Genomic DNA, 50,757 nt, shown 5'->3' with positions numbered 1-50,757 from the left:
TGGACTTATTTTTTTCTGCGGGGAAACATTACATTTACTCTGTGGTTAAAGTTTTTAGAATTTTAATAACTTTCTCAAACTATCCTGGGCACGCTGGGTTTGTACCAAACTTGGACAGAAGATTATTTATGATCATAAGATAGTATCAAGAAGTAAATTTTGTAAAAAGATAAATCCATTTTTTCCGTATTTTACTTTTAAATGGACTTAGATTTTCTTCCAGTTAACATGACATACAGCCTGCAGTAAAAGTTTTTAAAACATTTATTAGATTCATAAACTATCCTGGATTTTTACCAAGCTTGGACAGAAGCTTCTTACAATCAAAAGATAGTATCAAGAAGAATATTTTTACCGATTTTTTTCCTCATTTCTGTCGAGCCTGCGATTTACAGCAAAAGTAGGCAAGACACTGGGTTTCGCAGAACCTTTACAAATTTATTCTTAAGGCATTCAAATGAATAAAACTTGAGGTTTCCAAAATCTGACAAAAATCCCAAAACATGACAACTATAATGTACCTTAACTTAGCTCTGAAGCTAAAATCAAGTTATATCGATGTTATATAAGAAATTTCTGAGAGAAAAAAATGATTCTATTTATAATCAGGCTAGCCGACCAAACGTTATCTTTTCAAAAATCTTCATGTATGATATCTTTAAAAAAATGAACCTACCCCCCTTTTTTACCTTCTAACCCCAATATTACATTATATATTACATTTATTGAAAAATCTGAAGGAAAAAAACCAGACAAGACTGTGAGTGAAGCAAAGTATGCAGTCATGTTCCAATTTGAAAATAAACACCCTCTATTTATGTATTTTTTTACATAAATTTCTATTTATGCAGTTTCAAAGTGGATGTTGCTATGGTTAATATGTGTTTCTGTGGTAACAATTGAAGTCAACAACACTTGATGATAGTAATTTAAAGTTTTTATGTATTTTCTTATCGGTAATGAAAAAATCCAAGACATTTAAGCTCTTAAACTGCAATATTCTGCAATTAAAACTCCGTTTCCAAGGAAAAAATCGGTTGCTATGGTGATAAAACTGAAGAAAATCCCACGCATTTTTCTATTCAATTTGGTAAAGTAGTATCCAAACTTCATAACTACAGTGCTAACTATTCTGTACACATTTGCACTTTTTTTAAAAACACCAGAGAAAATTTGTTAATTTCAAAAAAATCCCAATTTCAGAAATGTTGAAAATATGCATTTTTTCGCAAAAATTTTCAAAAAAATTACAAATTTGGTTGACATGCAATCTTCACTAAAATGAAGCTTAAACCAAGTTCTATCAATGTTAGATTTGAACATTAATGAAAAATGCATGATTCTATTCATACGCAGGCTTTGAATTGTGGTGATTTAGCTGTTTTTTGAAAGATTTTACCAAGCTTAACGACCAAAAAATAGAGTGTCCGTTACCATGACAACCACTCATATTTTCCCACTTAAATTTTTTTTTTGAGCAATATTCATTAACTGCTTCTACTAGGCCAATTATAGAAGAAATCTGAAACCATCATGTATCGCACTCTGCCTGGTTCTTACAAAGAGCTGTACTTAACACTTCTGCAGAGAAAACTTTATGCTGTGTGTAAAACCATATCAATAACAACGATCAAACAAATAACTGTTTAAAACAACACTGCTTTCAGAATTGGCGCAATTTGTTCCCGCCATTTCAATTTTATTTACAATATGACTGAACATCTTTTTTTAGAGTACGGTGACCCTACTTTTTTATTTTTTTATTTTGTTTAATAGATAAAAATGAATATTGTGTTGAATTTTTATGAAAAAAACATTGGTCAATTTTTTTTAAATTACTATATTTAACCTCAACGTTGCACCACAAAAAGGCGGGAAAATAGTTATAGCAAATTATCGATATCTCTTGTTCTTCAGAAAATAAAAATACGACTAATGTAGTTTCTGCAAACAATAAGGGTTAACAAAAGAAGAAAATTTCAAGTGATTCGGACTTTTTATAAAATTTTACATGGCATAGAACTACAAGTCACGATTTTCAAATTCTAAAAAAAAGATGGCGTTCCAAATCGAAAACGAGGTCGGTGACCCCATTTTTTTTAAAGTTTATTTTGAAGCTTTAACATAGGCCAAAGTGTGGACAAAATTTAAAGGAGATATTATTGGTAGATCTAAATAGAAGGATTTGTCTTTAACTAGCTGGTAGTAACTGCGAGTACTGTCAGATCTGTACCCTGCTCCGTCCAGTCTGTGTTTTTGTTAAACGATTTTCACCGTTGTAATGACCTGATCAAGTAAGCCCTTTCCAACTAATATTGTGTTATTGCATCACTGTCCCAGATTGAGCGCTCAAAAGCATAGTTAACCCATACATATTCTGACATTCTGTGTGTGCCAGTAGGTCATTTGTTGTTGTTGGTTCATGTCTGTCATATTTGTTTTTTGTAAATTGTTTTGTTATAAATTACGCAAAACAAACGTAGAAAGGAAGAATGTGAATGAACAATTCGCGTTCAATGCACATAAAACACAGATTTTGCGTATAAAACAAATCGAATTTTACTATTGGCGGTGATTCAACAATTTGTATTCGATGAAACATAGCAAAATCATATTTATAAACTTGATCTTCAATACTCTAATTGTGGTTGATTATTAGATTGAAGATTTTCCGTATACTTGAACTCTTATTCCAAAATATGCATGTATAAATCACATGTAATTACATAATATTTGATCTAGCTTATCTAAATAGAACTTATAAAACGTGACAGAAGTGAAGTGTTACTATTTTACTATGATATTAGACTTTTTTGCTTTCGTGTTGTGTATCCTGAGGGGTATGTAAAGCAGATATTTTTTTATGATTTAAGTGATTTAGTTTGTTTAATAATCTATACTCAATGATCATTTGAAATGTACTATAAAGTTAATCTATCCTTGATACAGAAAGACTGCGTTTCAATTTTTTTTAATCTCATATTTACGCCCATGTATTCGGTTTAGATAATCTCGTTTAATGCCTTAAGATATCATAAGTTAGTTTGCATTAAAGGGTCTAAAAGAAGTAACACCACTGATGTCCGTATTCGAGCAAGCATCGCTGACCCTATCGGAGCACCTTCGTATTTTTGTGAGGTTCGTGTTGCTCTACTATTAATTTAGTGTGTAGTGATTGCTTTTGATGCTCTGGAAAAGCTGTTGATATGTTGTTATTTTTTTTTTTTTTGTTTTTTTTTTTTTTTGTTGGTCTACTGAGAACTGTCTACGTATTATAAAGGTGTTGCTCACATTCAATTGTTGACAAGTGAATTTTCGATACTTATATATCTTTACATTGACTGGTATGAAAGTGTTTTCCAGTCTCATGAAAGAAGTACGGGTGCTCTAAATTTCTTAAGATTCAAACATCTCACAAACTCAAATTCAAATCCAACAACGTTTTTAAAACTTTGCATAGTTATCTAGCAAATATCTAAACCAGTAGACGGATATGTTTATACTCAATGGGACATAATATTTTATCGTAAATAATTTTGAATGAATTTCAGTTTCCCATGTGACTTTATGATTGGAACATTGCTTAGTGTTTAGAACGGTTATGTTTCATCAGACACTAGAAAACATTGACAAATGCTTGTAGCTCTTTTTATTAAAAATACGGGCAGTTTAGGGAGCTAGCGGGTATAAATCTTTTTTCTTTAAATATGGGATTTCGCTTTTTTTTTCTGTAAATAAACTGTATCATATACTTAATGCAAAATGAAATAAAAATATGGGGTCAGCCTTAATTTAAGCTCATAATCTGCTTTTGAAAGAAGCATGCATTTTTGTTAAGGTACGTTTTTTTTCTGTTGGACTAATAGGAGAAAAAAAGTAATATCGAAATAAAAAAAAAGAACTTAATTACAGAAATCGCTAAAATATACATTTTTTTAAAATAAAATAATAAAAATATAGGTTACCAATGAATTTACAAAGTAATATCAATTTTAATGCAAAAAATGGCCGTTTTTGTACGAAAGGGAGATAATTTGGAGCTTTTTCAACGATATAAACATTTTAAAAATCATCTAGGCCAAAACGAATTGACTTTTTTGGTTGATTTTTGTACCATATCATAAAGTAACGACTAATTGACTTTCTGTACCCTCGAGCCTCCTTGAAGCTTAAAAAAAACATTCGTGAAAGTTGCTTCTTGATGCAGGAATCAAATAAATGATTAACAAATAAAGTCCCGATTTTTTGCATTTACTGTTAACAAGAAACAAGTGGTGGTATGTCGTTTTAGCTCCCATTTACTGTTAACAAGAAACAAGTGGTGGTATGTCGTTTTAGCTCCCATTTACTGTTAACAAGAAACAAGTGGTGGTATGTCGTTTTAGCTCCCATTTACTGTTAACAAGAAACAAGTGGTGGTATGTCGTTGTAGCTCCCATTTACTGTTAACAAGAAACAAGTGGTGGTATGTCGTTTTAGCTCCCATTTACTGTTAACAAGAAACAAGTGGTGGTATGTCGTTTTAGCTCCCATTTACTGTTAACAAGAAACAAGTGGTGGTATGTCGTTTTAGGTCCCTATTCCGCTTGAACTTCGTATTTTATACAATTATTTTGACTATTTTGCCTCGAGAGCCAGTAATGCGTCTGATGTTGACATGATACACATTAGCGAACAAAATTTTAAGTCTGGTACCGTAATCTGATATGTTTTTTTAACCTAACTATGAATTCGTTGATGAGTACCGGTAAGAATTTGCCATAGTCTTACAAAAATTGAGGTGATATTTGTTCTACCATAACATTTCTAATGTGGTATAATTTCGAAAAACTGTTAGACGATAAAACAAAAGTATACCGAAACAAATAGTTACTTCAAGACAACCAACTTGATTGTGTGTCATTTTATTTTCAGGAATTGGATGTTTATCACCTCCTATCTCAGACAAAGAAACAAGGTAACTTTAGAAGTTCTAGTATTTAACTGATCTGTAGATAACTATTTTTGGTTCATGATTGTCTTTGAATATATGAATTGTAGAACGTGCAACAGAAACATAAGTAAAATAACAATAATACAGGAGTCGGTTTCACAAAACACTTGCGACTAAGATTTTTCGTAAGCATACTGAATTTTTCATGACTTAGGGACGACATCAAAAGTTCAATGTAGGATAAAAAACTTAATTCACAGAGTTTTATTTGATATGTATGGTATATCAATTAGTTGTCCCATTTACATGTATATGTATCTTTATTCTTATAAGATAACACTCAAATTACAAAAATAAGATGAGTCAACCAATATTACAGAATTACAAAACTTGTTGTTCAAATACAGTGACCAAAATAAAAAAAAAGAAAACTAGAAAAAGGTGTAGTTTAAGACATAGTGTATTGTTTAAAAGGTCAAATGGAGAAGACGCAAGTTTTTGAACTTACTTATACCTTGTCCAAGGTGATAAGGTCACACAATCGTGGTAATAATCCCGTTGTTAAATTATATTTAGAATTACGCTGAATTAACGTGTGGAAGTTTAAATATGTATGAATTATGAAGCTTTCCCTAAATGAAAACCAATAGAAAAATTCAAAACCCCAAAAATGAATTGCCAATTATTCTAAAAGTTTTATTCTACATTTAAAAGATCATTCAAAGCAGTTGACACTTAGTTGTGTCGTTTCTGTATTTAAATTATTTTTATTGACCGAGTGTGAAATTCAATCGAACATTTTTCGAACAAAATCATAGGTAATACACGGGTGTCATTCGGTTTATCGAGAGAAATGGGCGTGAAAGAATATCTAACGGCGGTCAAGTATTGAGAGACGATCGTGAAAGTTCTGGTAACGGATCGTGAAAGGCATTTAATGTACATTTTAGTTCAGAATCTTTGAAAAAATCGCTAAATTTTCAAAACGCGGAACAAATCCGAACAAAAAAATATGTCTGTCAAAATGGTATAACTTCTTCAACATAACTGTGAAAGAAGATAAAGAAAATATGAAGTACTTTTTGAAAAAACACAAAAGGCGCAATGCGTGTCTATGAAATTAATTACAAATAACACGCTTTGTGTACCTATAATGGTCATATTTCAGAATATCATGATATATTTGAAATTTAATCTTTGGTCTATCTGATAGTACAGTAAAATTAAAGTATGTTCTTCCATTAAAAGCGTTAATTTGTTTATGAAAACCTTGAATTTCTTGAATTTCCATCAAACTTGATCGTGAAAGATCAGGCAACGTATTTTTTCGATCGTGAAAGAAAATGCGTGACCAGACTTTATACTAGTAATCAGAAATCAGTATTTCTTTTACCATTTAATAAATCTGCAAGTGGTTGAAGCCTGTAACTATTTTGATAAGGATGAACATTAAAGCTATTATCTTTTTTTTCTATTCAACACTTAACCTCGAAAGTTAAAAAAACCCAACTAATAACGTGTCTAAATAAGTGTGAACGATTCAGCTCTTTGAATCGGTCTAGTGCACTTCACGCACACAAACACTAGTTAGCCAATAATATGGATATGCAACGTTTAAACCAAAATGCTATCAATCAAACAAAAAATCATAGCAAAAACAGCACATTTCATGTGTAATATTGGATTGAACGATAACCAACATTTTGTGCAACAGAACTTTTAAAGTTCTTTATAAACAACGCAGATAAGGATTGATTTAACTTTATAGTACATATTATAGAATACCAAGCGCAAATGCTGTAATGTCTTGATTGCTTTACTTATGATAGTATATTTGTTGAACGTCTATAATATAAAGGGTTTTACTAGAAGTGTCAAATGCGCTTAAGATTATCAATGTTTCATAAAAAAAGGTCAAGGTCAGATGAACCATGCCATACAGATCTTTACAAATATCCCGTACACCAAATTAATGTGTTCCGATCTTTACAGTGCCTTAGAAACTGACAAATGTAAAAGTTGTGCTTGGCCAATTAATTCGAAACATAAGGTCAAAAGTATATGAACCCTGACCGACAGCCAGACATAGTAAGTCTCAATACCAATAACAAATATCAATCATCATTTAAAGGAAGAATAATGTGAACGTCTTCGTAGCATCAGATCTTTCACGGTCCTTTTCACGATCTTCAAAAATGCGGTACGTGATCTTTCACGATCCAAAAAATCAATTTTGTGTGAATAGTTCTTTATTAACCAAGTTTCAGATTATATTTATACAAAATAACTATGAGAACTGTTTAATTAATTCAAATACAATGCCCTTATTTTGATAAAGGTAGTTTATCTAGTCGAATTTGTGAAAAAATCGTGTTTGTTTACATTCTTTATGTCATTGAAATGTCGAGAAGCAATCTGCCTTTTGTCGTTTTGTAATAACTGTGTACTTTTGAAACTGGATATTCTGACATACTGATCATAATGTTGGACCATTTTGACAGACAGTTTTATTTTGTCGTAAATGTGTCTGTGTAATTAATTAAATTAGAATATTTACTGACCTTTCATATGTCTTCTCGATTAAATTTCTTTCACGATCCGTTACCAGAACTTTCACGATCGTCTCTCAATACTTGACCGCCGTTAGATATTCTTTCACGCCCATTTCTCTCGATAAACCGAATGACACCCGTGTAATAGTACATAAAATGATTGACATTGGAGAATTATGTTTTGTAGTATTATACTGCCTGGACTTGAAGGACCACACAATTTGTCTTATTCGTTTCAACTCCATCATACACGGGTAGGATTTAAACACCGATGGGTTAATCAATCCGGAGGATGTTACACAACTCAACCTAATGGTTCAAGTATAGCTGTCGATGCTACAACAGCAGTCAGTGACGAAGCTCTTAGCAAAGTGAGTCATTTTAGTTTATTGTTGGACTACATTGGAATTAATTCAAACATATGTTTATGTCATGCATGAAAAAATCAAGAATAATCTCAATGTCACTTTATGGTTTTACTCAATCAAAGTTCGTTTTGAGTTTCTAATTCATCCGTACCTAATTGTTATGAGTAAATTATTAGATAGCATAATAGTAAATAACTAGGTTTTTTTTTAATTTGGTAGAATAAAGGGTATATAATATCTGACCCAACATAAACATTCATTACAGCATTATGTATAAACAAGCATCTCTGAGGAACGTCTATAAGAAATTTGCAGACTGACATTCTCTTGGGTAAAATATTTTTAAGTTGCAAAACATGAAAAGAAATAAAGGCAAAATTGAAAATTTAAACGATGAATGTTACAATGAGGCAACAACCCGACTAAACAGCAAAAAAAAAAACAGTAATAGTAGAATATTGTACTATAAAACTTATGTTTTCTTTAGGCATGCACTATTATTGGATTAATGATCAAACATATGTCTACAGAAATATTTGAGTACAGCTCCAGAGGACATGGAGTAGGGGTTTTTGCAAAATCAGATGGAATGGGAGTGTATCCAGAAAACGCTAACGTCAGAGATACACCAGAGTGTAATAGTATGTTTATTTACCGACAAAGCAATTCATTGCTGCTAGACAACTTGGCAGGCTGCTAGACAACTTGGCAATAGCAGGTTATATAGTTCAGCCTCAAGTATTGCAATCCGACATTCATCCTGGTTAACGGATAATCATTGAAATCAATTCCAGATTGTAATCTTACTTTAGAAGTGAATGCTTCTTTTTCAAATTTTATGGGAATGTAAAAGCGTTGATCAGAGCATTAACCATTTTTTTTTGTCGTGTTTTCTGTGTCTTATTTGAACGTTGTCATGAAAATCTCCTGCAGTCATAGATTTTGCATTTCATACAGAAATATTACTTTTGGAATACATCAGTCAATCAAATTTACGAAATCGTATTAAACTTCTTTGTAATTCAAAAAGAGGGTCGAAAACAAACTGACAACGCCATGGCTAAAAATGTAAAAGACAAACAGACAAACAATAGTACACATGACACAACATAGAAAACTAAACAATAAGCAACAGAAACCCAACCAAATAACTAGGGGTGGTCTCAGGTGCTCCGGAAGGGTAAGCAGATCCTGCTCCACATGTGGCATCCGTCGTGTTGCTTATGTGATAACAAATCCGGTAAATAGTCTAATTCGGTAGGTCACCTTCATGAAAGGGAAGGATATATTGTTTGGATATATGGTCACATATAGTGTGATGAAGATGAATATTGAACTTAAGGTCTTTTTTTGTCTACAGTACATGTTAAGAGTTATTGAATATAAACCGACATTTGTACAGGCAAGTGTTTTCATGATGGCAAATTTAATATCTTATAACAGACTATAATCGTGCTTTAATACATGGTCACATATATAATATGATGAGAGAAATACCCCTTTTAACTTCGAGATCAATTTGTTAAAGGTCAAGGTAACTTTGCTTAAATTCAAGACCGAAATTTGTACTGACAAGTTGTTTCCTGATTCTTAATCAAATATTTATAGCTTGCTTCGATATGTGGTCAAATATAATTAGAAGAGGTTCCCTATTAATTTCAAGGTCACAACCAATCTCAAGATCATAGTTACTTTTTGAATTTTCCTCGGAGTTTAGTATTTTTGTGATTTTTTTTTACTACAATTTGTTGGAATTATTATTTTTTCACCAGGATGGAGCATTTTTGTTGCACATCATTATTGTTTGTAATAATAGCAGACAAAAATCATGATATAAAAAAGGCGATACATCAAAATCATTTGAACTCTGATGGATAGCTTTTTTTTTTTGATTGGCAATTATACTCCATCTCTTCAAGCTCATATACAATGTCAATAAAAGCTGTGCCAAAATGTATAGGTTGTTCCTATTTGTATGGAGAACGGATGGAGGTTTTAAATGAGCTTGCTCACAAAATTTTATCATGTTGTCTATTTTGTAATTCTAAAAATAAGACCATACCAATTATTTTGTTTCATCCTTATTAGTTCTACGTCAATGTGAACTGTTGATTCGAAATCCTCAGTCTAATCTAGTCAAGTATTTATCTGTTTAAAAGATTTAATATTTTGCTCTAGGAGGAGTCATGGAAAAAGGAAAACCGTTCTTTATACACTAAGATAGTTTAGTTATACTAAGTTTCAAGGCATGCGTATATCAGATGCATCAAAAAGGAAACAACGCACTGAAAAATGACACTGTTTTACAATAATTTTAAACAAATATAGAAAAATGATTGGTTGATTAAATCTTTTTAATTCATACTTTAGTTTCACTAGTGATGCGTTGTAAATGTATTCTTGTTGTTTTGTAGCGAGGAAAACGAGCAAAGCCGATATTTAAGATTATTGAATAAAAGCTATCTTTTTATATATTTGAATGTAATGTATCATCTGTTTACAGGAACATGTAATGGTACATGTTCACATACATGTACATTCGATGGAAGGAAGTATGCTTCAATTGCTGGTTTAACTAATTCAAGATCTGTTGTCTTAGAGGATAATATTTTGTGTAACGACAAGGATCCTTACAACCGTAAAGAGAGTATTTGTGTGCATGAGTTTGCACATCAAGTTTTTAAGCACTTACCAACATCATACAAAAACAGGGTATATTATTTTATTGTAGTCAAAATGATCAACTGTTTTATGTTGTAAAAAAATATATAATGTTTATTAAAAATGTAGATCAAGAACCAGACAATTTTCTTTAAAATAAACATATTACATATAATGCAGATGATCCGTGTTGAAGGCCGTACTTTGACCTGTTGTGGTTTACTTTATACAAGTTGTGACTTGGATGAAGAGTTGTCTCATTAGCATTTATACTAAATCTTCGCATATCTGTATAATACTTATCGAAATACAAACAGCATTATTTACAAAGAGCTTTGCTCAGTTGAAGTGGTTTTTTTCAGTAGATATGAATCAACAGTTACAAAAACAAAGATAACAGTAACAAAAGACTGACGTCAGCTCTTATTTCATTATCATTATACTACAAGACAACAATACGATTGTAGACAGTCATAGAAATTACCGTTATATGCAAAGATAGGAATAACATTCATTTCTATTTTTATTTTCGTATTTAAACTTTGATGTGCTTTTGAAGGCTTTTTTTTTTTCTTTCCTGTTATTTTAAAAAGAAAAGTAAACGTATCAATCGGAATCAGAGTGAAATCCATATTATAGACAAAAAAGATCTGCTTCTTAAAGTAAGATCAAAACAGTCCGAAAAATAATAGTAAATAAGAATCGTATCATCTATATCAAAGAGAAGAAAAACCAGAAAGACAAACGAGACAAATCGAAAGCAACACACACAAAAACGAACATTGAACCTATGAAAAAATATACCCTTAAGCTATATATATATATATATTAACTCATAGAATATAGAATATAGAATTCAAAAAGCAATACAAAATTACTTATTTGTACAACAGGAATGAGTTTGGGAATAGCATTTGTCCGTCTCGCATTTAAAAGTGTTGTTATGTGTTTGACAATTCACATAGTAATGATAGTGGTGTACAAATGTGTACATAGTAATGATATTGGTGTACAAATGTGTACATAGTAATGATATTGGTGTACAAATGTGTACATAGTAATGATAGTGGTGTACAAATGTGTACATAGTAATGATAGTGGTGTATAAATGTGTACATAGTAATGATAGTGGTGTACAAATGCATTTATTTATAAAACACGTAACTTAAGCCATCGTTAATAGATGAAAATCCTTTATCAATATTGAAAACACACGTTTATAAATTAAAAGAATAAATACCATATGCTTAAAATAACTAGTTTCAGTTTTGTTTCAGTTTGCTTATATCTACCATTATGATAAACAACACAAAATTTGGAAGGACGGATATGGTATGGCTACCTCTGCCGAGTTTTGGGCTGAAGCAAGTTCTGCTTGGTTTCATACTGCCGTATACCCAGGCCTTCATAGCCCGTCAGTAGGATTAGACTTGTGAGTAATTATCAGTTTATTTGATATTTGATAGGTTCTTTTACCTGCTGTCTCTAGAACTTCTTTTTTATTATTATGCAATACAGGTTTGTGATTTGAATGACGGAATCCTTTCTTTATACTTTAATGTATTTCTTGTATTTTAATGAACTCAGTGTAAATAACTTGGTTTTTTAATCCGGTTAGATGAAAGCATTTCAATTACCTTAATTTCATATTTTCCGACAAATATATATAGCAACATAACTAAATGCTGAAGTTTATTGTGGAATGTCTGTTGTGAATGGTATAGTCTAATGAAGATGTTACCTGTGAAGATGTCGAATTCCAAACCAGGGGTCCACGCCGGAACAGTCAGAAAACTCCCATGATCTATTCACAAACGGGAGTTTTTATCTTTGTTCTGAGAAAAAAAATAACATTGTTTATGAACTATAAATTTTGATTCCGTCTAATATAGTGGTTTATAAAACACCAATATTATTTTACATTGCCAAAAGCATTATTTAAAAAAAATTATTTTAAACCATAAATATTCGTGTAAACAAGCATTTTTACCAAATCACAGAAAAACGAAACATTCAATACATCCCTTTTTACTATTCTATTATCAAATCTGCAAATTATTAGGACAAAAAAAATCAATCGAAAAAAGGCTCAGTAAAAAACACTTTATATTATGAGATGCTACGTAGTTACACACCAACGAAATAATCAATCTTACCTTTAATGTATTTTTGGAAATCGGAACCGTCATCTAAAATGCTTCTCATTGGTATGAACGAAGTTTATAAGAAAAATATAATTCTGGAAAATTGCTTTGAACAACCATCTAGAAAAGTAAGAGAAGAGTTTTATAGCTGAATTACATTTTAACATAAGTCTTTCTCATAACAAGAGGTTTTTCACTGACATAGATATTATGTTTTAATCTAATGACTTAAACGGCTTTAATTTTGTCTTCTTTCAAAACGATTCATATTTTGTTTTGATTCTACAACTTTTGGTCACAATTCATTTTTCATTCAAAAGAATGCTATTGTCTCTTATAAATCAAAAAATATATTCAGAATAGCTTACTTTTAACAAAATACAGTTCTTATCGTTGATTGAAAATCGAATGTTTTCTCGTATTTATGCTTATTAAGACTTCATTTATCATGTGTTTAATTCTATTCAACTCTTCTTTGGGTGAATTTTACTTTTTAGATGCAATTTTGATCAGGTATGCGGTTCAGAGATGGAAAATAGACAGTGGCTGAGAACCCATGACCCATCGCTATATAACTTGCTTAGTAAAGTGTACACAAACAATCAACCATTTTTACCAAGTGGCCTTAAAGTTTGCATATGAATAAATCTTTCTCACACTAACATGTTGTATTATCAATTATTTAAAAAAAAAAAAAATCTTCTTATTTATAAAACAGCGTATAAAAAAGAGGCTGAATTTTCAGAAGGCGAAGTGACTTCAAGTTAAGTTGTTCTGGTTTTAGAACAAATGTGTTTATTTCCGATGGAAAGACCCTATGAGTGAATCAATATTAATACGACAATATGCTATCTTTAATGATTAGTTCTGCATGTTGATTTATATTTATGAATGATGTCCTTGTACCAGTGCTTAAATTTAGTAAATGTTTAACTAGTTTGTGATATCGAAAATCCTGGAATAAGATTTGTTTTTAGTAAAACAGAGATTTCTTTCGTTAAGCATACGTCAAGCAATCAGCTTTGGTATTGATGTTAATCATGTCTATGCATGCCTAATTAATGTAGTCCTATAAGTTTTATTAATTCCAATAACAGTAGTATACTCTTGACACGAAAACGGCTTCAATAGGTTCATGAAAACGAAAGACTGAATTCGACACCACATAACACCAATATGATGGTTTTTTTTTGGTCTCAAAATGATTGACATATTTTCGCGACCTCTATTTATCTTTTGATATCGAAATAGTCGCCTGATCTTTATATTCATTGACATGTGTCCTGTTTCTTTCATATGACATTTTTATTGACTGTGGTATTGAATGTCGGACAATTAGTTCATAACAGTAGATGGTTACCTTGGCGATGTACTAGGTCTCGTTTCTTTTTGAGTTCACGCGATTCCCTCGGTGTTTTTTGTTTTTTTTGGTTTTTTTTTGGGGGGGGGGGGGGGTGCTTGATTTGAATGTTCGGTATCCATTTATGAGACATGGTAAGGATCATCTTCAGCAAGCATTAAGTCTAAAAAATCTCCGTTAAAGGAAATAGCATTAAGATATAACAACAGATGTAGTGAAGTCATTTTAATGAATTGTTACTGCTCTAACAAATATCCAACGTTTTCAAAATTCAGGGGGAAAAAACGCTTTATAAATGTCATGCGTTTGAAAAGCTTTTCTAGATTAACCTCCATCAGGAACGCGCAAAACCGTATAAGAACCGCAATAGTTTGAGAGTTAAATGACCAAAACAGATTGTATAATATACATATATTCAAATTTGCTTGAAGGAGTTTAAACCATACTTTCTTTATATGATAATAAAATTAAAAATGATAATAAGGACATTTCTTCTAGAAAGGTTTGTTTCAAATCATGTCAGTACTGAGTACTGACTACATATATAATGCATCTGTATTTTTGCAGGAAATTGAGGGTCCAGATAAAATTTAACGTTTCTATTTGATTGAAAGAAATCTCTGATACTAAAAAAGAACAAAGATGTGGATTATTAGAAACTTACCTACATTAATACTTTAATAGGTAATGTTCTCCTTAATAACATTTCCACAATTCTGGTTAAATCTGCTAGAACTGTTTCAAGCAATTTACTAGTAGGCCCAGTCTTGCGTGGACTATGTGATGTTTAGTAGTTTGGTATTAAATTCAGATTTTGTTTTCCTTTGTAATAGAATTTCTATTACTCTGATGAACAAGTGCAGAAGTTTTAAACAGAGAAAAGTCTTCATTTTAACTTAATTTTAAGGAGTGAATATTGATAAGTTTGAAAAAGTTACATTCATTATGTTACATGTCTTATCTAAGCTTATCTTACGTCAATACGTGAAGGAAACCGGGCCAGCTTACTCTCAGATCGCAATGGTTCCCTTTGCTGTTTTTGCTCTCATTGTGTGTATACTATGTGGTATGTTATCATTTTCTTTATCATCCGTGAAAAGCTTCTTTAGATAAAATTGAAATAGTATTTTTTTTTTAAGTCTTTTTGTTGAGCTCACCTAATATGACTACTACCAAGCTGTTTATAAATTAGATTATAAGCTTAATAAATGTAAAGATAGGTCGAGAAAAAAATACAGTCTTCCAGTGATGAGGTCTGACACTTTTCCTTGGAACTAATGTATCATTCATAGTAAAGACCTTTGAATGAAGGCCTTGCTTTCATCACCTTGAAATTGAGGTCAAGGTTGAAGATGAATTTGACGTTCTAGTTTTGACCTTTGGCAAACCTTCATATATTGATATATGATAAAGCCATGAGACCTTCCACATTAGTTTGGAAGACATATGACTTTGAAAGGTCAACCGTTACCCTCTGAAAAACGTAAGACTCCGAAGAAGCAAGTTTTATGCTCTTTGTATCAAAATATCTAGAACCATATATTTTTTGGAACAGATATAAAAACATATTATTTCAAACCAGATTGTCATTTTTTAAACCTGATTTAGACACTAAACTAACTTATTCCAATCAAAGGTTTTTTAGAAGAAACCATTCAAATCATTGGAAATCAGCATAAATTTAGCTTTAAGATTACACCAGAAGTTACTTTGATTTGATTGTAAGTGGTTGTCATCTGACTTATTTAAAGAAAAATGTACCGTAAAGATTGTATTTTCGGAATCGAAGTGAGATAAGCTATCTTGAATTGTTCCGAGTTTGAAATGTTTTCTAATTTTACACCCTATTTCTTACACAAAGTTTTTCCTTTATTTCAGAAGTTCAGAGTATATCGCCTCCTCTATCTGACGATGAAAAAAGGTTCGTCTAATTTAACAAAGAAACTTTTCTCTGAATTTGTCATCATTTTAGTTTATCGAGGCACGGACTCGCTGACAATATATATGTTAAATTAACATGTATCAAAATCATAATCATCCCTATGGTAAAAACTTTTAAGTACGCATCTTCATAGTCACAATGTAGCTATTGTCAGCTATTTGCGGTTTAATATTTAATATTTACCTTAAATCAGTTCTAAAACATGTATTGATTTTGTAAACCTCAACATGCTAATAACAAGATTTTTACAGTCATTTGCCACCTGATCTTCAGTTACAGTTCCTACTACCGTCTCCTCCTGTACAACTGCACCAAACCCGTGTAGGATTCAAACACCGATGGGTGGATCATTCAGGAAGATGTCACACGAGCAAACCACGTGGTTGTAGTGTAGCCGTCGATGCTACAACAACTGTTAGTAATCTAGCAGTCTCCAAGGTGAGAAGTAATATAGGATAAGGCTTTAGTTAAACTGTCTGTGCTACAGCAATTATGAGAGATTCTGCTCTAAGCAAGGAAAGAAGTAATATACTATAAGGATGCAGTGTATTAATTGCAAAAATAACTATTGATGATCTGGTTGTAAGCAATACAAAATGTAAGTAGTGTTACTGTCAATGCTGCAACAACTGCTTTGCCGTGTTTTGAGCTAGGTGTAAAGTAGTGAAATACATGGCGTTTGATGATAAAGCAAACAACTATTAGTGATCGATTCTTACCAAGTCAGAAATAATATAGGTTCTGGCTCAAGTTATGTAAAGTGCTAGTACCCTTTTGTTAAGTTAGATTATGATTGATTGCGACTTCTGAGTTATCAACTTTTACATCAAAACTTTAATTTCATTGAATTTATGTCATTTTCAGGCATGTACCATTATTGGCCGGATGACCAGACATATGTCATCATCAATATTTTGTGGCTTGGGTAAATCTCATGGTGTCGGCATTTTCGCTAAATCAGAAGGTCCGGGTATCTATCCTGAAAATTATAACCTGAAAGATACACCCCAGTGTCACAGTAAGTTTGTTATAACTAAGCTTTTTATTAATGATATTTATAATAATAATAATTATAATGATAATAATGGTAAAAGTACAAATCATTTACCGTTTTATCAAATAGTCAAAAGTTCAACAAAACAGTCACAAGAACTGCAGTTACTCTTAGAACGATAGAGACGATACAAATAGTTATTTTTAACTTCATATAATTAGAAAATAATAAGCAATGAATATGCTCTTTGACATATGTTATTTTAAACATTTTGTAGACAAATGTGATGGTTCTTGTAAGCATACCTGTACATTCGACGGGCGAAAGTATGATTCAATTGCTGGTCTGACCAATACAAGAGCTGTTGTTTTGGAAGATAATGTACTATGTAACTCCCATGATCCTTATGGTCACAAAGAAAACATCTTAGTTCACGAATTTGCACACTTAGTTGATAGATACATGCCACGAGTAGATAGAGACAGGGTAATCATTAATATTTTGTTTTACTATGATACGTAAAGGTGCTTCCCCGATAGAGACCAGCCAGCTTGTGACAGAATTCGAACGAAGTGTTGCATATATCGTTTATAAAAGCCTTCACTGCTTATTAGATTCAATCATGAACAGTTTGTTTTTTTATCATTTGATTGCTGTGTAAACAAAACATCATTCTCTTATTTTGCAAAGCCTTAAACTTCAGGGGTGTAAATGTTGAAATGACGTAGAAATTACAGCATTTTTCATATGGTAGTTAGAGATATTTCATATTTTTCATTTCAACTCAAAGAAAATAGGATGCGATTTTTTATTAAATCAGCAGTTTCCAAATCTTTCTTAACTATGTTTTATATTTCATCCATTTGTGATCATGTTGATAGTAGATACTTCTCATGATCCTTTTAGACGGGATGTAAATTGTAAATATATGTTTTTAATAGTGTAAAACAGATTCATTTTTTTTTTGTTTACCCTTGCATTAGTCTATTAAAAAAATCAACTGTTTTCCTACAGTCTTTTATTGAGTATGAGTTGCTAAATTTTATACGCCCGTCAAAATTTTTACGAGACGTATTATGTTATACAAATGTCCAGTGTCCGTCCGTCCGTCTGTCCGTCTGTCCGGCGTAAACATGTCGCACCGTAACTTGAGAACGACTTATCCAAATTTTATGAAACTTATTATAGTTGCTTTTTATGATGGTCAAATTTTTGCTTTTTTGGTGAAAATAAGATTAAAACTTTTTTTGAGTTACGGCACTTTGTAACTAAAACAAGGGGGTGTTTTTTTTCACATGTCGCGCCGTATCTCAAAAACAATTTTTCATTATTGCTTAAAACTTTACACACTTCTTTGTTATATTAAACTAAACATTTGTATACTTTTTGGTGATGATTCAAAATTTTATTTTTCAGTTATTTAGTATTTTGTAAAAAAGGGGGAGTTTTTTTTTACATGTCGCACCGTATCTCAAAAACAATTTATGATTATTGCTTAAAACGTTACACACTTCTTTGTTATATATTAATCTAAAGATCTGTATACTTTTTGGTTTTGATTCAAAATTTTATTTTAGTGATATTTAGTTTTTTTCAAGAAAAAAAGAGGGGGTTCATATGTCCCTCCGTATCTCAAAAACAATATATGGTTATTGCTTAAAACTTTCTCAGAAACTATTTATGATTATTGCATAAAACTTTCACACAAGACGATGGGCATATCATGCGCTCATGGCGCAGCTGTTTATTAGTTTTATGTGTAATGTTATATTGATTTTTCGTCTTTTCGTCCTTTTTCGTGTCTTGCTATGTCGTTGTCAGTATTACTTCGACCTTTGAATGTCCCCCTGTTATCTAACAGCTCTATTTTCAACAATCCACAACCAATATATTTTGTAAATTTCGTGGTTTTATTTATTTTCAGCTTTTGTGTTTATTTTTGAATTTAAAATGTGTCCACATCTAAGAAACCATTTTATAATCGGTTGAGATTATGTAAAAAGGTATCAATAATATTAAAATTGCTATGGTTTACTAAAGTTTAAATCTTTGGATGAGAATGGTTTAATATCTTTATTGAAAATTTATTTTAAATAATTATTTTACAGTTGAAATATGTATATAACTACATTAAACAACACGGTACCTGGCCGAACGGATATGGTACGGCAAATTCTGCTGAGTATTGGGCTGAATCTACATCCTCATTCTTCCATACTATGACCCGTATAATGGATGTTGGAATGAACAAGTAAGATACTGTTGAATTAATTATGTTAATATATTTATTGCATAGAAATAGGCCTTGAATTTGGTTAAATAAATAATAGAAATATTCAATAATGTTAAGACTTTGATTAAATAAATAATAGAAATATTCAATAATGTTAAGACTTTGGTTAAATAAATAATAGAAATATTCAATAATGTTAAGAATTTGGTTAAATAAATAATAGAAATATTCAATAATGTTAAAAGGGCTAAACATACTTGTTTTTTCATAACATTAGATTTTAATTTATTCTTTTGAAAAGTATCTCAGTGTTATCTGATATCAAATGTTATATTAACCTTTTTTGAAATGTGCGTCTTTCGTTTCATTACAAGTGTTTTTTTGAATAGTCACCTTATATCTAGTTGTAAGTATTCAAAAGTTACAACAAATCATTCACTATTTTTCAGTTGCAACTTCAATCATCTTTGTGGTTCAGAGATGGAAAGTAGAGCGTGGTTGAAAAAACATGATATCTGGATGTATAATCTCCTTGTTAAAATCTACACGAACAACAATCCAACAGTACCCAGCACCCTCAATGTTTGCCAATAAAGATAATGATGATTTGTTTCTTTTGAAATTTCTTAATTATAAGGGGATTTATGGGATTATGTAGGGCCAATTTCTGTTGAATTTAATTCATAGAAAGCACATTTTCTACAGGTTCTTTTTGCTTTGCTATAATAAACATTATCGATTTATATTATGCAACAACATTATGTATTTTTTTGAAAACTCCAATGTCCAATTTTGATAAATTTCGAAAAACATTATTATAAAATACGCCAATGCGGGCGCCGATATTGTATATCTACTTTATTCCTAACATCTTCATATATTTTATCGTTCAGAAAAAAAAAACAATATGTTAATACATTTTAAATATGTACATGACAAAATTTAACGAATGTTTTCAACAGCAAAAAACGAAGAATGATAATCTTCGAAATATTTTGTTGGCTAATATACGAATTCAAACTAGCATGACATAGAACTTTTATTTTCTTTTTTCTTTATGATTACTTTGTGTAAAATAGAATGATTTATATATGTAAACAAACAGTAACAGTAGTATGTTTTATCAGTAAAAATAATGACCTTACACAGGTCATGATGTTTTTCTTTGAATTATATTTCATTAAAAGAAGGAATCAAGTTCAGATGAATCCTATTTGACGGACATTTACATCTAACAATCATTCAATCTACCAAATATACATAGCTCCCCTGGTTAATATTCATTTCTCCAATCCTTTTTCTTTAACAATATTTTTTTTTTTCGCCAACTTATTTTATTCTTTGAAAAACAAGCTAATTTGATTTTCGGCGCCGTCGTCTCATGTCCATATGGTTGTAATATTAGGTCCCAGTGTACATAGATCCTCCATCTTTATTTCATAATCAACATTTTGTATAAATGACAACTGAATTAGAAACGCGAGTCTGGCGTACAAAATGAAAATCATGAGTTTACTCACAACCACTTGGTCAATGCTGGTGGAGGTTTCCTCCCGACGAAATAACAAACACAGTAGTCAGTACTTCTCTGTTGACATGACCAGTCAGGATTCTACTTTGTCAAAATTATCTCCCCATTACGCCAGTTCATTTTCACAATCGTAGAAATGGAAGCCATTGTAGGGATGACTCACCGCCAATTTTGCTGCTCTTGAAAACCGATAAATTTATCCACATAGCACCATTACGATCCTTATATGTCAGTTGTATTTTCAAAGACAAATGTAAATACTAGTTAATGAGCATCATTTACTGATCTTGTCTGCATTTATTCAATTTAAAACTATTGTCTGATCGGTTGTCAGGTGGAATTTTTGAAAATTCTTTAACATTTAAAAACAATCTAATTGAATATTTCGTGGAAGGGCAGACTAAAACATTTCAGTGGTTGAAGTACTGTAAACGGATTAAAATACATGCATTCGAGAGACTAATAGTAGGATTATCAGGCATACAGCAAAAATTGCAACACAGCAGGATATGTTTTATATGGTTTTGTTCTTCGTGGTTCTTGGAAACCCCACTTGGAAGGAAATACATGCTCCGGCAAAACAGGTGAAAATCAAGAGGACCATTTCACAGGCGCTTGTGTATATATGAAGCAGATATTTTTTTGATTTTTTTTCTCTATACTAATTATAAACCCTAGTTATCACACACAAAAAATATATATTTTTCGAAGATATGCATTTTCATCATCCAACTTAAAAGACTGTCGTCAAGTACTTTTAGTCAAAAACTAACTATTCGAACACATCTACTTTGTTTTTGTGACTCATTAGATAGGTATTTCACTTGACCCATATATTTCATCTTTTCGAACTGTGATTTTTTTATGTTATAAAGCGAAAAAAAAAAGAATCTGAAGCGAGATGATATATCAAATACTCTTGCTTTGTACGTTTTAAAGACAAAATATACACCTCAAACACGCCCTAACATAAAATGTGCACTCAATTTTCTCTTTTCGATACAATTGTAATCCACTTTTTGGAATTTTTTCTTGAGTCACATAATAGAAGGGCAAACACGACAATTACTGAACTAATAGATTGATATGTTCTCCGTCCGTTGTGAAAATTTTTTTAAATCGGAGGTTATGCATTTTCTACATCTAACTTGGTAGATACCCATGTCGTCGACTTGATATCTAATTGTTCTGCATTACTGTGTAATAGATAAATTGAAAACTTGTGCAAATGGTTTTTTTTTTAAATAAAACACTTCGTAATTGAGAAGAAAATTGTCGTTTTATTTGTTTCTATTAACTTTAAAAAAATTTGTTACTATAGTAAACATTACAGAAGCATTTAACGCCTTCTCTAACAAAGAGCTTCGATTCTTTTGTTCTATTTCAACTGGGTTGCCGCCTGACTAATCATTGATAGCGTCGTATTTATAAAATTACTAGTTACAACACCATGAGTTTTTAGAAATACTGAGTATTTTCTACCCCATGATTAGATTACCTTAGCTGTATTTGGCAAAACATTTCGGAATTTTTGGTCCCTAATAATCTTCAACTTCGTACTGTGTCACTGATATATAATTTTGGTAGAGGAAATCCGCTTCTACAATATTATAATCCTGATATTGTTTGGTGAGTTATATACTCCGTGTGCATACGTTGCATAATGTTCCTTGATAGAAATGAATAGACCTTATAGAAAAAGTAGTTTAAACAGAAGAAGAAGATTCTTAACAAAGTGGAAGAAAACAAATGTTTTCCAATTCAGTTTTTGTTTACATAATGGACGACACAATTATACATTGTCGTTAAAGACTTATATGTGTCGCTGTGACATATCTGCTAGTCAATTATTGTATTAAAACAATTTTTTTCAAGATTTGGTGAGACTGCTGATCACTGCTGGGGTAGCATACTTGTGTTATCTTATTTGATTTGGGTGCCACTAATATATACAGAGCCTTCTGTAGACAAAATATGCTTCTGGTGTACAATTTATAAATCTGGCAATTTTAAGGAAGTTTGCTTGTCATGTTTTGGGATTTTTGTCAGATTTTCGGAATCCTCTGATTTTATCCATTTGAATGCCTTAAAAAAATTGCCCATTGACCCCCATTTTACTTTTTATAAATCTTTTACATGTATAATGATAAGCCATCTGTAAAAGTCTTATAAAATTTTAATTGTTTTTTAATAGTTTTTGAGAATTTAAACTTGTTAATGATAAAGCTATGAAAAGTCAAGAGAGAATATTTTCCCTCCAAAATTTTAATGACTTATATCTCGAAAACAAGCACATTAACCTTTAAATTTGTTTTGCTCTTTTGATTCCTTTACTAATTCCCTCTCAATATAAACTAGTGTTTTGAAAAGTTAGTCATTTTGAAACTGGGAAGCGAACTTCCTCAATAATATGATTTGAACATTATTCTAAATGAAGTAATTGTCAGTATGCAATATAAGATTGCATCCTTTTTACGAGATCACTACTATTGCATATATTGGAATAGAATACATTACATATGTGTAAGTACAAATGTATTAATGATTAAGGTACTTCAACAAAACTGACGACGCTTTTCAAACAATTATATTTGAACCTTTCATTATTTTTCAAAGATTTTAGCTAAATCTTGAGTGATATTTAGTAGTTTATTTCTAAATTGAGATGAGTTTAATCTTTGTTTTTGATTTTTAATAAGTAAAAGTAAAAAAGAGCAGGCTTTGAAGAAAGAATGTCTCAATTTTAGGTTCAAAGTCTTATGGTTTACTCTACAAGAAATCATGACTTCATTTTGACCTAAAAGTCAGATTTAACAGGTTAACACTTTAACTTCGATTAGCATTTAGTAAGTGTTGTTGTTAAACACATAGAAATCACAATAACAATTTATAAATTTCGTGTGTCAGGGTGGCTTTTTTGTAATAACCTTCATTTTGAACACCTAAAGCAAAAAACTGAAAAAAGGGATGTATGAATGTGCAAAAACGTTCACGACTCCTCTTCAGATGTCAACAGTATTCAGAATAAAGTGTGATCATTGAAACCGACTTTAGGAAATCAGGTACATCTCTTATCAAAGCTTATCTCCGATAAAAACGTGCACGAAACTTAGACAGATTGCATTCAGTTCGCAATGGTTCGCTTTGCTGTTTTGGCTCTCGTTTGTTGTATACTGTGTGGTATGTTTTCATTTTTCTATATGGTTTAAAACTTCAGTTGATTAAATGAAAATGCTTATCATTTAAAATTACGTCTGGCAAATGTTGGCGTAGACTTCATAAATTAAGTACTGAGTTGATTGTGCACTGTCTTAAAAAAAACGGAATATACAAGGTTAGAGCATGTTTAAAACTCACAAATATAAAAGGTGTTAGGGAAAAACATTCTTCTATGATTGGAATTGGTACACTTAATCTCTTTAAGGGATACTTTAAGAGGATGTATGTCAGTTTTCTATAATATTCACAGTGCAAGTCACAAAAGGTACTTTGAATATAAAAGTCATCATTTAATTAATCCATCACCAATACCAAATATAAAAATAAGGGGATGTGGTATGATTGCAAATGAGACAACTATCCACAAAATTTCAAGTGATTGATGAAAGCAATTATAGGCAGCCGTACGACCTTCAACAATTGAAGAAATTAAAACCGTATTCGGCTATAAAAAGCCCCGAAAAAAACTATGTGAACCAATTATGTCAGTTTTTCAGATAAGTTTAATATTGTTTATTGTTCCAGTTTTAAATAATGATTAAATGTTTGTAATTCATATATTTCCGAATGAACGCCAAAACAAAGATATTTGTGGGATAATTTTCAACTATTTTATGTCTTGGAATTTCTTTAAACTACATCTTACGCGGAATTTGTGTTGCCTCATTTGAAAATGTGAAGGAAAATTGTACTACAAGTATTTTCACAGGTTCATAACAAAAAATACCACAAAATCGCATTACCGATTCGTCAATTTACTCTCCTCTGAAAGGTCATTTTTCAAACTTTACTGGAATCCTGAATCGGTTTCTTTCTATAAAGAGAATATTCTATATCGTACTGATTGAAACCCTGTATAATAGGAACTAAACTACCTATAATGCATAGTTCCGTTGCTTTCTATGTTAATTTATGCAATGTCAAGCCTGTATATCTATATTGTCTAAGTTAAAATAAAGAGGAATTCATTTCATAAGTATTCGTAAGAACAATCAGATATCTGGTATAAAAATTGGGGATACTGAAATCAAAATTTCACAGTTGGCTGATGATACCACTTGTTTTTTGAAAGATGTATTCTCCGCGCAAATTTTATTAGATTCCTTTAACGATTTTGAGAAGTGTTCAGGATTAAAAGTATTTTTTTCTAAAACCGAAGTAACATGGATTGGAAGAAATAAGTTTAACAAAGAAGGTTCCCTTTCTATTAAATGGACAGATGGTTTTAAAACCTAAGGTTTAAAATTTAATGCTTTTGAAGAAATGGTTTGTTCTAATTTAGATACATGCATAGAAAAAATGGAATCAATAATTAAACTATGGAGGATCAGAAACCTTTCCTTGATCGGAAAAATTGTAATTCTTAAATCACTTGCAATATCGAAGCTTATTTATGTCATTTCATCTACACATGTACCAAGATCTTATGTAATTAAAATACAACGTGATATTAATAGTTTTTTATGGAATGGTAGTTCTCCGAAAGTCAAATTGGAAGTTATTCAAAAGTCTCCTAGCGAGGGGGGACTGAAGGCTCCAAATTTTGAAGTACAGCTGTTATCTTTACTTATTATGTGGGTAAAAAGATTCCTGTCAGAACATGACTCCAAATGGAAACATGTTTCCAAAGCTTTTTCTCCCTTTTTGAGTTAGAGGACTTGTTTATGAGCAGATGTGAATTTGAGTTTTTGAATTTGAAAACACCTCTTTTTTATATAGAAGTGCTATCTGCTTGGAAACGTTTCAAGGGTATTTTCATCCCGTTAAATGCATTTCATGTTAGAAAAGAATTTAATTGGTTCAATCCGTTTATCAAAATTGATCAAAAGAGTATTTTTTACAGATCTTGGTACATAAAAGGCAGAAGGTTCATCAATGATATTGTAGATGATAAAGGCGATTTTTTGTCTCATGACACTATTAACAAAAAATATAACCTGAACGTCACTTTTGTAGACATTCTATCTATTAAGCTTGCTATACCACGTGACTGGAAAGCTTTGTTATTACAACAACACATGTCACCTAACAGCAACTCATTTGGATTCGTTTTTGAGCATGAGAATAAAAAAATGCCTTTTAGTAAATTATTTGCTAAAGATGTATATTCACTTTTTATCGATCAGGGAAGTGTTTCTCCTATTTCACAACAAAGATGGGAAGAAAGTTTTAATATAGAAATTAGTGACGAACAATGGAAAAATATTTATTCATTAGCTTTCAAATGTACTATAGAAAGCAAACTACAAGTTTTTCAATATAAACTTCTACACAGAATAGTCTCATATAATTATCTTCTTGAAAAATATAAACTTTCCTTAACTAATGAATGTGTAAGTTGTAAAGAAATAGAAACTATAGAGCATAAATTTTTTGAATGTACAGAAATAAAACAATTTTGGAGAAATTTTTCAAATTGGTGGTATTCAGTTTTTGGAGTAAAACTATTTTTGAATAAAGACAGTGTCATTTTTGATGTATTGAATTCTGATAACTTAGTTTTAAATTATTGCATTCTACAGGCAAAATATTACATTTATTATGTAAAGAACACACAATTAGACAGACTGTTCATATCTGTGCAAGCTTTTCTTAAATTTTTGATAAGACGTCTGGAGATATTAGAATATTTATATATTTCTAAAGACAAACACGAGTCATTTGTCAACAGATGGGGGGATTTATGAAAGATATTTAATTAAATTTATTTTTTAATATGGTTATAGTAGAATGTATTCCAAAGTATTCTTAAGACGTATCATATAGTGAGTATTCACACCACTAACTTGTAAATTTTTACTGTCTTATTTGCATAATGTCAATAGTATAACAATGCCATACATGTCATGTCATTCTCTTATGTCCTGTAAAAATGTATGCATGCACTGTAGTTTGAACACCAAAAAGATCAATAAAAAAAAAAAAAAAGGAATTCATTTCATAGTGAAACCATACATTATTCTTACCAGTGCTATAAAATTCAACATACTTTTAAATGCCCTTAAAGCGCGTTGGTTCACAAAGTTGGGTAGTACAAATACTTGTGATTTTTTTTAATTCCAAAATTTGTAAATAGTAACATATTTGATAGATATTTTATTAATGGGAGATTTAATAAGAAAATAACAAATCAATGCCAATTTACGTAAATCTTTTTGTTTCCTCCATCTTATACTATACTATTGGTTATTATAGGTTTCACACTCAATAATAAGAATTCTTTCATTTGTAATTACGCGCGTACATAAGTGAGTGTTATGGCAAACTTCAAGAATATGTTAGGTAGACAATAGTTGTTAGATTAATATATAAGTCCGAGTCATTTTGTTTTTAAGAAATCTTATGTTAAGTGAAAATCGATACTTAGGGCTGATATTTGATTTTCTCTATTATACTATTATGGATGATTTTGCAGTGCTAGTATCGAAAACAACATGATCAGTTTCAGTTGTGGTTTCCTTCGAATAGAAATTTTTAAACGCTTCTTAAGTTTATAGTCCATTTCTTATCAAGTTTGTTCTTCATTTCAGAGGTCCATGGTTCGTCACCACCTCTATCAAACGATGAGATAAGGTTTGTATAATTCAACAACTTATAAAGTCCCTAAATTTGGAAACTTTTAGTTTATCGATGCACTGATTAGCTTCACTGATGAGTCTTTTGTAGACGAAACGCGCGTCTGGCGTATATATAACATTTTAATCCTGGTATCCTTGATGAGTTATTTTACTGATCTTTCATAATAATTCCTGAATAAAAACTTAAGGATACTTTTCCATAGTCACAGTTTTTACTTAAGAATTGAATATGTCTTTCTGTAACTCATAGGATTGTAAAAGCGTTAACAAAGCACCTTTTGTATTTTACGCGGAAGCACGTCGTACTAAAAATGTGCGTACAATCAACGCTTTAAAATTACTAGGAGCATTTAATTCAAAATGCTACAATTATGAAGTTACATGTTCTATATTCAAGCTTCCTATGAATTGTTGTGACGTTAACTTAGGAAAAAGGTGTATTCATTAATGTTTAATATCACTTAGAAATACAAGTATTTTTGGATGCCTCGCGATTGCCAATCAAAAGTGCAGATTCTTCTGAAATACACATATAATGTAACTTTTAAGCTAATTTAAGTTTTTTATCAGCCGTTATAAATTATATGGTGTAATAATACAGTAACAACTAGAACACATCGAGGTGTAATAATACAGTAACAACTAGAACACATCGTAGTCATATTCGGACTTTATATTTCAATATTTTTTCTTTTAACCGTTATTTTGTGCACCAAAAGCCTAGTGGTATTGTAAACCTCAAATGTGTTAATAGTACAATTTTTACAGTAAATTGCCACCAGATCTTCAGCTACAGTTCCTATTACCGTCTCCTCCTGTACATCTGCATCAAACCCGTGTTGGATTCAAACACCGATGGGTGGATCATTCAGGAAGATGTCATACAAGCAAACCAAGTGGTTGTAGTGTAGCCATCGATGCTACAACAACTGTTAGTGATCTGGCTTTGACCAAGGTGAAAATAAATTTAGAATAGTGTAACTGTCTGTGTTCTAATAACTGTGCAGCAGCTTGCTCTAAGCTAGGTGAGAAGTAATATACCATAAGGCTTGTATTAATTGACGTCGATACTCATCTACTGTTTGTGTTATGGCTTTGACCAAGGTGAGAAGTAATAAAAGACATTGCCATAGTGTAGCTATATTTTATACAAAAGCTGTGATAATTTTTATTCTAAACAAGACGAGGAGTAATACACAATAGCTTATCATGTAGCTGCGAGTGCCACAATATCTGTTAAGTGATCTTCCTATAAAAAATGAGAAGAAATATAGGATAAGACGGTAGTTTAGCTATCTGTGCTACAACAGATGCGAGAGATCAGGTTCTAAGCAAGGTGATAAGTAATATACCATAAGTCTACAATGTATAACTAGTAAGTTAAGCTATCGGTGCTTCAATAACTGTTAGTAATCTGGCTATAAGCATTTACGAAAAATAAATAGTGTAGCTGTCAATGCACAACACAGTGTCATGATCGAAGAGAGGTTTTATGTATTAAAATACAAGACTTTGGTGAAGATTTCGATGATAAAGCAACTATTTTTATAGTGATTCAGATTTTTTAAAAAAAAACAATGGTGACTACTGTAACCCTATTTTTTGACACTTTAACCTATTATGTTTGTTTGTTTGTTTTGTTCACACATTGTTGTCAATATAATGGAATTTTATGCGACTGTCATACAAGTGAGAGGTTAAGCTAGCTATAAAACTATAAAAACAAGTATCATTTTAATCCACCATTTTCTGCATGAGAAAATGGCTGTTCCAAATCAGGAGTATGACAGTTGTTATCCATTTGTTTGTTGAGTTTGAGATTTTGATTTTGCCATTTCATTGGGGACTTTCCGTTTTGAGTTTTTTTTTTCGGTGTTCGGTATTTTTGTAATTTTACTTTTTAATGATTGGTTCTAACCAACGTGAGGGGTAATTTTGGATAAAGTTATAATAATGTGAAATACTCTTATTTTTAGTTAGATTATGATTGATTGTGACTTGTCAATTATCAACATTTATATTAAAGCTTTAATAACGGTGTTTTGTGTCATTTTCAGGGATGTACCATTGTTGGCTTGATGACCAGACATATGTCATCATCGATATTTTGTGGTTTGGGTAGATCACATGGGCTCGGCATTTTTGCTAAGTCAGAAGGTCCGGGTATTTACCCTGAAAATTATAACCTGAAAGATACACCCCAGTGTCACAGTAAGTCTGTTATGACTAAGCTTAGTTTATGATGATAAACATTATTATAGTAATTATTACTTATATTTATATATGATTATAAACTAATTGTAACAGAACTACAAAATAGAAATCGTTTCATTAAATTATAAAAAATAGTGAGATTGATAGTGACAGGGACTGCAGTTAACTATGAAAACAACAGTGACGTACTAGCCCTTTGACGAATATAGCTCAGAACTGGCCTTTAACTGGAATACAGTCGTAGATATGTTAATGAGTATAATATAATGACATAACATAAACCATTAAAAAAATATAATTAACAGAAGTTGATATTCAAAACTTCTTAAATGAAGCAAAGTCTTATTCAAAATAAGGTTGATACTAAATAAAGGGACATAAGGTCAAACAAACGTCTGTACATGACTCAGTATTGCATATAGTTAGAAAAATACTTTTGATGAATATGATCTTTGTCATTTATTAACACGTAATGTGTTAACATTTTGCAGACAAATGTGATGGTTCATGTAAGCATACCTGTACATTCGACGGGCGAAAGTATGATTCAATTGCTGGTCTGACCAATACAAGAGCTGTTGTTTTGGAAGATAATGTGCTGTGTAACTCCCATGATCCATATGGTCACAAAGAAAACATCTTAGTTCACGAATTTGCCCATTTAGTTGATAAATACATGCCAAAAGTAGATAGAGACAGGGTAAATATTTTTTAAAATTTTACTATGATATTTAATAAAGTGTTAAAATGGAGACAAGTGAAAATATGACAAATCAAAGTGTTGTACATTTCAGCTATGACACATTTACTGGGTATCCTTCTAGCATGTCAAGTGTAATTACAAGTTAAGACTAACACAAAGATTAAATCAAAGACATAAGTTAGTTAATTGTCCCTATCTTCAAATTATATCGTATTTGAAGAGTTTTAGCAACAGAAGGTCGCGTTATAACGTTATTTGAATTAATCCATCGTTCGAATTCGTTCTCTTATTTTGCAAAGACTTAAAATGTTTGCATGTATCATACTATTATGTTTCATCAACTGTTTTACACAAATGGTTAGTCTTTATAAATTCTTTAAACTTTTGCCCCATTTTAAAAAGATTGTTGACACGGGCATTGCAGTATTTTGTCCAGTTGTCATATGGTAGGCATGTGATGTATCATATATTTTATTTAAGAGGAAATTAATAGGATTAGCTCCCCAACAAAATTGCCCCTGTTTAACAAATGTCATCCATTTCTTATCATTCTTTAAGTGAATACCATCAATGGTTCTCAAAAACCGGCGGAGGACATTTTAGCGCATTGATAGGACATTGGAGCGAAAAAAAATCAGACGTTTTAGCGCCAAAGTAGTACCCATTTTAGCGCCTGATTTTTAACCCATATTAGCGAAAATGAAAATTGTCAAAGCCCATTTTAGCGAAATATTTTTAACCCATTATAATATACTAAAGTATAATAAAAAAAAACTTTAACAGACTCAAGACAGCACAATATAAAACAATTTAGATTTAGATCCTAGAGAACGTATGTAATGGGCTCTGGATATACCCCCTGCACAATACTGTTGATTTGCATTAGGAACTGTTCTTTCTCTTTCTCTTGTCTAGAATGTGATGCACATCCGTCTATACTTCGTATTTTTGTACATGATTTTGTTTGCAATTTGATAATAGTATCAAGAAAAACGTAAATAGCTGGGTGACAACTATATCATTGCTCATTATAATGGTCATGGAATGACTCTGGACCATTATTTGTTCCCTTTGTATTACACTGAAATTCTGCCCAAAGCTTAGAGTATTTTTCAACCAGGTAAGTTTTCGCAAAAATGGGCTATCGAAAATACAGGTGAACGGATTAATCCGGCGCTAAAATGGGCTCTAATGTTGGCGCTCAAATGTCCCCTAGTAGTTCAAAAATTTTCGCTAAAATGTCCTGCGCCCCTCAAAAACAGAGGGTTCAATGTTGTAAATATATAACTTTAAATGGTTTTAAAACACATTCATGTATCAACAGTAAACCTCATCTTAGTATGTACGTTCTTTTACAAGTGTTGGTACTCAGTTAATGCATTTAACAGTTTTAACAAATAAGCAACAGAAAATGTATCCCTTGATAAGAAAAGTTATACATTTTTTTTAAATCCCATTTGACGAGTTATCATAAATAAACCATAACAAAATCAGCAATTTTTTTAAAAAAAAATTTTATATTATTTATTTGTTGTGTATCAGCATTTAAATATATTTTCGACTGTTACTATTATTTTGCAGAATACACGAATATGACAGTTGTTATCAATTCGTTTAGTGTGTTTGAGCTTTTGATTTTGCCATTTTATAAGGGACTTCTAATTTTGAATTTTCCTCGGAGTTCAGTATTTTTGTGATTTTACTTTTTATCATTACTGTTGCTTGACTGTAAGTGTTGCTCTCCGTCTAATGCAATTTATGCAAAATTTATAATAAAACCAAACTGTTAAACTGGGCAGAAATCCGAACTTACTGCTGTAAATACCACAGTCCAGTTGTGAAAATGCAAGGCGATAAAATAAATAAAAATAAGAATGGAAATGTGGAATGTGTCAAAGAGACAACAACCCGACCAAAGAGCAGATAACAGCCGAAGGCAATATAGGTCTTCAGTGCAGCGAGAAAATTCCGCACGGAGGCGTGCTTTAGCTGGCCGCTAACCAAACTAGAGGCTCTCAAGAGCCTGTATCGCTCACCTGATTCTACTTGGGTTTTTGAAATCATATAAAATAAATATAAAATTTGGCTAAAAGTAACAACACTTGGCTAGCACCTCATAAGGAAAAGAACATTCATGCTTTGTTTGATTTCATTCTTTAGAAGAAGACTTTTGTATGCATTTCCCATAGGGTCCTATGTTAAACTAAATCCCCCCACTGGCGGCCATCTTGGATGTTGCAATGACAACAAAGTAACAACACTTGGTCAGCATCTCATTAGGAACATCCATGCTATGTTTGGTTTCATTCCATTCAGTGGTTCACTAAAAGAAGACATGTGTATGTCCTATAGGGTCCTATGTTAAACTAAGTCCCCCACTGGCGGCCATCTTGGATGATGGATCGGCTACAAAGTAACAACACTTGGTCAGCATCTCATAAGGAACATCATGCTATGTTTGGTTTCATTCCATTCAGTGGTTCTCTATAAGAAGAAACTTGTATGTATTTCCCATAGGGTCCTATGTTAAACTAAGTCCCCCACTGGCGGCCATCTTGGACATTGGAATGGCAACAAAGTAACAACACTTGATCAGTATCTCATAAGGAACATTCATGCTATGTTTGGTTTCATTCCATTCAGTGGTTCACTAAAAGAAGACATTTGCATGTATTTCCCGTAGGGTCCTATGTTAAACTAAGTCCCCCTGCTGGAGGCCATCTTGGATGTTGGATCGGCTACAAATTAACAACACTTGGTCAGCACCTCATAAGGAACATTCATGCTATGTTTTGTTTCATTCCAGTCAGTGGTTCTCTAAAAGAAGACATTTGTATATATTTCCCATAGGGTCCTATGTTAAACTAAGTCCCCCGCTGGCGGCCATCTTGGATAATGGATCGGCTAAAAAGTAACAACACTTGGTCAACACCTCATAAGGAACATTCATGCCATGTTTGGTTTCATTCCATTCAGTGGTTCTCTAAAAGAAGTCATTTGTATGCATTTCCCATAGGGTCCTATGTTAAACTAAGTTCCCTGCTGGCGGCCATCTTGGATGATGGATCGGCTACAAGATAACAACACTTGGTCAACACCTCATAAGGAACATTTATGCCATGTTTGGTTTCATTCCATTCAGTGGTTCTCTAAAAGAAGTCATGTGTATGCATTTCCCATAGGGTCCTATGTTAAACTAAGTCCCCTGCTGGCGGCCATCTTGGATGACGGATCGGCTACAAAGTAACAACACTTGGTCAGCACCTCATAAGGAACATTCATGCCATGTTTGGTTTCATTCCATTCAGTGGTTCTCTAGAAGAAGTTCAAAATGTAAAAAGTTAACGACGACGACGGACGACGGACGCCAAGTGATGAGAAAAGCTCACTTGGCCCTTCGGGTCAGGTGAGCTAAAAAGTATACTTGTTCAGTGATAATGGACGTCATACTTAACTCTGAAATATATAAAAGAAACTAAAATTAAAAATCCTACATACTTACAATCCTATAGGACTTTAATTCCACTCCAATGGTATATATATAAAGTGTATGAACTTATGTTTTTTATGCTAAATATAATGGGATTTTTCTCTTTAAAGGTGGTGCAATTAACGCGGGTATATTCTATTTGTTTATACAGACATTGCATTTTGTTTTACTGAAACTGAACAGTAAACCTCGGTGTAAAGTTAAATGTAAATGTCTCAAATGAAATGTTGTGTGAACTTATCATTTTACAGTTGAGATATGTATATAACTACATAAAACAACACGGTACGTGGCAGCATGGATATGGTACAGCAAATTCTGCTGAGTATTGGGCCGAGGCCACATCTTCATTCTTCCATACAATAATCCGCACTGGTGCCGATCCTGCAGTGGGAATGAACAAGTAAGATACTGTTTGAATTCATTACGATCATCTATATATATCACTATTTTGAATCTTCTATTTTATATTAACAAATACATATGTTCCTGTTTGACTGTAGCGTGACAATTGGTTGTTAAATAGTCCAAATATCGAATAATGTTAACAGGGCTAAATAATAGTTACTTTTAATATTTTTATAATTGTCATTTATTCTTTTTAAAATCATGTTTTATGATAGTTTTTCTCAAATATTGTATTATTTTCTAGTGCTTTCTACAAAGGTTATCTAAATACGGTGATCTAATTGTAAGCATTTAATAGTTACAACAAAATCATTCACTCTTTTTCAGTTGCAACTTCAATCATCTTTGTGGTACAGAGATGGAAAATAGAGCGTGGTTGAAAAAACATGATATCTGGTTGTATAATCTTCTGGTTAAAATTTACACTAACAACAATCCAACAGTACCCAGTACACTCAAAGTTTGCCAATAAAGATCATTATGATGCATGAATTTGTTGTCAATATTATTAGTTACAGAGTGTGCTAGTGACCTAATACGGTATATACGGGGTCAGTAAATTCCGTATGGGGTGAGAGCGAAGCTGTCCCCATGTATACCGTATTACGTCACTAGCACACTATACAACGAATTTATCTTACCGACTATCTTAACGTGTGAAATTTAGACTAGTGACCTATCAAAATGAGTCTTCAATACTGTTAGCATTAAGAAACTACTTCCATTGATCCTACAAAAACAGATTACAACAACAACTACTTGTTAGGTTTAAATGTGTTTTATGAATTTATTTCCATCTTAATCATCAATTTCTTCGTCTGTTGAAACCTTTAAGATTTTTTTCTCAGTACTGGTTTGTTTTTATAAAGGGACGTAACACCACTACTAACCGTTTATGCAATAAGCCCCGCTTTCCTTCTTACCTAATATGGAATATAAAGGAACGTTACACCACTACTAACCGTGTATGAAATAAGCCCTGCCTCCATACTTACCTAATATGAAATATACACGGTCTCCATGCGCTTTTAACCAATTATATTTCTATAAATGTATAGGAGGTAAGATAATAAATTAAATTTGATCCGTTTTATATAACACGGTATTTTGTCACTTTCCTACTTGGTCACAGTTTCTTAATCCGATGTCTTTGTTTTGAAGTAGGTGTTTCTCGTTTGATAAGTTGCCAGTTTTTCCATAAAATTGTATTCTATGATAAATTTAGGCTCGAATATATGGGATTGTTACTTTTGTTAACTAGTTTATTATGAACTAGAATATCAAAATGATTAAAAATAAGTTGAAGCTCCAAACAGCTCGCCTTACCAGTCAGAAAAATTGAAATGGAATTAGAAATTATCTAGCAATAAAGAAGCAGAAAGGTAAATTAAAATCATCGTTCAAGACCAAATTCCGATCAGAAGTGGAAATTCTATTGATTTCCGCCCTTCTGATTTAAATGTAGATCTTATTTTGCTGATCATTTTGGTTATTTACAATTTCTCATTAGTTTGTCTCTTATCCACTATAATATTCGTAATCAAACACAAAATGGGTAAAAATCATCATACATGTGAAATAACTCCAATGAGTCGAATGAGTATTTCATCAATTTTCACGCATTTTTGGATCTTGTTCTTCTTATAATTTTGGTCATTTAAAGTTTCTCTATCTACTTAAAAGTGTCCACAAAAAACTAGAGGATCTAAAGAGCATGCGTCGCTGACCTGAGTAATGTACGGAAGTAAATTATCATTATAATAGTCTGTTATATCAAATTGTAAAGAGCAAATTAGCATGGCCCTAAAAGGCTTCCGTAGTAATGTACATCTTCAACCAAAGCCACTCTCCAACATTATAGACACGAATATAATCATGATTAAAATTGTCGTTTTATCATGTTTATTCTTTAGTCTATTTCTACCATAGTCTCTTTGTCTCGCCTTCTTTACTAACGATTGCTATCATGTTGTTAGTCCTAAATATAAAGCTTTACTTCAACAATCACATAAACTTAACATGATCCAAGAAAATGAGGCCAATGTCATGAACACCTTACAAATCATTCAATACACTAAATATAATTGACCTATTGCTTATAGTTTTTAAGAAACAAACTAAACATTGACCAATGAACCATGAAAATGCGGTCAAGGTAAGACAAACCATGCCCAGCTTACAATCCGTCCATACAACAAATAAAGTTGACCTAATGCTTAAGGTTTTAGAAAAATAGATCAAAACACATAAAATTAACACTTCAGCAATGAACGTGAAAATGTGGGCATGGTCAAATAAAACCTCTGAGAATGAATTGGTACTGTACATCATTAAATATTTCCATACACAACTATAGTTGACCTATTGCATATAGTATAAGAAAAATTACCAAAACTCAAAAAGATACAACTTTGACCACTGAACCAAGAAAATGAGGTCAAGGTCAGAGGACACTTGCCAGTTGGTTAATTACACCTTACAATCCCTCCATACACTAAATATACTAGACCTATAGTATCTTAGGTGTGGACTTGACCACCAGAACTTAAACTTGTTCACTGATCCATGAAATGAGATCGAAGTCAAGTGAAAACTGTCTGACGGGTATGAAGACCTTGCAAGGTATGCACATACCAAATATGGGTACTCCATTACTCATAGTAAGAGAGTAATTAACATTAATACAAAAAATCTAAAAAAAAATTCAAGTAGTCACTGAACCATGAAATGAGGTCAATGACAATTGACATGTGACAGACGGAAACTTTATAACATAAAGCATATATATATATATTTGAATATATGTTTGAATATTTTGACATAATTCATTTGACATCGTGCTTTTATTGAAGAAGGATATCTGTTGTCCGAAATATCTAATATTTGTTCATTTTATAGTTATTTAATGGTGATGTTGTACCCTTTTTGACTTGTTATATATTATATTTTGTAGTGTACAGAATCATATTACATGATCCATCGCCCTGTAAGATTGACCGTTGACTATTTATTCAGTCATTTTATATATATATATATACAACTCGTCTAAACATCAACCCAACAATGTTAGATCTGTAAATTTGCGAAAGCAAATTTTTGGTTCTTCCCTCGCCGGGATTCGAACCCATGCTACTGTGATATCGTGACACCAAATCGCCTGCACTGCAGCCGTCCCGCTAGACCACACGACCACCTGGGCTCTCAAAAAAAGAGCTTTCGCTGGCCGTGTGTTACCTTTCCACGTCAGTTTTAATCTAGATATATATATATATATATATAGCAAATTTACAGATCTAACATTGTTGGGTTGATGTTTAGACGAGTTAGACAGCCATGTATCACCATCATTGATGGCGATCCGATGGATACTACTGTTGTAGAGTTGTCACTGACTCAGACGTACTTATAAATATAATTATTTTCTGTGACTGTATATTACATTAATTTGTAGGATCCTTTACTATAGATAATTTAGCTGATCTGTAACAATAACATCTTCATGCCTTATATATCATATACTGTAGTACGCCGCTAGATTAAAACTGACGAGGAAAGGTAACACACGAGCAGCGAAAGCTCTTTTTTGAGAGCCCAGGTGGTCGTGTGGTCTAGCGGGACGGCTGCAGTGCAGGCGATTTGGTGTCACGATATCACAGTAGCATGGGTTCGAATCCCGGCGAGGGAAGAACCAAAAATTTGCGAAAGCAAATTTACAGATCTAACATTGTTGGGTTGATGTTTAGACGAGTTGTGTATATATATATATAAAAGTCTATAAAAAGGACCAACCAGCAAATTTACTATGTACCGGATCGTCTAGAATATGCGATACTAGATACCGGATCGTCTAGAATAGGCGCATTTCAACAGATAATGCAGGGGCGGATCCAGCCATTTAAAAAAGGGGGGTCCTAACCCAGGACAAAGGAGGGGTTCCAACTATATGTCCCCATTCAAATGCATTGATCGTCCAAAAAAGGGGGGTTCCAACCCCGGAACCCTCCCCCTGGATCCGCCACTGTAATGTCTCTTCAGTGATGCTCGAGGTAAATATATTGGAATACTTGATTTTGCCGCGATGTTCTATTTTAGTCTCGCTGACCATGCTGGTTGGTAGGCTTTACCAACGGACATATTTGTTTCCCTAAGAATGATTGTGGCAATGTTTGGTTTTAGTTTCCAATGAAAAGATTTTTGTATTATAAGTTAACAGACTTCGGCAGACGACGGACGCGAAGTGAAAGCAATAGCTTAGACTTGCCCTTGAGCAAGGAATATCGACATTCAAAAAAACTCATCAGATATGTCAGACGCGTGTTTCGCCTCCAATAACGCTCAAAAAAATTTAAAGGCAAAAAGTGTACATAGCTGAAGAGGCTCGGGCTCAAAGCTCCGATAAATTTTGCCAAATACAGCTAACATAGTCTATTCCTGGGATATAAAATCAAATCGTATAAGGAAGTGACTAACAGTGTTGGTCTCGTCTACTTGCTTGAAGATCTCGCCTTTTTGCTTTTTAAAGTTATCTCTATCAACTATTTTTTCCGCTAAAACAATGATATGGGTTAAAGTCTTCATTCAATAATAATAACCCCTACACGGAGTCGACCACAGGGGTTTGTTAAGTGGGTCCGATGAGGTTTTAGAAAATACAAATAGGATAGCGACCGTCATTGACAGTAAAACCTTATCTGACCCATTAAACATGGCTTTAATAAAGTTTATTTTGTTAGTTTTCTCACCTGGTTTTAATTTGTTTCTATGTATCCCTCAATCTAATCAAAAACCGATCTCTCATGTCGCGTGGGAGATCTAACGAAACCCGCTTTGAGGTCACATGTGAGTGAACTAGAAGTTATGAATTTATAATGATATGCAAATGAGTTGACGACTTATCAATAAGCCAATCAAAAAAGTTTATGAATTCTTTTGACTGACGATTTCTTCGTAAATAAAATGAGTTACATCCCTTTACCTCACGATAAACTTTCAAGATCGTGGAAGACTCATTTTCATTGGTCGAAAAAGACACATCTACGAGGTCACTCACATATGACCTCAAAGCGGATTTCGTTAGATCTCCCACGCGACATATCAGAAAACGGGAGCAATGAGAAATTGGTTTTTAATTACTAGTAGATTGTGTATCCCTTATCCTGAACATAGCTTTGTTCTCTACTCTTTTCTATGTTTTCGTATTTATAATTCTTTTTAAATTCATCTCACACCATTCACAGGTTAGGTTTTGGTTCCAATTAGATAGACTAGTAAAACTGAGTCGCATGTTTTGTGCGCTTGAACTAAGTTCTGGGTATGTTGGTAATTTGTAAGTCTTTGGCACGGTTTATTTTTTTTTAAATGTTGTGATAGTTTGTAATTATGCTTCGCCTTCATATCTTATTTCTTTTAAGTCGATCAGAACTCTCGCTGTTTCTGATTCGTTTTTTTTTCGTTTCTTTTAGGGTGTCTCTTTTTTTGCTTTCGAAGGGGCTTTCTTAATTTAATGTAAAACATGCGGTAACTCTAAATGTGTGTTTTATGTGTTGCTTTGTGATATTTTATTCCTACTGCGGAAGCCACAAAAAAGCAAGAAAACATAAAAAATAGATTTTAATCTGAATCTGAATCAGAAGAGACCCCAAGCATCTTTAAAAGTTTGGGTACCTTTTTTGTTATAAATTTATTATACTCTAACTGGTTTTCGTAAATAAGGTCTAATAATGGTATTGGGCGCTTTTTCGCTTTAAGTCTTTTTGACCGAACAACATTAAGATGAGCCAATTCAACAGCCTCGTCTTCTAACTGGTCAACTACGGCATCTGGTTGCCAAAGAATATGTCCAGCGATGGCATTTGGTGGCTGTAGGGCAGGTACAGAGATGGCATTTGGTTGCTGGAGGGAAGGTCCAGCGATGGCATTTGGTGGCTGTAGGGAAGGTCCAGAGATGGCATTTGGTTGCTGGAGGGCAGCTTCAGCCCTGATAGTTGATTGTTTAGGAACCGGACCAGCTACGGCAGCTAAACGGTTACGCGAAGGTCTCGGCTTTTCCTTTTTCATAAGAATGGTAGGTACTGCAAAAAAAAATCGCATTTTCAAAGATTTATCATATAAAGATTAAAAGACATGAAGTTTTGATAATGAACATGAAAAATAAAAGAGGAAAACCGGTGTACTTATGTTAAGGATTATGTACCCTTGTAATGTTTCAATGCTAAACATGGAAATTTTACAGAAAATCCACAGCCTTTTCCCTTGTACTCTCATATTTGGAAATTCGTTGCTTGATAGATAAAGGATTATTGCATGAAGTGCTAGCAATGATTTCCTTAAGACAAATTTATTTTAGATATTGGTTAAAAATAATATATAAAAAAATTATCCAAACTTTTTAAAAGTCTGAAATAAATCATAAACAGGGCACTGTCATGAAAACGTAGCTTTGTTTCGTGTGTATTTTAGTCTAGATGCCATCTAATTAACCATCGAGTTGACCTCTAAAGTCATCCGATGACAATATTAGCGATGTAAACATACATAAGATATAAATTGATTTTAAGCAAACTCTTGCTGTTGGATTTATCTAGGTCTATTTATTTTTATAATATAGATGAAAAATAAATGTTTATCATAGTTTTTACCTTATAAGAATGATTTGTGATCGAATCAGTCATTCAAATGATTCACCTTTGTTTCACGTTCAATGTTGATATTTTTTCCTTTAAATAACTTAACACATACAATTCACGTTTTATCCATCTAAAGCTAAGATGTTAAATTGAAGTTCATATGAATACGGATTCAATGAGGTCGAATTATTCACTTGCAAGTGGGTAATTCATCATCAGTGTTTTTTAGCTTATTTTGACAAAATTGAACCATTCTGGCGGCTAAAAGCGAATTATTATTTCAATATTTGCATTTCATTACTAATTGAGCCAAAAAAATAATATATTAGGTTTTTCATATATCTCGTAGCTAGTGCCCCTTTAAAGGTTGTTTAGGACTTTTTGTAAGCAATAAATGCTTGCACATCATAGAAAAACAAGTTAGTAATCTATGTTTGAAATTTTATAACAAAAATGTCTTTTTAAAGTCTGGATTTTCTACAAAATTCTTGTTTTATTTGCCACAAGATCCCCGTTGACAATGAACTAAGAAATAATAGTACTTTGCAAGAATTTTATTCTCGGTTAATATTCAAAATGACCCATCTCTAGTATTCATTATTTTTGCTGTTTTGATACTATTGGAGTTTGAAATTTTCGTAATTACATGGCTGCAGAAGGGGTCATAAACTTTTAGTAAAATTCAAGAAAAAATGGAGTCTTACACTTATTCGCCAATGAGGAAACATATGGTTAGGACGTGCTGATTTTATGAAAATAAAAGGTTTATATATCATTAAAATAATAATAGATATCGTGAACTCACCATCGCTTGCATTGTTAATGTCTGTCATGTTGGTGAAAGTAATCAAAACCTACAAAGGTGTGCTCGACTCAACACAATAAAAAAAGATGTCGCTTAATTTAATTTTATATAGTTTAAAACGTACAATCTGAGAATTTAATCAAATGTGCTGACAAAAAAAAAATCTTAATATTTATGCAATCTGTGTTGTCCGTTGTATATTTATTTTTATTCATTTCAGTTTGCAATGACGAATGATGAAACAAAAAAAATAATTACCGGCATTTTGTCAGTTTTGACTGCGCTTAAGCAATGTCATGAAGCCAGTCTCGTCGAAGTCAGTTGTATCGATATCGTTGTCACCTATCAATAGAACAACGCCAAATGGCGATGTTCTGTGTTGCCTATACATTTGTTATAATCTGCTGGCATACTTGGTTAAGGGTCGACAACTTACGGTCATTACGTGTCCCGACGCATTTAACAGCCTACTAGTACTATCTGGTTAACTGCGGCATCTGGTTGCTGAGGAAGAAGTTCAGCGACAGTATCCCGTTGCTGGAGGGCAGATCTATCTACGGCATATCGTTTAGCTACGACAGTTGGTTGTTTGGGAGCAGGACCAGCTACGACAGCTAAACGTATAATTAAAATAATAATATTAATCGCTTGTATTGTTAACGTCTGTCAATGTCGACGAAAGCAATTCACGTGTACTGTTAAATCAAAATCTACAAAGGTATGCTCGACTCAACACAATAAAAAAGGATGTCGCTAAATTTGAGAATTTCATTGAATGTTCTGACAAAAAAAATACATCTTTATATGTATGCAATCTGTGTTTTCCGTTTTCTATTATATATCAATTTATTTTATTCATTTTATTTATTGTTATATTTGTTTATGTTGATTTCAGTTTGCAATGCCGAATGTAAACAAAAGAAATAATTTCGGCATTTTGTCAGTTTTGACTAAGGCATCCATCTAATGTTACAGCCTACTTGCAGCTATTACTGCTAATTTTACTTCAAGTGATCCGACCTCCACCTGATCCATAACTTGATATGCATCACCGAATTTCGAACGGACAGATATAAACTTTGGACGTAGAGGACGTACTTACTGCATTTTCCTCCCATGGATATTCATTTTTCTCGATTTTCTTCGCGGATTATTCAATGTGAAGAGTCAAAAATTAAGTTTATGGTTCAATAAATTCAAATAAATGATAGCCATTCATTAATTAATATACGACTAATTATATAAGATGTCTTATAAAAGATATTAAGATTTAAATATAAAAAATATTATTATCTTATACAAATTATAAATTTTAGAAGATTTCTGATTAAAACTAGATATACTTTTAAAATGTAGCTGACTTATAGCACACCTAAGAAACACACGAAACTAGGAAAACTTATCATTGATCAATGACCTTGAAAATGAGGTTAGATGAACCTTAACAGACATACATGTGCACCTTACAATCATTACATTCTTTAAATATAATTGACCTATTGCATATAGAATTTAAGAAACAAACTGAAATAGGATATTTAAGAATGACCATGAACCATGAAAATGAGTTCATGGTCAGATGATAATTGCCAGACAAACATAAACACCTCACAATTATTCCATACACCAAACGTAGTTGACCTATTGTTATTTGAAAAAATCCAAACACAAAAACTTAACTGTAACCACTGTGCCATGAAAATGAGGTCAAGGTCAGATGACACCTGCTAGTTGGACATGTACACCTTACAATCATTCCATACATCAAATACAGTATACCTATTGCTCATAGTATCTGAGATGTCGACTTGTCCACGAAAACTTAACCTTGTTTACTGATTTTTGAACTGATGTTGGGTCAAGTGAAGACCGATTATTCAAAACTTCATAATCTGGATAAAGACCAGTATCTATCCCATGAATGTCAAGATGATTCCAATTAATACTTTCTTAATGGTTGTTAAGTTGAAATGGTAAGAAAGGCTGACATTATTTAGAAGATTCAAGAACTATTTTGTCTAGTGATTGCTGATCATTGGTGTGTGAAAAGTCCAGAACCATGTCAAAACGGATCTATTTGTTTATTACGTAGATAAAAGCCAAAGCTTGAATGAATATGAAAAAATTAACAAATGGAAAGCTCAAAATACCATTCTGGTAACAATAAACATATGAACAGGTCAAAATGTTTTATTCTGTAAATAAAGTATGTAAACTGGTTCCCGGTTGATTACTACACAATAATGATAATACACGCTGATTCCAGTGTGTATATAAAATAGTAATTACGAAACCAAGCGCTGTAGGCGGAGAAATGTAATGGAAAGTAAATACGGATCCAAGCGTGGTAGGCAGAGAAATGTAATGGAAGTTCAGGTCAATAGTATCGGAAACATGCCGCTGAAAGCGTCATTTTCCAAAAATCTGGTATTTACTATTTCTCCATCAAGCATTCAGTATGTAAGATTGAAAGTCTGGTTGCCACAAAGACAGAAAAATGTGTCCTATTCAGATGAAATGTTGTCCTGTGGACTGTAATTACCATTGAAGCTAGCACTATAAAATTCCAACTAAGCATGTTAATTTAATTCAAAGCATGGTATCTTTATATTACGTAATAATGTTATCATCCTGTATACACATGTTACATTCATTGATGAACATTAGACATCTTAGAAACCAATCAATCAACTTTTTTGTATTTAATAACATGGTGGTTCATCATTGTTTAGAGCTAAACGTATGGTTGATTTTCAGTCTAATTTTATTTCATTTGTACATTGTGGTATGCTGTTCGAGACCTTTTGCTTAATTCACAGTAACCATTCAATTTAAGTTGTACATCCCTATTATATATAAACCTTTTAATTTCATAATACATCATAACTTAGACATCAGAAAAAAATATTAAAACTAACAACATTCACCACTTTTCATATTTATAAATATTTCTAATGAACACTATCACAATTTTAAAGTATTTTAGCAATCATCCACATTGTATGCTGCTAAGACTGCAATGCCTCTGATGATTCTTTAAGTTTGTTTATAGATTTTGAAACTTCTGACTTAAGTTCTTGTAGTCTTCTGAACTGTTCATCAAGTAATGTTGGTGCATTTTCTAACTTCTTCGTAAGTTTTATAAACTCAACTGCCTGATTATATGCTTCATCCTGTGGGCTTTCATTCTCAATATTCAACTCAGATGTTTCCAAATAGGATTCTTCTAAAGCTGTAGACTTTTCTTTAATATCTAAAAAAACATTTTAAAAAAATGCAATGTACTGTACACTTCACATGTAAGAGATATACACTTTTATTTTCAAATATAACAGTAGCAATAGCAAAATATTATAGATGTCAATTAAAAATCCAAACCAATGCATCACTTATGCTTTGGGAATAGACTGGAGGACATTTTTTTTTCTAAATGTTATGTTTTTTATGTTCTCTGTAGATGGGTATTTTTGTTTAGACTGGATTAAAAACAAAATAGGGCAGATTGGCATTTTCTAGATATATTGGTTTAATCTAAAGCATTGTATGCATCAATAATTGTACTTTACTACAATTTGGGATACCCAGTTTCCTGCTAAAGTGACAGAACTTGCAATCCATTGTATACCTATCTTAAAGGGATAATTCGCGATTTTTCACTTTTCATCTTATTATATTCAATCATAATACCATAAAAAACATATTCACCAAGTTTTATTTCGATATGAAAAGTAATAAAGGAGAAAATTGGTAATTATTAATTTCATTTTATCAAACTTCCTGACTTATGTGACGTAGTTTAAGTCTTTGAGCATGCCGGGAGTGAAATTAATCTCATTTAAGTCTTGTTCGTTAACCATCTAATAACGCTATTTAAAGCGCATCGACGACTTTTGGTGTAGCTATTAACCCAAGAAAAGTAAGTGATAGCCATGCAACTTTTTAAATTAGATTGTAGGATTCATGTGTGGATTTTTTATACGAATTCTAGTAATTAAAGTAAATAATACAATAGAACATTTTTATGATTTTTTTTCTTCAAATACTTTAAACAAACATATGAAACTGACACGATCGATAGTGTATTAAAAAATACATGTTTGTATTCTGAACTTTTTGCTTCATTTCAGAAAACATTTTCATTTGCTTGTACTGTGGAAATTAAATGTGTATTAATTTGTGACACTTAGTGAATGTTGAATGCGTAGTTAAACTCAAGGTAATTAAAAGATTAGCATTATGTAATTCTAATCTTTTGATCTTCATTCAGTGACACCTAGGCGTCACGGTTCAGCATTTCAGGTGTGAACAACATTTCGTATGAATGATATACGGGAGTCAGTTATAGTTATAGACACAGAAATGTAAGAAAAAGAATTAAAATGAATTTACGGGAGAAATAAGGTCGCACAATAACTGGATAGCTGTTGTATACTATTTTGCATTAAGCTCACTTTTAAATGAATTATGACTTCTGATTAGTTTTGTAACGATAAAATACTGAATTATTTTAATTGAATAAATTTATAAATAAAAATAGCCTTCTAAACACGAGTGTATGAACTAAATATTGTACCTTTTTAAATTAAAATCGCCAACCTTTAATATTTCAAACAGATTGCAATTATATAATTTAGTCCATCCAAAGCGATCTTTATTTACCTATTTAGGAATTAATGTTCTCATCAAAATATTTTTAATCTCACAACGCATGCATGAATACTTCAGCTATTTGAAAAAAAAGATGTTTTAAAAAATTGACAGGAAATTTAAGGATCCTCTTGGAATGGAATCGAAAAATTACGAATATAATTTCTTTTCAAGTGTGAAAAACGTCAACCAAATTTATTCATAATCGGGAGCGTCCTTATATTAAAATAGTCTTCTTCTCACAACGAATAATACTTTAGCTATTTGACCAACGATGTTTAAAAAAAAAAGACAACGAATTTAATGTCATCTTAATTTCCCTATTTTTGAATGTAATTATAAGTCTGTTCAACTGGCAAGAATACCCCTAAAGCGGACAAGTAGTTTATTCTTTAAATTGCTGTCATTGAATATCAAGAAAGAAAATAATTCCCGAAATCAATTTGAAACTCAAAAGTTTTCCTAGAAAATATTCACACCCCTTGGGGTTTATTAGTGTACGTCCAGTTGCATATGTTTTACATGAATGTCGGAACAATTGTGATGATGTTGAATTTCTTCCATTATTGGAGAACGATCTAATTGATATATATACATTTTCATAACTTCGCTGAACCGAAGCAAGTTATTATATCGACCTGTATTTAAATCAAATTGGTCCTCTACTTCTTCTTCTTCTTCTTCTTTTGGTATACAATAGTCTATCGAATTCGATGATTACATACTGTTGACATTCGTGGACTAGTCTATTTACAAAACTGTTACCCCAATTTACAGAAAATGTATGTTTCTTTCTTATGTTCAATGTATACATGTATATATTTTAAATTGCGATATACAGGGGCGGATCCAGAAATTTTCATAAGTGGGGGCCCACTGACTGACCTAAGAGGGGGCCCGCTCCAGTCACGCTTCAATGATTCCCTATATAAGCAACTAATTTTTTTCCAAAAAAGGGGGGGCCCTCTAAATCCGCCTCTGATATAGCTCCGTAACTTTCTATCCAGGCGTAGAAATGAATCGTCGACAAGTGCGTACATTTTTTTTAAATCAATATTTCTGGTATGTTCCAATCTGTCCTTTATTATTGACAACGAGTATATATTACATTTTCCCAAATTAAACCTTGGAAAAAAAAATGTAAATAGATTTTTATTTTATCAAATCTTTTTTTTTTTTGGTATTATTTATATTTTTATAAATAATATTCTTTACACCAGTAATGTTATTTATAAATAAGCGTATGAGTTTAGTAATGACTAGTATATTATATCACTTTCGGACACGCAAGACAGAGATGTATATTATACACATGAAGAGTTATAAGTTATCGGCCGTGTACACTGATCAATACCTACAGAAGTGAAACGATGCATGAACTTGCAAGCCCGACAGGAAATCGCTTGAATACCTGGACGTGTCACCTCACACCCCTCACAATACCTTTGGGAGTAATACCTTTAGTCATGCTGGTGATCAGATAGGGAAGATCCGAATTTATTTGAATATTTATTACTCTAAAGAATTATAAACGAATTAGATTTTCGAAAACAGTTGTCACGGAACACTTATTTATGATTTAAACTTTGACTTTTTAACTGATTCCAATATTAACAGTTTAAAAATAACAGACTGTGGTTATTTAAAAAAAATAAGAACATTTTCCTTATCAAGTTAGTTTGTCAGATAAAACAACCGTACGATTGACAAGATATCGACACGCAATTACGACTACATCGGTTACTGTAGTTTTGGTCCTTTGTGGTTTATAGACATATCGTGATTTTTCATCGGGGAAGACGACAAAATGGCGGAACGCAGAGAATTGATACTCTAAATTTAAAATCGATGGTGATCTCTTATCTAGCGGAATAAAACTTTAATATCTATAAATTTGAGCATTTCTATATAGAATGGACATTATATCAATTTTTGATTTTTTTGCGAAGTTTCCCTTTAAGCTATAGCAAGTACATCAGTTGGTGCACCAACTGTTGCAGGTTACTACCATAATAAGTAGAGAATGCCAATATGCCATATTTTGCTTTAAATCCAGTTTAAACAAAAATACCCCTCTATTTAGAGGGATAATTTTATCCTTCTATAGAAATATTATCCGTCTATAAAGGTATAAACACCATATAGAGGGTGTGTTCCCAACCTGTTTAATACATTAGCATATTGTTTTTATCTAATGTGTTCTTGTTCTTATCCATGCAATATTTAACCCCGCCGCATTTTTGCGCCTGTCCTAAGTCAGGAGCCTCTAGCCTTTGTTAGTCTTGTATTATTTTAACTTTTAGTTTCTTGTGTACAATTTGGAGTTTAGTATGGTGTTCATTATCACTGAACCAGTATATATTTGTTTAGGGGCCAGCTGAAGGACGCCTCCGGGTGCAAGAATTTCTCGTTGCTTTGAAGACCTGTTGGTGACCATCTGTTGTTGTCTCTTTGGCACATTCCCCTTTTCCATTCTCAATTTAAATATTATTGCAACAAATGTAGTTCATACAATGTATATATAAACAATGATGGAGGGAGATTTTGCACTGTACTTGTTCATGAAAGAGGGACTAGATCATGTAGATGGGGTTTACAGAAAAGATGGGTCAATTATTCAGAAAAATCGAACAAAAAAAATAGAAATTTAGAGAAAAAAGAAAGGATATGGAATAATGGGGTGCTGGGGGTGCTGAAATATATACAAAGTACAGAGAATACTCATGATAATGGGTATAGTTTATCATAGATTATACCCAGATTCTCCCCATACAGACCGTGAAAAAAGAGCACCTGCTTTACTACACATGGAAATGTAATTAGAATAAGATGTCGATTTATGGAATGAGTTACCAGCACTGTATATAACACGTATCATATTATAAAAGATCAGTTAAATAGTTACCATCAGAAGAGAAATATGGAGAGAAGACCACGTCGTCATTTGGAGCACAATCTACATCTTCGATTATTTCTTTAAAGGACGGTGGTTTAGGTCGTTCAGGTAATGGTTTGTTTTTGTGCATCTCAGTCGTGTATTTTTTAATTCAGTTGACGTGGTTAGATAGTCTGTTCTGTTATTAAATGAAAAACTTGGGCCAAATTTATTATTCGTGTTTACGTTTTTCTTGACAGGAAGTCGATACGTTTTATACCTTCTTTTCAAAAGATTTCTGACTTTTTTATTTGTATTTTCATCCGTTGTGGAGCACACCTGCACACGGAAAAAAATAAAATAAATCACTTATGTATCATAATTCTAGTATATATTAGCCTTGGTAAATGTATATCAATTATTATTTTTCCACTATAGCACGCTAATGTATGAATGGCACTAATAATAATATGATAATAAAAAAAAGGGAAAGTACATCATACCTTGAATTTATCTATGACTATATAGTCCCACTCGATCAGACATATCTCTGGTGATCATTCAATGCAGGGTTTGTTGTAGTATTTGAAGGTGTAATTATCATTATTATTAGAAGCATTATTCTGCATCAATTTCGAAAAAGAACAAACTTTGTTTTCAGAGTTACTGTAAGAATAATTCAAATTATATCGATATCCAAAAGGAAATTGCTAGAGCATAATTATAGACATATAATAAAAAGTAAATTCTACATAGTTACTTTTAGAGAGAAATCGTATTACCTTAATATCGTTTTAAATTAATGAAATCAATAAGATTCAGATGATATATTCATCATCATATAATATGATTTGCATCCACTTGTTTAACCCCGCCGCATTTTTGCGCCTGTCCCAAGTCGGGAGCCTCTGGCCTTTGTTAAGTCTTGTATTTTTTAAAAATTTTAAACAGTCTCCGGGACAAGTTTGCAATTCCGCTGAGTGCAAAAGTTGTCACCTTAAATTTTGGAGTTAAGGATGTTCGCTACTCTGTTAAAAAATAACAAGCTTTTTAAAAGACTATTATGAATTGATGATATATAAATAAAGAAACTAAAAAAGCAGAAAAAAATGGAGGGTCAGTGTGCTTGTTTTCGAGATATAAGCCGTTGAAAATTTGGCGGGAAATAATTCTCTCTAGATTTTTCTTTCACTTAACATTGGCACCTTTTTTGTTTAAAAAACTATGAAAAAATAACAAGGATATCATAAGATTTTGAAATATGGCTTTTTAAACAATACGTAATAAAAATATGAAAAGAAAAGTAGGGGTTAGTGGGCAAAATATTTTAATGTTAATACTTGGATAAAACCAGAGGATTCCGAAAATCTGGTAAAAATTCAAAAAGTAGAGGAGCAAACATCCTTAAGTCAAAATGAAGTTGATAACTTGGTTGGTATTGGTTCCCTGATATTTGTCCTAAATTTTTTTGGCT

At 32.0% G+C, this 50,757-nt stretch overlaps 4 protein-coding genes across 6 annotated transcripts; 2 read left to right on the top strand and 2 right to left on the bottom strand.

Moving 5' to 3' along the window:
• The first annotated feature begins 2,722 nt into the window (after window positions 1-2,722).
• Window positions 2,723-19,793, top strand: LOC143064225 (uncharacterized). Of its 3 annotated transcripts, XM_076236891.1 has the most exons (8): window positions 2,723-2,840; window positions 4,915-4,957; window positions 7,673-7,856; window positions 8,341-8,494; window positions 10,357-10,565; window positions 11,792-11,946; window positions 15,897-15,939; window positions 16,212-16,349. In XM_076236891.1, exons 1-7 carry the CDS (start codon window positions 2,798-2,800, stop codon window positions 15,925-15,927), a joined length of 819 nt encoding a protein of 272 aa, XP_076093006.1. In that variant the 5' UTR covers window positions 2,723-2,797; the 3' UTR covers window positions 15,928-15,939; window positions 16,212-16,349. The 3 variants fall into 3 exon arrangements, with proteins under 3 accessions (XP_076093006.1, XP_076093005.1, XP_076093004.1); XM_076236890.1 differs by lacking the exons at window positions 15,897-15,939; window positions 16,212-16,349 and adding an exon at window positions 13,156-13,320 and having other exon boundaries at window positions 2,725-2,840; XM_076236889.1 differs by lacking the exons at window positions 2,723-2,840; window positions 4,915-4,957; window positions 7,673-7,856; ... (1 more) ...; window positions 10,357-10,565; window positions 11,792-11,946 and adding exons at window positions 14,960-15,084; window positions 16,825-16,978; window positions 17,232-17,440; window positions 19,063-19,205; window positions 19,637-19,793 and having other exon boundaries at window positions 16,212-16,398.
• Window positions 19,794-23,768: 3,975 nt separating this feature from the next.
• On the top strand, window positions 23,769-34,822 carry LOC143064224 (uncharacterized). Its single transcript, XM_076236888.1, has 7 exons — window positions 23,769-23,898; window positions 27,468-27,510; window positions 28,284-28,470; window positions 29,573-29,726; window positions 30,221-30,429; window positions 34,174-34,325; window positions 34,658-34,822. Exons 1-7 carry the CDS (start codon window positions 23,853-23,855, stop codon window positions 34,800-34,802), a joined length of 936 nt encoding a protein of 311 aa, XP_076093003.1. The 5' UTR covers window positions 23,769-23,852; the 3' UTR covers window positions 34,803-34,822.
• Window positions 34,823-39,927: 5,105 nt separating this feature from the next.
• On the bottom strand, window positions 39,928-42,183 carry LOC143064222 (uncharacterized). The gene is made up of 2 exons (XM_076236886.1): window positions 41,762-42,183; window positions 39,928-40,401 (listed from the first exon to the last, which is right to left on the bottom strand). The coding sequence occupies exons 1-2, from the start codon at window positions 41,787-41,789 to the stop codon at window positions 39,941-39,943; spliced, it is 489 nt and encodes a 162-aa protein (XP_076093001.1). The 5' UTR covers window positions 41,790-42,183; the 3' UTR covers window positions 39,928-39,940.
• A 2,504-nt stretch (window positions 42,184-44,687) lies between these two features.
• LOC143064223 (uncharacterized) lies at window positions 44,688-49,566 on the bottom strand. The gene is made up of 2 exons (XM_076236887.1): window positions 49,314-49,566; window positions 44,688-45,014 (listed from the first exon to the last, which is right to left on the bottom strand). Exons 1-2 carry the CDS (start codon window positions 49,432-49,434, stop codon window positions 44,770-44,772), a joined length of 366 nt encoding a protein of 121 aa, XP_076093002.1. The 5' UTR covers window positions 49,435-49,566; the 3' UTR covers window positions 44,688-44,769.
• Window positions 49,567-50,757: the final 1,191 nt, after the last annotated feature.

Source organism: Mytilus galloprovincialis, chromosome 2 (assembly GCF_965363235.1).
Source record: "Mytilus galloprovincialis chromosome 2, xbMytGall1.hap1.1, whole genome shotgun sequence".
Lineage (NCBI taxonomy): Eukaryota > Metazoa > Mollusca > Bivalvia > Mytilida > Mytilidae > Mytilus > Mytilus galloprovincialis.
This window is presented reverse-complemented; position numbering and strand designations above follow the sequence as displayed.

Excerpts from the sequence above, each read along its gene's own strand:
- LOC143064225 (XM_076236889.1), top strand. The coding sequence starts at position 14,964 with ATGTTACATGTCTTATCTAAGCTTATCTTACGTCAATACGTGAAGGAA. Across the intron at positions 15,940-16,211 it reads CTATCTGACGATGAAAAAAG|TCATTTGCCACCTGATCTTC; the intron begins GTTCGTCTAATT and ends AGATTTTTACAG. Across the intron at positions 16,979-17,231 it reads AGATACACCCCAGTGTCACA|ACAAATGTGATGGTTCTTGT; the intron begins GTAAGTTTGTTA and ends AACATTTTGTAG.
- LOC143064224 (XM_076236888.1), top strand. The coding sequence starts at position 23,853 with ATGGTTCGCTTTGCTGTTTTGGCTCTCGTTTGTTGTATACTGTGTG. Across the intron at positions 27,511-28,283 it reads CTATCAAACGATGAGATAAG|TAAATTGCCACCAGATCTTC; the intron begins GTTTGTATAATT and ends CAATTTTTACAG. Across the intron at positions 29,727-30,220 it reads AGATACACCCCAGTGTCACA|ACAAATGTGATGGTTCATGT; the intron begins GTAAGTCTGTTA and ends AACATTTTGCAG.
- LOC143064222 (XM_076236886.1), bottom strand. The coding sequence starts at position 41,789 with ATGACAGACATTAACAATGCAAGCGATG. Across the intron at positions 40,402-41,761 it reads CATTAACAATGCAAGCGATG|TACCTACCATTCTTATGAAA; the intron begins GTGAGTTCACGA and ends TTTTTTTTGCAG.
- LOC143064223 (XM_076236887.1), bottom strand. The coding sequence starts at position 49,434 with ATGCACAAAAACAAACCATTACCTGAACGACCTAAACCACCGTCCTTT. Across the intron at positions 45,015-49,313 it reads TCCATATTTCTCTTCTGATG|ATATTAAAGAAAAGTCTACA; the intron begins GTAACTATTTAA and ends ATGTTTTTTTAG.